This window comes from Andrographis paniculata, unplaced genomic scaffold (genome assembly GCF_009805555.1).
Source record: "Andrographis paniculata isolate CXL003 unplaced genomic scaffold, ASM980555v1 Contig49END, whole genome shotgun sequence".
In the NCBI taxonomy this organism is placed as follows: domain Eukaryota; kingdom Viridiplantae; phylum Streptophyta; class Magnoliopsida; order Lamiales; family Acanthaceae; genus Andrographis; species Andrographis paniculata.
The window spans coordinates 3,388,325-3,452,453 of record NW_026137583.1 but is presented as its reverse complement, the minus strand read 5'-3'; the positions used below and the strand labels follow the sequence as shown (position 1 = coordinate 3,452,453).

Here is a 64,129-nt window from a genome sequence, read left to right as displayed (position 1 = left end):
CGTAACGGTAGACATTAAAAATTAAATGCCTAAATTAAATTAATATCATGTATTTCGGAAGAAAATAAAATTTCAATAAAATAAATATATAGTATTTGATTATGCAACCATTAATGCAAAAATCTGTTTAAAATGAAAGATATTGTACAAATATTACGCGCATAAATAGAGTCATAATAATTTTGGTAGCAAAATAAATTCATCTTGTTAATAAAGAAAGTATATAAATTAATATTTTCTGAAAAAAAACAATGATATAAAGATCTTGGCAAGAAAGGAAGGTGCACAATCAAATTCATAAAAAATTGACAACGGCATCTGATGGAAAATGAAGTATTATAAAATCTTCTTATTGGTCAATTAAGACGTGTCACGTGGCATCATTTTACAAGGAAGCCGAGGTCACCCATCCCCTATAAATAGGAGTCATGGCCGATTCATTTAACACATCGAAGTTACATCGAGAATTCAAGCAAATGGGTAAGTCTCTAAAATTCTCTCTGTATTGTTCTTCATGTTATTCGTGTCCTTTGAAACGTTCTTCGTCAAAAGTCATTGATTTGGACAAATGATCTAATATTGGTTGACGAATCGATGAAGTTAACGTTCTTCGTTGTATGTCTAAGCCAGAGGAATGATCAAAGCTCCAAAAGTCGTTGAGGAATTCGTTAAAGCTAACGAAGAGCATCCAAAGTTCATCCCAAAGCGTCAAGGTATTTATCGTCTTTTTCACCAAAGTATCAATCAGGCCCTCTTCGATCCAAAAGTCAAAGAGACACGCCGTCAATAGTGTTATGCAGCACCAAATTCACCTCTTCAAGGATCAAAATTTTAAAAGCCATTGAAGAATCCATCAAAGCTAAGGAAGAGCATCCAAAATTCATCCCAAAGCTTCGAGGTGTTCATTGCGTTTTTCACCAAGGTATCAACTCGGCCCTCTTCGATCCAAAAGTCAAAAGGACACGCCGCGAAAAGTGTTATGGAGCACCAAATCTACCTCTTCAATGATCAAAGCTCCAAAAGCCTTTGAAGAATCCATCAAAGCCAAGAAAGAGCATCCAAAGTTCATCTCAAAGCTTCAAAGTGTTCATCGCGTTCTTAACCAAAGTATTAATTCGGCCCTCTTCAATCCAAAAATCAAAGCGACATGCCGCCAAAAGTGTAATGGAGCACCAAATCTACCTCTTCAAGGATCAAAGCTCCAAATGCCGTTGAAGAATCCATCAAAGCCAAGAAAGAGCATCTACGGTTCATCTTAAAGCTTCAAAGTGTTCATCGCGTTCTTCACCAAAGTATCAACTCGGCACTCTTCGATCCAAAAGTCAAAAGGACATGCCGCCAAAAGTGTTATGGAGCACCAAATCCACCTTTTCAAGGATCAAAGCTTCAAATGCCATTGAAGAATCCATCAAAGCCAAGAAAGAGCATCCAAAGTTCATCTCAAAGCTTCAAGGTGTTCATCGCGTTCTTCACCAAAGCATCAACCAGGCCCTATTCGATCCAAAAGTCAAATGGACACGCCGCCAAAAGAGTTATGGAGCAACGAATATACCTCCTCAAATATCAAAGCTGCAAATCATCCAAAGAAGACATCAAATCCAAAACTGATGATCAAATCGCTGATTTAGATATTATGACCTGCTTTAAATTCAAATCAAATATAATTTTGTACAAATTTTGTATTTACTAAAAATAATATAATTTTTTGTCCACAATAATATCAAAATACTATTTAAATAAAAATTTAAATCGACACTATATTTCAAATCAACATCAAACCTCAAAGAAATTCAATTAAGTTAATTGATATGAGAGATAGAAATAAAAATTTCAATGGTAAATTGTTAGAAATTTAATTTAATTTATTTATATTTATTAAGTATATTACTATTGGTAAATTTATTAAAAATATAAATAGTGTTAATTATTATTAACAAACTAAATTTAAAAAATAAAAAATAAACCTTTCAAACTGTTATAGAACGAACAAACTATAATACTATTACTAAAAGTAATTAATGTATATAATTTTTAAAATTAAAATTTAAAAATATAATTCTATTTTTATTTTATATGCTTATATTTAAATTTAAGAATATAATTGAAATATGAACATTAAAATATATAAACTAACATAAAATTTTGAAATTTAAAATGTATATAAATATATATATATATATTATCTATGTGCATTAATAATTTTTTTATTTGGTTTTTCAATGTGGATTTAAAATAAAATTATATTTTATAGATATGTAATGTAATCAAGTAACGTATATTCATTTTATCCTCGTAAAGTAACATGAAGAAGTAAAAAATAGAAGAATTTTTATATTTAGTTAAAAGTTACTTTAGAAAAAAATTAAAAATGAGAGTTTTGATTTGTATATATTAAAATGATAAATGAAAAAAAAAAAAAAAACACTAGTTGACGGAGAAAATTAGAGCATTTGTCACATTTTCTGTTTCATCTATCATAATAATTATAGTTTAAACGCACATATTATATTTTTTAAGAACTTATTAAGTCTAGTAAAAATAATTTTAAAAAATTAAGTAATTTACCATTATTCAAAATTTTAAAATTTACAATTTTATAATTTTGAATTTATCTATACAAATATAGTTTTAATTTATTTTAAAATATTACACACGTCTATATATTTTTCAATCAATTTTTACATATATATATATAAATCCAATTTCAATATTAATTTTTTTTTTTAAAAAAGTAATTTCTTCAATTAGCTCTTTAACAAAACTATCAAAAATAAAAAATTCTTCAAATAATACATTAATCCAACTTTATTTCAATATTTAAATTTTTGAATATCAATAATCTCACAAATTCAAATAATTTTACTATTCAAAATATTAATAAAATTATATAATATTATCAAATTTTATATAAATTAATACTTTTAAATTAAATTAAAACACAATATTATTATATAATAAATATTATTTTTTATAAAATATATAAAACTAAATTATTACTATAAATTTTAAAAAATTGTAAAGATAATGCGGTGATAATAGGATAACGAAGTAATTTAAATATTGATGTGAATATGATGTTTATAATAATAATAATAAAAATAAAATAGAGACATTGACTACAATCAATACGTATTGTTCATTTTCATTCGCCCTTCTGTCGAAGTGGATGTAGATTGTACATATTGTCGATTATCCAATCCTTAAGCGAGGAATGTCTCACCGCTCGATCTACAAGGGTTTTGAATCGTAACTATATACTTTTGGTCATAAGGATTTGAAGACTTACAAGATCTTGTCTAAGAGAAAAATAAAATTAAAATAAAATTGTATTATTATGATCAAGGGCGGACGCACGCCCCTCTTGCCCTTACCCCACTCCTTTACTTTATATATGTATATATATAATACTTCTTTCGTCCAATATAATTTGTCTATATTTTCTATTTTTGTCTGTTTCATATAATTTGTCATTTTTTTTTAAAAAATATGATTATAAATTTTGATCATATTTTAAATTTATATTTACAATTTTTCTTAATCTTAATTAAACTATTTAGTTATCATAATCTAATTTATAATTATTTTCACTATCCAATAATTATTTTTACTAATTCACTTTTCAATTACTTACTAATTATAATTTTTCTAAATTTTCGTATCTATAGTTATAAGTTCATTATATGGGACGGAAGTAGTAATTTGGCCTTCTTGTTATATATATATATATATATATATATAAAATGTGGCCTTCTTTCTTTATTTCATTCTTTTATTAATATAAAAAGAAATATTTATAATACAGTATATAACTATTATTATTGTATAGTTGTTATTTGTATTTATTTTCTTACAAAATATAATAATCAGAATGATAATTTTTTCGAATAACAAATAAATAGTTATAAATAAAATATTATTTTATAAATTTTAAAATTAATCCCCCATCTTCGAATATAATCCTAGTCTTCCACTCTTCGAGTCTATCAAAAGATTAAGCTTTAAAACCTGCATTTTATTAAAATTTCAAAATGTTCTTTGTCAATAGTCTAGTGTTCATCCATACCTCTAACAATCATGATACCCGACTTTACACTATGTTTCATTAAATTTATTTTTTCTTTTACATTATATCATTAAGGAATTATTTCTCATAACAAAATATCAATTTTATTTTTTTTAGTAACACTACTATCTACTTAACATCACAAATATTTTTCAAATTTATAATATATTACGATGTCATTATTTTTATATCATATAATACTAATAAAGTTATTTTAATCTTTTTATATTTATTTTATAATATTTCAATATAATACTAATATTTTTAAAACTTCGGACAAAAAACAAATGGATAGGACGGACGGAGTAATAAATAAGCAATATGATAAATAAAAATAATACTTGCAAATTGGTTGCCGTAAGTGAAAAAATAGTAATAAATTAATTATTAAATACTAAAATAAAAATAATAAAATTATAAATAATAAAAATTATACTTCATTGGATCCAATTGAAAGTACTTTTTTACCAATTTTTACTTCAAAGTATCATTTAAAAAAAATTATCATACACTACTAACAAAATATCATTTATAAAATGACAAATATACAATTACTTTAGGACAAAAATATCAGAATTCTTATACATTTCTACTAATTATTAATTTATTATTATTTTTTAATTTATTACTAAACTACATAAGAGATCTATGCATAATTATATCTAAATGAAAAGTATTTATCTAAATTTATTCTTTTTTTTTATATAAATTTTATTTAAGTAAAAATAAACAATCTTTTTTTTTTTTAACTTTAAAAATTTATTTTTACTTATTATTATTATTATTTAAACTTGCGGACTTTTAGGGTGCGTTTGTTTGAGAGTTTAAATTTTGTTTAGAATTTGAAAAGTAAAACTTTGGAATTGAAATGATTGTACTATAGGATATAAAATAAGCATGTTTGATTTGATATTTTGATTATAAAATTAATTTTTAATATAATATAAAAAATAAAAAATTAAGTGTTTGATTTGATATTTAAAAAAAAAAAAAAAATTGTTTTGATGAACATTAAAAATCTTATAAATTTGATGCCCTCCTTCCTCATCTCAGCCCACGCAGTCCGAAACCCTAAGCCCCAAAATCTTCCATAGTTGCCGATCAGACCAGCCATGGCTCAAGAGCAGCTCGTCCTTGGCGGCACCCTGCGCGGCCACACCGACTGGATCACCGCAATCGCCATTCCCATCGACAATGCCGACATGATCGTCACGTCCTCCCGTGACAGATCCCTCATCGTCTGGTCTCTCACCAAAGAGGACAGAGACTACGGCGTCCCCCGCCGCCGCCTCGCCGGCCACAAACATTTTGTGCAGGACGTAGTCCTCTCGTCCGACAGCCAATTCGCGCTCTCCGCCTCCTGGGACGGCGAGCTCCGCCTCTGGGACTTGCAAACCGGAAACACCTGTCGCCGGTTCGTCGGCCATACCAGAGACGTTCTCTCCGTCGCCTTTTCTGCCGACAATCGTCAGATTGTTTACCCTCATCGTCTGGTCTCTCACCAAAGAGGACAGAGACTACGGCGTCCCCCGCCGCCGCCTCGCCGGCCACAAACATTTTGTGCAGGACGTAGTCCTCTCGTCCGACAGCCAATTCGCGCTCTCCGCCTCCTGGGACGGCGAGCTCCGCCTCTGGGACTTGCAAACCGGAAACACCTGTCGCCGGTTCGTCGGCCATACCAGAGACGTTCTCTCCGTCGCCTTTTCTGCCGACAATCGTCAGATTGTGTCGGCGTCTCGGGACAAGACAATCAAGCTCTGGAACACGCTCGGTGAATGCAAATACACCATTCAGGACGTGGGTGCGCACACCGATTGGGTTTCCTGCGTCAGATTTGCTCCGCATGCGCAAGAACCGACGATTATTTCCGGCTCATGGGATAGAACTGTGAAGATTTGGCATTTGGCCACCTGTACGGTGCGGTCGACTCTATCCGGCCACAGTGCCTATGTGAACACGGTGGCTGTTTCTCGGGACGGCTCGTTGTGCGCTAGTGGCGGGAAAGATGGGATGATACTGCTCTGGGATTTGGCTGAGGATAAGAAGCTCTATTCTCTGGATGCTGGATCCATCATCCACGCCCTCTGCTTCAGCCCTAATAGGTATTGGCTGTCCGCCGCCACTGAATCCGGAATTAAGATTTGGGATTTGGAAAGCAAGAGCTTGGTGGTGGATCTGAATGTTGATTTGAAGCAGGAGTGTGAAATGGACGCCGAAGAGGCCGTCCAGACATCTGCAGTGAAGATCAAGGTAGGTTGATTTGAATTTTGAACCCTCTTTGTTATTTTATAATTTTGCTCATTGATATTGATCTAACATTATATTTCTTTATTATTTGTGATTAGAAAAATTGATCTTAGGGTGTTTAGATTCTGGTGCTGTTATTTGCTAAAATTTGGAACTTTAGATTTTGTAATTAGACTAGTAAAATTGATTGAAGATGAGACTGCTTTTGCTGCGTATGTTCGATCTTTTAGGATATAGTAAGCTGCTGTTTATTCTCTCCATTGTTCTTACTTGTGCTTACTTGTGTCTTGCTGCTGCAGGTGATATACTGCACTTGTCTCAATTGGAGTGCCGATGGAAGCACCCTGTTCAGTGGTTACACAGACGGTGTTGTCCGAGTTTGGACCATTGGCCGATACTAAAATGGCGTGACACTGGTTTCAAATAATCTCCTATTAGGTTTAGGAGCAATTTTGTAGTTTTTAGTTCGAATGCTGAAAAGTTTTGATTAATTTATAGTTTTGGCTTTTTGTGTTAATAAATTCTTTTGATCGAAGCAGCATTGGTTCTTTCTTTTGTCTTGTTGATATATAATAAACTAGTTTTAAATATAATGCGACAGGTAAGATTTGGAGGGGTCGGAACATTTGAATTGAGGCATCGGGGTTATTTGAATTTGAATCCGAGGCATTGGGGCATTGGTTATACAGGCTCTAAGGTGTTAGCATTTATACTTCATTTTTTTGAGAATAGGACATTATTTAAATTTTAAGAATATTACATTAAATTCTAAAAAGTACTACTTTTTTTAAGAATAAGACATTATTTAAATTTTAAGAATATTACATTAAATTCTAAAAAGTACTATTTTTTGAGAATAGGACATTATTTAACTTTTAAGAATATTACATTAAATTCTAAAAAGTACTTTGTATTATTTTTGATGAGTTTGGAAAAATTTTAATTCAAGTTTGATATTAAAATAATGTATAATTGAGATATTTTGTAAAAAAAAAAAGTTATAATATTTTATTTTTTTAGACACAGAATTCAAATATTAGAAACCTGGCCGACATACTTCTTTTTTTTTTTATTCTTTTCTTTTTTTTTTTTTTTTTTTTTTTAATAAAATTGACATGGCCTAGCCCACCACAGAACTTGCTAGAGACCAGCCTAAACCAATTCGGCTTATGGGCCGGGTTGACTAACATTGTATATTTCGGCCCGGCCCAGTTTGGTCCAAAACCATACTTATTTTATTTGGATTTTGTTGAAATAGGTCTGTGCAATTAGCCTCGGATGGTTTGGGCCGGGCCGGCCTATCCATTCTTGGCCCGTCGAACCAGTACATGTATTGTGTGAATGTAAATGGTTTTGGGAGGGATTAGTGTGTTGATTGAAAAAGATATTCTCCTTCCGTTTCAAATAAGATACAACATTTGCTTTTGGCACGGATTTTTAGGTAGGTAGTATTAAGTAAGATAATTTAGAAATTAGTTGATGTGATGGAGAGAGAAATATATATTTTATTTTTTTATTTAGATGATGCAAGGGGATAAAGTGTGTGGTAGAAATTAAGCATAATTAATTATTTCCTAGAAATATTGCAGGTGTTTGGGACATACCAAAAAGAAAATGTTGCAGAGTGTTTGGGACAGAGGAAGTATAATTTAATTACATATTATTTGGATCTTCATATAATATGATATTAATAATGTCTATTTAAATTTATATTTATGAGCGAATATTATAGTTTTAAAAAAAATTACACATGTTCTTTAAAAAAAAAATAATAATAATTTGACAATAATGTTTTTATTTATTTTTTAATTTCTAATTAAATAATATAATTAAGTAACTAAGTGTTAAACTCATATTTATTTGTTTTATTTTCAAAATTTTATTTTTATTGTTTATTAAAAATAACACACTCCTCTTATTAATGTGATATTTTGAATTACGCCAGATTATATATATTTATATTATTGATTATCTAATTACAAAGTAATAATTTTATTAAATACTTCACTTTTTTTTTTTTCTACAAATAGTCTTATTTTATCATCACATGATTACTTTTACAGCTAAAAATAATACCAAAATTGACTTTAAACCACTTTTAACTCCCTGTTAATGTTGAAATACTATTGTTTTTTAAACTCCATAAAAAACAATATATATTTAATAGCTGGATAGAAAAAATATAATACTATTATTTTGGTAAATTTTTTCATAATATTTCCATTTTTATTTTTTTACATATTTTACTTTAGTATTAAAATATTAAAATTATTTTAATTTTCTGCTAAATTTATATCATTTTACAGACCTAATAAAAGTTATTTTAATAATTTCTACTTTATTCATATCATATATTAATATTCATATAATACTAATATATATAAAACTGGTAGGAAAAAGTAAATGAATATTTATTAAGGGTGTGTTTGTTTGGAAGATTGAATTTAAATCCAACTATTCATCCAATTTTTTTCCACAAAAAATATCAAATCAAAAACTTATTTTTTATTTTTTATAGTATACTAAAAATCAATTTTACATTCAAAACATTACATTAACGCCTATTTATATCACATCATATAACTATTCAAATTTAAAATTTTTACTATTCAAATTACATTCTAAAATCTAAACTCTCAAACAAACACACCCTAAGAGCACATAGACAATATTAAAAGATAAAAATAATACGGACAATTGGGCAAAAATCCCTCTGTCCATTTATCATTTGGGATTCAGTCCCTAAAGATAAAAACTTGCTCTGCACTCCCCCCTTTTTCCTTCTTCCTTCTTCTTCCTCCCTAATCGTATTTCTCTTCTCCCCTCCATTTATTAGCGCCTTGAAATTGGAATGGAAAATCAAAAAGAAAATTAAATATGTACGACATGGGCGAATGGTAATGGGCCTCATACCAAACCCTAATTATATATATATATCTATGCTATTCTCCTCCCTCATTTCTGCTCCGCCGCCGCAGAAACCCTATTTGCAAATCCTCCATTGTAGCTGATCGAGAAACAGAGCAGCCATGGCTCAAGAGCAGCTCGTCCTTCGCGGCACCATGCGCGCCCACACCGATTGGGTCACCGCCATCGCCACCCCAATCGACAATTCCGACATGATCGTGACATCCTCCCGCGACAAATCCATCATCCTCTGGTCTCTCACCAAGGAGGACAGAAACTACGGTGTCGCCCGCCGCCGCCTGACCGGCCACGGCCACTTTGTTCAGGACGTCGTCCTCTCGTCCGACGGCCAATTCGCGCTCTCCGGCTCCTGGGACGGCGAGCTCCGTCTCTGGGACTTGCAGACCGGAAAGACAACTCGCCGCTTCGTCGGCCACGCCAAGGACGTCCTCTCCGTCGCCTTCTCCGTCGACAATCGCCAGATCGTGTCGGCGTCTCGCGACAAGACGATTAAGCTCTGGAACACGCTCGGTGAGTGCAAATACACCATTCAGGACGCGGATGGGCACACCGATTGGGTTTCCTGCGTGAGATTCTCGCCGAATACTCAGCAGCCGACGATTGTGTCCGGCTCGTGGGATAGAACTGTGAAGATTTGGAATTTGACCAACTGTAAGCTCCGGTCGACTTTAGCAGGCCACAGTGGCTATGTGAACACGGTGGCTGTGTCTCCCGACGGTTCGTTGTGTGCTAGTGGCGGGAAAGATGGAGTGATTCTGCTCTGGGATTTGGCTGAGGGTAAGAAGCTTTATTCTCTGGATGCAGGCTCCATCATTCACGCTCTCTGCTTTAGCCCTAATAGGTACTGGCTGTGTGCGGCCACTGAATCCGGCATTAAGATTTGGGATTTGGAAAGCAAGAGCGTGGTGGTGGATCTGAAGGTTGATCTGAAGCAGGAGAGTGAAATGGCTGCTGAGGAGGCTGTCCAGGCGTCTTCAGCAAAGAACAAGGTAAGATTGTTTATGTTTTTGTTTATTGATATTGATCTAAAATTATATTCCTTTATTATTTTTTAGTAGAAAGATTGATCTTAGGGTGAAATTCGTGTAATTGGTATTGTAATATAGATTGATGCATTGCCATAAGTTTGATATTAACTTATTGTTTTGTTTTTTGTTTTGATCTTTTATCCTATTTTGTTTGTTTGTTTGTGTTTATACTGACAACTGTTCGTTGATATGTTGATATCTTCTTGAGAGCATGTGTGCAATACATGTACAGCATAACTGTCTCTGTGTATATTTTCTTCTTGTTGGTATCTCCGATTTTGTCGCAAGCTGTGTCATATTTGGGTAATGGCGGAGGCCAATTACCCACAAATCTTTATTACCCCCGTTGTATCCCTCAACCTGATTATTCACCATTGATTTGAAAGCTGTCCGACATTGCTGTTATGAATTAAGTGGTGCATCATTTCTTTTCTTGAAAGTGTACACTGTTCCTTCCCTAAATATGTGTTTGGGACTCTGTAATTGTGCTTTTCAAGTCAGGGAAATCGATTGAATGTTTACTGTTCAAATTATTCCCTGATGAAAAAAGCTTTTGGTTGAAGCATGCAGATTCGCAACAAATGGTAAGATGATTGATCGTCTTCATTGTTCTTACTTGTGTTTTGTGCTGCTGCAGGTGATATACTGCACCTGTCTCAACTGGAGTGCCGATGGAAGCACCTTGTTCAGCGGATACACAGATGGTGTTGTCCGAGTTTGGGCCATTGGTCGCTACTAATGGGATTTCATAGTTGTTGAATTTGCTGCTATTAGGTATGATCCTATGATAAACTTGGAGGAATTCTGAACTCTCTTGTTTCTCGGTTGTTGTGCTTCTCTGTCGACTTTATTATGTGTAATGCTTGCAAAAGTTTTGGTTAATTTATAGATTCATCTTGGTGCAATCTGCAATCCGGCAAAAATTTATTTGTGATTCTTCTCTTTATTTTTGTGGTAGAAAATTATATTGATCAATGCAGCCAACTATGTTATTTTAACTTCCAAGTTTCGATTAAATTGCTTGAACAATTTGGTTAGAGGATTAGAAGCAACTAGCCAGCCAGCCTTGTTTAAAATGATCTTTGTAGGGAAAGGGACTAAAATGTCTGAATGGTTTTTCAATTTAATTTATTTTTAGCATAATATAAAAAATAAAAATATGTATTTGATTTGATGTTTTTTTTTTTTGGAAAATTTAGTGAATATTAGAATTTCTGTAAAATATGCCAAACAAACCCTTAGTATGCTTTTGGCTGTTTAACAACTGTTTTTGCCTGTTTCATCTAAATGTATATATTTTTTATTAGAGTAAAAATTAATTTATGTTAATGTTGAATACAGTTATTAATTTGTATTTTATTATTTGATGGCTCAAGAATATATTTGCAATGTTTAAAAATATATTGGCAAAAATAAAATCTAGCTCAACAAAATTATTTTGAAAAATAAGCATCGAATATTGTATGGATTGGGCCCACCCTAAAACTTTGGATTGATCTGATAAATGGGCTTAGGTAAATGAGTCGAGTCTTGCTTGAAGTTTGAGTATATTGGGATCTATTGCTATTTCTTTTTGCTATAGATCTTGAATTTAAATTTAAATAGTAGTAATTGAATGTGAATATTTTTGTAAGAATATATATATTTTAAAAAAATATTCCCTTCGTCCCAAATATCCTGCAATATTTTTTTGGTATGTTTCAAACACTAATCTTTACTCAATATTCTATCCTCTCACATTATCCAAATAAAAAAATAAAATATATATTTTTCTTTTCATAAAATCACCTGATTTTTAAATTATCCCACTTAGTACTGTTCACCTAAAAACCTGTGTCAAATTATTCTACTTAGTACTACTCACCTAACAACCTGTGCCAAAAGCAAATATTGCACCTTGTTTGGGACGGAAGGAGTACTATATATTGCATAGTTAATAAGTTGAAAAAAATAAAACCTCAAAGCATATCCTTAGACCTTATATTAGTTTAAATGAAAAATAAAAGGAATATATAATAACATATTTGCATGCTGATTATAAGGTTCCATTAATGTCTATTGAAAGACATTATTAAATAAATGATAGTGATATTTTCTAGAGAAAATAAAAAAATTAGATTATTGCATTTTTATACTTCCTACGTCTCAATACAATAATATTTTTGTTGTCTCAAGACAATAGTCTCATTTCTATAAATAATTATATCAGTATAAAACTACATTTATTTTTTCATTATTATCACACAATTGTCATTATTTTTTACACTAATATACTCACAATGACAAAAAAGTCTTTTATCCGTACTTTTTGCTCACTATCACTATTCTTTAAATTTCGTGTCAAATACAGTCCAACTATAGTTGTGGAATGGAGAAAGTGGTAATTAGGGTGTAAAAATAAACGTTTCAAACATGCAATATATATATTCTTAAAACTATATTAGAGTATCTATTCAATGAATTTATTATTTAAGAATATATATATAAAATCGAATAAAAATATTTGTGTTATTGTACAAATTTTGAAAATTCCAACGCATAATTGGACAATGCAAGTGGTGGATATCAAAATTTTCGATTAACTATTGGATATCGTCAAACATTGAAAAAAAACTTAAAATTTTAAAAATTGGGCTTATTATTTAGTGTTTTGATTTGCATATTTATTATTATTTTTTAAATATAAGATATTGAGAATGATAATACGATAAATAATATTTTATATTGAATATTTACTTTTGAGGAGAGATAATATATATATATATGTGGAGAAAAAAGTGTTAGTTTTGTTTAGTGTTTTGATTTGAATTTATTTTTTTGATATAAGATATAAACAAACCTACCTAGCATAAAATTTCATGTTGGATTGTCGGATGCTCGCAAGTGGAGGTATACGAAACGGGGACAGTGGGACTTGAACTTGAAATTTAGCTTAGGGCCCCGATATTATGTCGGATGTGCAGAATGATTGTCTCACTTAAATTTTAAACTGTTAGGAAAGGAAGCACAACAATTAATTATTTATCCGCAAACGGGAATCTCCAATACACATTTTTCCAAAAAAAATATACCTACCTCCATCCGGCTCTAAGAATCTCATTTATTTTTTAGGTGTTAATATTTGAATATTAATTATTATATCAAACGTAGTATAAATTAAGAGAAAATGGAAAAAGTCCTTTTATTAGTGTTTTATAATACTAATAGAAACACATTTGTAAAAAAATTTATATAAATATAAAAATATTTTTAATGTTAATTACAATAATACAAAATGTAATGTGACCGTTAGAGGCGAAACGAAGGGAATATATTACAAATATTTATTATATTTATATTTACACAATTTCCTATACCTTCACGTAGAAAAAAGCTCTTCAAACTAAAATACGAAACAGTTTATTCCATCAAATTTTCTTTTTTAAAAAAATATTAAATAAAATCTTTCTCATTTTTATTTTAATTGAGATATTTTGTTAGTGAAACACTATTTAAAGAAATAAAGTTTAGTGAATTAATAATAATTAAAATATTTTATTATAGGTAGATTCGTATTTTAAAAATAAATAATATATGATTTAATTTAAGATATATATTTAAATAATTTAAAATTATATAAGTTTGTAATGAATAAAATTTTATATAATATTAATAAATAAATAAATATATATATTTATTTATGACTATCGTAAATTAATTTTATAAATTTTTTTAAATATAGATAAAATATTTATTTATTAAAAACATATAAAAAAAAAGAAATTTTGAATGGTTTTATATAATGTATATATTTCTAAAAAAATTATAATATTTTAAAATAGAAATATGTTTATTAAAATATGACAAATTAAAAAGGAAAACATGTCAATTAATTTGAGACAAAATGAGTACTCTTTTATATATATATATATTTATTTTTTATATTATATTAAAAATTAATTTTATATTCAAAATATAAAATTAATATTTATTTATATTGTATCACATTATTATTCAAATTCAAATTTTTTAACATTCAAAATCCAAACATACATCTATATACAATAATAGGCTTATATTTGTAAGAATTGAGTATTAAATCGAAACCATAAAAACTCAAAAAAAAAAAGTGAGGAATTGTTTTCATACTCATTCAAAAATCTATACTTTATTAATTATAATGTATAAATTTGTTTCTATAAAATCTCTATATTAATATATATACTAGGAAAATACAATATAATTCATTTTATACTATGTTTTTATTTGTACGATTTTGATTTTAAATACTCCCTCCGTCTCATAACTAAATATTCATTTATTTTTTGCACGTAGTTTTAAAAATATTAATATTATATTGGGATATAGTAAGAATAAAGTAGAATTGACTAAAATAACCTTATTAGTATGTGTGATATAAAAGTAATGACATTTGCGTAATATATTTTAAGTTGTAAGGGTATTTGTAATGTTAGGTAGATAGCACGATTACTAAAAAAAGAAATAGATACTTTTTTATGGGACGGACTAAAATGAAAAATAGATACTTTGTTATGGGACGGAGGGAGTAGTAAAATTTGAATTGAAATAATTATTTAATATAATATAAATATGTATTGCTATAATATTTTGAATGTAAAATTAAATTTTAATGTAATATAATAAATAAAAAACAAATTTTTAATTTGATATTTTTTTTAGAAAAAAATTAAAATAGTAAAATCGAATGTAAAATCTTACAAGTAAACAAATTTTACACCCATGATCAATAACAATAAAATATATTTCTAATCAATTTTTTCATTAGAGATAACTATATTGAATTTGTTATGCTACAATTAATCAATAATAATACCAGAACCTATATTCACAAAATAAATTCAATATCCGCATATTTGAAATTGTAAAAATGCGACTCCAATATTTATTATTTCATTAAATAGCTATTATAATAAATTTAATATTATGATTATAAAAATAATAATATACTCGCTCCGTCCCGGATATTTTGTCCGTGTTACTGTAAACACGAGAATTTACGAGGAGTATATTTAGTAAATAATTAAAAATATAATAGTGAAAATAATTATCGTATAATAAAAATAATTATAGATTAAGATTAAGATAATTGATTAGTATGATTAAAATTTAAAAAATTATAAATTAAATTTTTAAAAATAAAATTAAAATATATAATTATTTTCCAAAAAAGAAGTAATACATGAAAAGTGGGACCGATGGAGTAATAATTATGAAGATAGATGTTTTTTGGTTTATGATTTTTATTATATCTATGTGTAGAATAATTAAGAAATTGTTTATTCTAATTTTTATTAATAATACAATTAAATCACATAAATTAATATAAATGCTTTTTAAAGTATTCATTATCTATGCTGAATTATTTTTTTCAGATATAATCCATGACATATATGTATTTATGTGAAAGAGATGCAAGATTCAATAGGTTGTACAAAAAATAAACTCCGTCCGTACGCCTGGTTACATTTACGTTTTGCGCTATTGTACTTAATATTGAAAATATTCTTATATTTGTATAAATTTTTTTGTACAAATATCATTATATTAGTATTATAAGACACTAATGAAAGTATTTTTGTAATTTTCTTAATTTGTACTGCGTTTTGATATAATAATTAATACTCAAAGTTCAACATGCAAAAAGTAAATGAAACCCTTAAGCCGGAGGAATGTAATATATTTTAATAGTATATTTTGTCATTATATATAAGATTTAGCTTTTTACTACGAATCGAGTCCTATCAAATCATAATAAAAAATTCTTTTAATTTCATAATTGGTTGCGAGACTCAAATACTGCTATTATAAGTTTATATCCAGATGGATGGATTTTTATCGAATAAACTCTCTTCTTCGACGTTATTCTATCTTAGTCCAATTGGTATACAACCCGGCAGTCTATCAACATTGATCTTGGAACATACTGAACAATGAAGAATCGATTCCGTTCTTCCGTTTTCTTTTTCTAGCCATTCTTCGAAGTTCTCCAAACTGCTTTGATCTTCTTCTAGGCAAAAGGAACGACTGATTTATGCTTATATCCAGATGTTAATGGCTCATGGCAACCATGCCGCAGGAGTGGAGGCCGATGCGTTACTCTAAACTTCGACAACAGTTGAAATCCACACAAAGAAAGAGTGTGTTTGTTTATGGGTTTTAATTTTTGGGTTTGGATTTTTGAATATTAAAAAGTTGAATTAGAATAGTTGTTCGATGTGATATAAATAGAGATTGATGTGATGTCTTGAATGTAAAATAAATTTGTAGTATAATACTTTCTCCGTCCCGCGAAAGATGGAGCCTTTTTTTAGGGACACGGTACTTTAGGTAGTGTAGGTTATTAAGTTATTAATAATAAGTTAAGATAATATTTTTGTTGAGCACAAAAAAAAAACGATGTGTAGGGTTTTCGAGAATAGGCCTATTAAATTAGGTTAAGAATTGGCGTAGAGTTTAATGGGTCTGTTAATGGTAGTAGGACCTTAAAAAGGGAGTCCAAATATAAGACTGATCGCCGTTAAGAAAAAGATTTCCTCGGGAGAAAACGGAGATCGGACAAGATAAGGTCGGGCATGGAGATCGGACGTGATAAAGTCGGGCACGAAGATTGGATGTGATAAGGTCGGCCACGGAGATAGGACGTGATAAGGTCAGACACTGAGGTCGGACGTGATCAAGTCGGGCTCGGAGGTCGGGCACGAAGATCGGACGTGATAAGGTCGGGCATGGAGATCGGACGTGATAAGGTCGGGCACTGAGGTCGGAACGTGATTTAGTCGGGCTCGGAGGTCGGACATGATAAGGTCGGGTGCAGAGATCGGGCGTGATAAGGTCGGGCACGAAGGTTGGACATGATAAGGTCGGACACAGAGATCGGATGTGATAAAGTCGGACACGGAGATCGGATGTGATAAGGTCGGACACGGAGATCGGACGTGATCAGGTCGGGCTCGGAGGTCGGACCTGATAAGGTCGGGCGTTAAGATCGGATGTGGTAAGGTCGGGCACGAAGGTCGGACGTGATAAGGTCGGGCACTGAGGTCGGACGTGATCAGGTCAGGCTCGGAGGTCGGGCGTGATAAGGTCGGGCACTGAGGTCGGATGTGATCAGGTCGGGTACGGAGATCGGACACGGAGGGCGAACCTGATAAGGTCGGGCGTTATATAGGTCAGGCGAAATGAAGTCAGACAAGGAGATGACAGATGAAGGAAATAATATGCATCCAGGTCGGACGGCATATAGATCGGACAAGATGGAGTCAGGCGAAGAGATAATTGATGCAGAGGTCAAACAAGTGGAAGACGGACAAGAGGAGAAAGAGCAGCAGGTGTGCAGGTCGTGCGAAAAAACAGTTTTTGGACGGTTGAAGGAAGTTTCAACCGATGAGCGGGTATGAAGGCACGACTTGGCAGTGGCGGTTGACATGGATTTTAAATAGGTCTGTTCGTGACCTAAGAAACCATCTTCAATCGACATCAAATTCAAGAGAATTGCTTTTGGGGATCACCACTTTACTTTTAAGTATGTAGTTTTTATTTCACTGGTTTATCTATGTATCCTACAGTGCCTAGGGATTCCTAATCTCAGACATTTAATTTATTAAATTCGAAGATAATTTTTATTTTCGGATTTTATTTTTTATTGTTGAAAAATTGCATCAACAATTTTATTATTTTTTTTTATGTATAGTGTTGTTAGTATTTTAAATATTTTTAGAATTATATCTCAATAAAATATATGGAATATGAATATAATTTTGTAGACAATAAAATTTTATATAATACAAATGAATAAAAAAAATAAATTTATTTATTTATCATTACTATAAATTAGTTTTATAAAAAATGAGAAGTTTTAAAAGATAGATAAAAATATTTGTTAACTGAGGAAAAATATATAAATAAAGGGGTTTTGATATGGTCGTAAGTGTAAGATGTTAGAAGTTTGATTAAATTGATTTATATTTGTTAAGTATGTTTAATATTGATAAACTTACCAAAAATGGAAAGAGGTCATGGGATATACCAAAAAAGAAATTGGATCATCTGGGGCGGAACGGAGGGAGTATAAAAAAAGAAAAGTAATAATTTGATGTGATTTTTGAAGGGAAAAAAGAATTTGAATAATAAAAATCTGTCGTAAAATTCACAAAATCTCTCAGAAACTCACATATGACCCATCGAAACTCATCGAAAACACTCACCGGAATCTGACTCTCGCTGCCATCTCTCTTTGTTCCCTCACACCCTCCTCTCCTATTTTTCGGTCTTCTCCGTTATATCGGATCTATTTTTCTCTCTAATGAGACTTGCCCAAAACCACCTCAATATCACCAAACTAACTTACACACGATAGATTGGTTTGGGCTACGGGTTTGGGTATAAAGGATTGGATCGAGTCCAATGGTCGGACTAAGCAGTGAGTCAATTTTTATATTATCGATTGACAAATTGTATTGAGTTATAGTCAAAATTTTCGACAATCATAGAATACGTTTTTGCTCAATTACTTAAACTATTTTCACTTTGTCTGTACATATACATATTTACTGTTTGACCACTAAACAGTAAGTATAGAGATTTTATATGCATAGTATATATAGTTTTAGGTATTTTTATCTGCAAATATGATAAATTCTAGAAGTATTATAATAAATGATACTTTCTTTATTATTTTCGTCTATCCTTTATTCAAAAGTATCTATTTTCAATTATAGTAAAAATAATTATATTTAAAAACTAAAATATCATTAATTTTTACAAATATATTCATGTTCTTTGCAGAAGAACAAAAATGTCAAAATTATTTAACAAATTTTTACTAAATAATAAAATATTACTCAATCCGTCCGCCAAATTTATTTCCACTTTCCTTTTTAGTCCGTCCGTCAAATTTATTTCCACTTTCCTTTTTAGCCCGTCCGCTAAATTTATCACATTACTAATTTTGGCAAAGTCAACAAATCAACATTTAATTATTACCCTTCGTTAAACACTTATTTACAACAAATACCACTAACTTAATTATATTCTCTCCCTTCATTTACTTTCATTTATAACTAAATTTCAAAAAGTACCCCCAACTACTTATTATTTATTCAATAAAATATTTATTTTTCTTAAATCCACCCAAATGAGCTATTTTTAGTGGACGGAGGGAGTATTACTTTTTAATATTAAAAAATAAAAATAAAAATAGATTGAGTTGGGATGAGTCTGTTCACTTAGTATTTCTCGATGAAACAATTATTGATACTCCCTCAGTCCCATTAAAAGGTTACCATTTTCTATTTTCGTCCGTCCAAAAACAAGGTTACCATTTCGTAATTTAGTAATTGTATTACATACATAACATAATAAAATACCCTTTTAACTTACAATATATTACACCATACTAATAGGAGTATTTTTGTCTTTTTTAACTACAATCCAATATAATATTAATATTAAAAAATCTATGTACAACAAACAAATATCATCCTTCCAATGGGATGGACGAAATATATATTATTAAAAAAATATAAATAAACACATTGATATAATATACTATATTATTCACTCATAACAATTCAACTATTCAACAAAAACAATTACTTTTTATATTATCAGCACAGTTTCTCATGCTACAAAATAAAAAAAAAATCAATTCATTTAAAAATATTGAATAAACAGACTTTTTACTTTTTATGAATTTTTATTATTATGCATTATATATCTAGTTTTTAATACTACAATTATTTTTTGGAATAATAGATTTTGAATCACTAATAAACACACTCATAATTCCGAGTACTTTGTATTATGGATTAATAGTGGTACACTACACCCAAATGACAATTTTGTATTACGGATTAATAGTGGTACACTGTTACCGAAATGACAATACAGTGTATTCAATATTTGAAGAGGGAGAATGACACCAGAATAACAATATACTCCCTCCGTTCAAATACAATAATCTTGTTTACCATTTTTATCGGTCCAAAAACAATAGTCTTATTTACATAAATAATCATATCAATATAAAACTACCAATACTTTTTCATTTTTATTACATAATTGTCTCTACTCTTTACACTAATACAATCACATGGGCAAAAAAGTCTTTTATCCATACTTTTTACCAACTACCAATATAATATCAATATTTCTTAAATCCCGTGCCCAGATCAATTAAGACTATAGTTACGGGACATAGTGAGTATTATATTCGATAATTGAAAAAGAAAGACGTGAGTAATACATATGATAATAATTTTTTTTAATGTTATATTTATAATATAAAAATATATTTTTTCAAAAAAATTGATAATAATTTCTAATATATTTAAATTATTATTTTTATTAAAAATTATAATAATATTAATAAATATTATTATATTATTTATCATTTATACAATAATAATAACAAGAACAATAATAATAATTAATAATAATAAATTTAAAAAATTCATTAAAATCTCTGCTTATGAAGAAAGATTTTTTACTATACAAAATTTTCAGAATTTTTCATTAAAAACCAATAAAATCTATAGATTTTTAAAATTTATGAATTATTGAATATCTAAGATTTTTAAAGATTTTTAAAAATTCAGATTGAATACCTCATAATTTTGAAAAACTTTTAAAAGTTTGAATTGAATACATCGAAATTTTAAAAGACTTTAAAAGATCTTCATTGAATAATTCCGAAAAGACTTTTAAAAATTTGAATTGAATATACTCAAATTTAAAATGTCCAACAAAATCCTAAATCCTATAAAGTGTGATCGAATACACCTCCTTAGTGTATACTTTTTGTTTTTGATTTTTAGTTATCCTTGGTAAATAGTACCAAAAATTTAAAAAATATGTATGTAAATCAATTAGTTCCTTAATATTTATTTATTTATTTATTATTATTTTAATCATTGAAATTGAAAAAAACAGGACACGTGGGACTATATTTATTATTATTATTATTATTATTTAGTAGTAGTTGTTGTAGTAGTATTTATAACTTAATAGTATAAATAGTCGTATGTAGTATATAACTTTGACATTAATTTGATCCAGCTAGAATTGAATTTATCCGGCTCAACTACCGAAGTGACCTATAATAATTTATTTAAAAGTGATCTATTTATTATTATTATTATTATTATTATTATTATATATGAGAAGAATTTGATTGAGTCATACACACGTATATATATTTCATCCGTCAGTCAAATTTACTTTCATATTTATTTTTCGTCTACTCAATAAATTTATCTCATTACTAATCTTGACAGATTTAAATATTCTACATTTAAATATTATTTTCAATTCAACACTTATTTACCATAATTGTTACTACTTTTATTCAGAGCCGTCTCAAATTTTTTTGGAGCCCCGATCGAAAACAAATTATAGGTCTTATATAAACACATGATTAAAACGTGTTTTTAAAATAATATCACTGATTGGCGTCAATTGAACAAGAGGTTAAGCGTAATGATCTGGACCATGTCGATTAGGTGATGCGGGTTTAGTCTGAGTTGGTGGGCGCAATGTGATAGGGTGTGAGGTAAAGAAGTATAGACGACGATTAAATTTGTAAAGATATTGTGAGGTGTGATTAGGAAGAAAAAGGAAAAGAAAAATATATTATTAGAATTTAAAATTTAATTTTAAAATTAAATTAGATAATTATGTAAAAACTAATATAAACTAAAGTTAAAATTTAATAATAATAATAATAAATAACATTTTAAATTATGGACTATCTATTAATTAGGGGCGCTGAGCAGGTGCTCATCCTCCTCGCTATGAGTCGTCCCTACTTTTATCACATTGTTTTTCTTCATTTCATATAATTAATTTCCAAAAATACCTTTAATTATTTATTATTTTATTTTTTTAATAAAATATTTATTTTTTTCATCTCTACGCCCATTTAAAATGTGCTATTTTTTGTGACGGAAAGAATATATACACATATATAGATATAATGTAAAAAACGTGGGATTCATGTGTAAAATATAATTAGTCGAAGGTATATGAATTATGATATTACTTCAAGAGATAATATAAATAATTGTGTGAAGGTAATACATAATTGTACGAGATACTTTAATATGAATTGATTTCAACTATAACTTTAAAGAGCATTTGTTCTCATTGTTATTTCCATTATATTACTCCCTCAGTTCAGTTAAAAAGTATACATATTTCTATATTGAGACGTTTAATTACAAAGTAAATATTTAATTAAATGCTTCAATTTTTTCCAAAAATACTCTTACTTTACATTACATTATTACTTTTATACCAAAAGGTAAAGACAAAAATGTCATTACACTACTTTTAATTACCCATTATTTCTTAAACATTGCGTTAAAAATAAATGTTTACTTTGTGTGTGGAAGGAGGGAGTATTTTCTTTATCTCTTTTGCCTACGTTTTATTCATTTCAGCATTCACATTATTTCTTTTTAACACCTATACTATGATTAATTATCTTTTTAACTCATGGGACCATAATAATTTATTTAATTCTATATGATTTTATCGAATAATATATATTTAATATTTATATATAATGTTCACTCCAATCCGCTTCTAAGGGTTATATTTACTTTTTGCGTCATTGTAGTTAACATTAAAAATATCTTTATGTTTGTATAATATTTTTGTACAAATATTGTCCTATTAGTATTATAAGATACTAATATAAGTACTTTTGCAATTTTTTCTTAATTTGTACTACGTTTTGATATAACAATTAATATTCAAAGATCAACACACAAAAAGTAAATGAGACCCTTAGAGTCGGACGAAAGTAGTAGTATCTTTAACTCTAAATATGAATTTATATAAATTGTGATAATTATATCATATAATAATAATTATTATTTTGAAATATTGGAATTATTAGAATTTATAGTATCGATGGTTTGAAATTTAAATGATTAAAAAAACATAAATTGATACATTGTCAGAAGAATTTTTATTTTTGATATTTTTGTTCAAGAGTTAGTTGAAAAGATAGTTACTTTCTTTAGTTATTTTATTGGAATTGGATATAAAAAGTTACAAAAGTTTAAATGATTGAAAAATATATAGATAATCATGATATTTTAAAATGAATTTGAGTTGTATTCATATATGAATTTTTTTAAAATTTTAAATTTGAGAATTTTACATTTTAAATTCTTTTTGGTAATGATTAATAAATTAATTTTTTTTACCATTTTTATTGACAGTAAACGATTCTTCGAAGATGTAACACATGTGTGCAGTTCTACACATTTTGAATAAGGATAATGAAAAAACTGATAAGGTAATAAAAAAAAATGTTTGAAGGCCTTTATTTATAATTTTTTTGGTTTTTTGATGATAACTCTTCTTCATTATTATTATTATTATTATTATTTTATTTTTTATTTTATTTATTTTTATGGGAATGTCTATTACCCTCCCCTATTTCCCCCTTAGAGGAAACTGAATGGTTTGAGTTGGGTCTGCTCAACTAATTTTATTATTAATTTTAAATAATAATAATAATAATTTAATTTATATAAATAAAATTTTAAAAATAATATATTGAATATAATAATATTCGTTTCGAACCAAAAATATATTGAAAACTGAAATTAATTTTTGAACTTAACAAATATCAAATAAGCAATATTAAAAATTCGGTTCCATTCTTTGAAAAGTTTTGCCAACCTCTAACTATTAGGGGTTTTGTTTGGTTTTAATTTATATAGTTTTTTAATAAATATTTTATGAAAATAAATATTATATTTTTATTAAAAATAATGAAAAATAAATAATGTTTGATTAGAGTTTGAAATGCAAATCAAATACGCCAATGGATGTTTTCAGAAAATTTTAGGTGTGTTTGTTTTGTTAGATGTTTGAAAAATAATTTTTTTTTTATTTTTATTTTTATGTGAGCATAGAGAATTATATATAGAATATAAAAATAATATATGTGTATAGTGTATTAATTTTTTTTTAAAAAATTCGTAAAAAAAAATTAAAAGAACACAGCCTTTATATATCATATGTATATTTTCCTTTGCCATTAATCAATATATTTTAAATTTACAAAATTTGTTGATTTTATTTTATGTTTTTTAAAAATACTTATATACTACTCGTCCCAATTAAAGTGTCCAGTAGACATAAGAATTTTGGTAAAATATGATTAATAAATAATTATTAGTAAAATTAATTTTTATATAATAAAAATAATTATAAATTAAGATTAAAATAACTAAATAGTTTACTTAATATTAATAAAATTATAATTTATTTTGCTTAGCACGGAGAGAGTATTTAATATGTTGCCATTTCGCATTCTTTTTACATTCAAACAATTAATTTAAATTATAAATTATTTCAATTACTTCGAAGCAATTCAAATCCATAGTAAAATTCAAATTTATCCAACCAAATAAGCGTAAACAATGTCGATTGGTTTCTTCAAGCAAATTGAACACATTTCACCATTGCGGTCAATATTATATAGTACTACAAAGAAAACCATTATTTAACAATCCTCGGACAAATTAAATTAAACACACTCTCAATATCATGATAGATAGATTTTATTTGGGATTCAAACCGCTAATTTATTCATGTCGAATTGTGGAAAGAAGTCTCCAAATTAAATTTGATGCTGTTAGATGATTGAAATGATAGTCTCACCTAAAAGTTTAAGCAGTTCAGGATACGCATGATTAATTTATTTATCTATATACAAAAAGTCAACCGTGCTAGGAGATATATGACTGTCTTTTGGATCATTAGAGTCTTAGGTTTCGAGTTCGAGTTTGACTTTCATATATAGTAGATAAATAAATCAATAATGCGTATACCAAACAATTTAAATTTTTTTATTAAACGGCCATTCAAATCTTTTAATAGGATTAAATTAAACCTGGATTATGTCTTGGTAGAAAATTTTCTTGAAATGTTCCATATGGGCTTCTTGAAGACAAACTGCCACCACCACAGATCGATGCCTATTCTTTTCTTCATCGTCGTCATCGTCATTGTGTTCATCATCGGGCATCACCACAAAGTCCCCATCGCAATTTTCAGACACGTGCGCCATGTAAGCTTCTTTCCCCCACCCGAAGTCGAGCCCATTAAGCTCCAACGACAGCCAGCTCGTCACCGTCAGATTAGGGTTTCCGGTGAATACGAGGCTATCATCGACGGCTGAGGATGAGCCGACGACGCTTTTAAGAAAGTTCACCGTCGTGTTGATGTAGTCCGGAGTGACTTTGCTTACAGCTTCTCTGATTCTCCCGGCGGCGTACGACAGCGGCTTCGACGTCAGATCGCCGGCGCAGTCGACTGCGGCCACGTCGACCACCGCGTTGCCGAAATACGTCCTCGGCAGCGGCGGGTCCACCCGGCGGCGTATGTCGACGGAGGTGGTCAGCCGTGTTTTCTGGTGGGGCTTGTGGCCACGTGCCTTGCACGTGCACCTCCAGATGTGTGCTGTTATCGACTCGAAGCGGGAAAACCCTCCTCTGCACGAACCCCTTTTCTCGTTTGCTGACTTTTTTAGGGTTTCAATTTGGGGCTTCGACAGCCTCAGAAACGCCTTCGAAATCGGAATTTTCATTTCCTTTTCGCAGCCAGAATCTCCGATCAGGATCGGCGGTTTCTCGAACTCCGGAGGCGGCGGCGGAGCCGCCGCCGCCGGAGCTGAATACAGTTTCCGATCAATAAAAGGGTGGCTCTCCAGGGTTTCCCCGCGCGCAATTCTCGCCCACTCGGCGTAGAAATGGGAGCCGCTGAGTCCGTCCGCCGCCGGGTGCCACATTCTGACGCCGAGGCAAATTCCGCCGCCGTTGAAGGCGGTGATTCGGACGGCCAGAAGAGGGAGCTCCGGAAAATCGGCGGCAGCATCGACGGCCGGAATGAGGTCAGCATAGTCCGTCTCTTTGACCTCGTCCCACGCAGAATCGGCTATGGCTTCCGTGAGCTCAACTCCCTTGCCGTTGCAGTCGATCTGCAGATTCCCGCCGCCGCCGGCGAAGCTGAGGCGACCGGCTAATGGATAAAATGGGACCAGCACTTTCCTTAAGGACATTTGGAATGTGTCGAAAATGGAAGTGTAAGAACGGTCTTTGGAGGGTTTGTAGATGTAGATTAAGGGCACGAAATAATTGCCTGAAACCATGTCTAGCTCCGATAATGGCAGAGATTGATTGGGCGTCGGCTCGGCTGGTTTCACAAGAATGGAAGACTGCAATTTGATCTTCATTTTAGGCACATACACAACTAAGGTAATGTTGGTGTATATGAGAGAGAGTTTTAGAGTTATAGATCACAAGTGTCTTAAATATTAGGGAAATTAGGAAATCAAAATTACACAAGAATGTAAAGATTTGATGATTAGTTCGATCAGAATTATTTACGTTTGGAGCGGCCAAGCTAGTACTTTTACTAGTAATTTCAAGATATGTAATAGAGAGTATATACATAGCCTAATAAACTATAAGGACAGTCCAAATAATAACTTAAATTTTACAATCAAAGAAGAAAATTAATTACTCTCTCCATCCTGATACAATAGTCTTATTTATTATTTTTATCCATTTAAAAACAATAGTCTCATTTCCATAAATATACATATCACCATAAAATTATCCTTATTTTTTCATTATTATTATATAAATATCACTATTTTTTACACCAATACACTCACAAGGACAAAAAAAGTCTTTTACTCGTGGTTTTTACCCACTATCAATATTCCTTAAATCTCATACCGAACCTCAATAAGACTTTAGTTTTGGGACGGAGAAAGTATTTAGTAATAATCAATACTCCAAATCCCTCCGATAAATTTAGAACATTTGGGTCCGGGACGAATATTAAAAAATAATATTTTATGGAAAAAATGTTTAGAGGTATTTTTTATTGAGGATAGAGAATATAATAAAGATAATCATATTTACCGTAAATAAGTGTTGAATAAAGTATAATAAATAAATATTGATTTGTCGATTTTGTCAAAATTAATAATGAGTAAATTTGATGATCAAATTAAAAAGAAAAATGTAAATAAATTTGACAGGCAAAATAAATATTGATCATGATAATATAAGGGAAGAAAGTAATTATATTGCAAAAAAATTATTCAAAATACATGAGCTTTGGCAAGGTAAGTTTGGGGACGTGGCACCATACATGCCAAGTTCCAAGTTGTTTTAGGTTATTAGATTATTTCCAAGCCATTGCATTTATGCAGCGGGTTGGCAAAAAATTGGAGGGATTGAGGCTCCAATTCAATCTTATTTTCTCAGCTATTTATGGGGGTTCTATTTTTATTTTTAGAGTGAAGTATTTTATGTATTTTTGTTATTTTGGGGTATTTTTATGTAATTTTATTTTATTTTTTAAAGTGATATATAATTTTATTTTTTAAAAATAATACTCTCTTCGTCCCACTTCTCATGTTCATATTTCTACTTCCTCCGTCCGTCTCACTTATTTTGTCACTTTTCTTTTTTGGAAAAGAATTATATACTTTAATCTTATTTTAAAAAATTTAATTTATAATTTTTTAAAATTTAATTATATTAATAAGTTATCTTAATCTTAATCTATAATTATTTTTATTATACGATAATTATTTTCACTAATATATTTTTAATTATTTACTAATTATACCCCTCCTAAATTCCCGTGTCTACAGTAAAACGAACAAAATACATAATTTTTTTTAAATAATTTTTTAAAATTAATACATAATTTTTTTTAAAAAGAGTAATACATAATTTTTTTTTAAAGTGATGTGTACTTTTAATTTTTTTAAAAAATATATAATTTATTTTTTAAAAAGAGATATACATAATTTTATAAATAAAATTTGAATTATATATTTTTTTAGTGATAATGTAAAAATAAATTAAAGTTATGGTGTAATTTATAAATATGAAAATTTATATAAAATAATATAAAAGAGAAATATGCAGGGAATATACTTTTTAAGTAATAATTGAAGTCTGTGATTGTAGTAAAATTTCTGATCAACTTATATTTTTACTTTAGTTGCTACAAAAATGAAGTACTTCGTGCTTATAAAGTGTTAGAAATTTTGGGGAAAAATAATGAGATTGTCTTATTAATCATCAAAATAAGAGCCTATACATGGACAATACAATTACTAATCTAATCTACGAATAAGATCAAATCTATATATAAATCTACGAAATCTAAAACTGAATATCTAAAGTATCTCAACATCCCCTCAAACTCAAGTGGTATATCAGAAACCAACTTGAGTTTGATAAGAAATTTGAATATAAATGCAAAAAGAAAACATAAATAAAATTAGTAGTTGATTCTTCACCTACCGGAGCAAAAAACGAGATGACTCTCCGGAACCGAAAACGAGATGACTCCACTGGAGATAAAATAAGATGACTCCACCGGAGTTGAAAATAAAATGGCCGAAAACGAGATAACTCCACCACAACCCGAAACCACATGACTCCATCGGAGCAAAAATAAAAATAAAAATAAATAAATAAAGTTTTATAATTTAACATTATTTTCTTTTCACAATTTTTATTATTTAAACTTTGATTTTTCAATAATATATATATATATATATTTCTAAAAAAATATTATGTCAGCTATTATTTTATGTATTCTCACTTAGATTATCTATATTTGATTGATTTTTGTTTTTCCCAAATCAAATCCAACGGGGCTTGAAATATATAGTCTTTCGAATCAAATTCAATTAGACTGGAATCTGTTCATCGAAGAAAAATTATTTATGCTTTGAATTTATTTATTATAATCATTTTTTTCGGTTTGCATATAGAATGTTAAATTAATTCAACGAAACCTAAAGTCTATGATAAAAAACCATAAGAGCACTATAGCATTTAGATTTAGCTCAAATTGATTATTTTTTTTTTTTTTCGATACAATTTTTAATATATATTATATGCATGGATCATCGGTCTAAAATCTTAACTGTCTATCCAGTCGAACCAATAAATGGACAACACGTGGTGGTGAAAATCTAAAATTCATAATTTAATACAAATTGCATTTTAGTCCTTGACATTTTTTACATCTGCAGATTTATTTATTTATTTTCTCTCCTGCTATTGCATTTTCAATATTTCAGCCCTATTTGGTTTCCGCTGCCGACGACGCCGAACGCCTCCACCGCCTACGCAGTTTTTGTATTCTGGTCGTGGCTAGGTTCGAATTCATGTGTTCAATACAAATTGCATTTTAGTCATTGGAAATACATGAAGTTGGTCGAGAATGTGTTTGGTTGAAATCAATGACTAACATATTCTAAAAAATTACGGATTTATATCCGAAGATAAAATTCCCCCAACTATATGTACGAATATAATATGATTATACAAGCCAATTTAAAAGGGGTTATATTAAAGGATATAGAACGAAAAATATTTCGTCAAAATTATTTTTCACTTACGATCTTCAACAGAATGGTGAAATCGATATGCAATAAATTCAATCAGATAATCGTTGAAGTTTAAACTCATAATCTCACGATCACGAACCCATCTTCATACCACCAGGTTATCCCCACACTAATTCATAATTTCATATTACATATTCACACTTATATCTATATTTAGTACATACACACACAACATACCAACATCAATATCAATATCAATATCAATACTACATATATATGCCTTAACTCTACATAAAATTACATAAATACCCCTTCCCTTATTATTTATTTTCATCTCTATCTATTGTACTAAAAATTTAATAGATATAATTATTTATTTTATTATAGTGGAGTATTATTTTAGACAACATTATTAAATTTATTAGTTCTATTATATAATGATATTACGGGTGTGTTTGTTTGGCGATTTAAATTTTGAGTTGGAATTACTATTTTGAGTTGAGATTCGAACAGTACAAAATTTGAATTGAAATAGTTTTATGATGTGATATAAATAGGTGTTGATGCGATGTTTTGAATGTAAAATTGATTTTTAGTATAAGATAAAAATAAGTATTTGATTTGATATTTTTTTGAAGAAATTATTTTTGATGAATAATAAATTTTAGGGAAAATCCCCCAAACAAACACACCCTACATTTATTTTGTATAATATAATTACATTTATTTTTATCGAAATTTATTTATTTATTTTTTATTAGGTATAGGATTTCTATTTTGAAATAAAAAATTATGAGGAAGATTCGCTTCTTTTTTTTTTTCTTTACAAAATACAAAATGAAAGTAAGTAATGTATTTTTTATAGTTCTTTCTTATTTTTTTTGCTTTCTACGACAATATGATTATTAAAATAATAGATAATGGAGTAAAAGGAAGAAAAATATTAAGTGAAATTGTATGTAAAGAATAATATACATCTCGAAATACAATTATACTAATAATTTGTGTAAATTCTATATATTTTAAAATTAATCTATACATTTACTTACATTTCTTCATACATATAAAATATAGAAAATATTTGTATTTATTTTTTTGGAATGTTAGTATTCTTAAAAAAAACTATATATATGACACCACCCAAAAAAACTACATTTGGTGTGAGGTGGCGCAGTATGGCACGGACAACATTAGTAGCCAAACCTCGCACCAAAATATACATACTTACTCTTTGGCGCAGAATATCGGACTTTATATTTTTCTTATATAATATTTTTTTTATTCAAGTGCCGTTTTACATGTCTAATTTTTATTTTTTTTAAAAATAAAATATAAAGGCGCTAAAGTTGGCGCTTATTATTCTATATAAAAAAAATACTTATTTATTATAGCATACGTTGTGTTATTTGCTTAATTTTCTTTTTTAATTAAAAGAAATAAGGTCCGGACTTCGGCGCCTATTCCTTTTAAATAAAATGATGGTGCGGAAATTGGAAACTTTATGTTAAAAAAAATTATTATAAAAAAAATAGTTGTCAATTTCGGCGCCTCATAATAATTTTTATTTATTTTATTTGAAGACAATGAAAATTTTGTATGCTCTTGCATTTAATTTTGTATGCTCACATATAAATATGAATCTATCGGTACAATGATGGTTTGTTTTGATTTATTTTTTTAACTTTTGCATTGAATTTGCATATATACAATTTCATCTAATGAATTTAAAGTATTTGAGTACTAAAATAAATTATAAAATAAAAAATACAATGTATTAATTTTTAAATTACTAATAAAATAAAATATAAATATAAAATTTATTTTAAAATAAAATTTATAAGGCTCCAATTCTCGCACCATGCTTTTTATTTTTTATTTTAAATAATAGAGGAGTCACTGCTATTTTCGCCCATAGCTTTAAAATTAAAGTTTATAATTTAAATTAGTTGAAATAATAATTCGACACCTTCGTCTCCCCGGCAGTACCATTCGGCTTCTTGGGAAGGGCGCCGGAATCGTCTTAGGATAGCGCTGGGTTGGTATTTTTGGCGTGGGTTCGCCAAATTTAACGACAAAAATTTGCAACGCTAACGCCAAAAACTGGGCGTTGCTATATATATATTTTTTAATTTTTTTAATTTTTAAAATTATAAATTTAATTTTTATTTTTTAAAACTTTTAAAATTTTTATTTTAAATTATAAAAATAAAAAGTTGTTTAAAATAATAGGAAAAATTGAATATTTGAAGAATAATAGTGAATAATGGAGTTACTGTACCAGTTGCATATTTGGAGTTAAAACTGGATAAATGGAGTATGACATGGCCTTACAAAATAAAGCCGCCGGAATCCTCTCTCGAAGCTGTATAGTGAGTGTTGAAATAAAAACTTTCTTTCTCCCTTCATTCATTTCTCCGAACTCTAATTTTGGTTGAGTCGACGAAGCTTTTATCGAATTGCAATTCGTTATCTCTATGTATAACTGTATTTGGTTTTGTGTAGCCATTCACTTTTTATAGTTAAGTTTCTCTAGTGTATTAGGAATGTTTGAGTTGAACTGCTAGATGGGGAAAATGTTTGCCAAATCTAATTAGAGTAACAAAGTTTTTCAGATCTCGGCAACGGCGACGGCAGCAGAGAAGATGATGGTGGAACCGTGGATACTGAAATGAGGCAATTAGGTTAGTTCCAACCTAAAGCTGGCTCTGTACCTCAAGAATTAGGTTAGGTTACTGAAACGAATATGTTTTGTTGGTATGCTCAGAAAAGTTAATTGTGGCTATACTCAGGCTACATGGTGTTTGCAATGAGAACCCATTGTCTCCTGTTATTCATTGTTTGGGACTAAGGTTACATCGCACAAGTGGAGATGATTCTATCCTCTATGATCATGATCTGGAGACATATGCAACTGCTACTAAATTTATGCACTGCTATTGTTACCGTTATAATCGACACAATGTTTAACTATCACTCTTTTAGAAGCATTTGTTTTCTTGACAAAATAATAAAATCTGAAATCCTCTCATGTTTCCCAATCTATTAGTTGTTGCAGAGTTTTGAATTTTCGAGGCTTTGTGAAAACTTGTTAAATGTTCCCTAAGCAATGTTATGCAATCATTTTTCTCGAATTCTAAATGCTTGAATAAGGGAATCGCAATGTGTTGTTTCAGTTACGCATCTATTATAGTTTCTATATAAATGTATGCTTTTGGAACATATATATATAATGCATGATTTTTTGAACTTGAGAATCATTCAACATCGCCTACAATTTGTAAGGATTTTGATTTTTACTTTTGTGCTTTTCAGTTATGCATTTTCTGACATGAATGGCAACCAAGTTCCCCAAAGTATAGCTGGAGTTGCATTCAAGAAAATTCTTTAGGAGGCGGGATTGCATTTCATGAATATGTCATTTCTCTAAATACATGGCTAACTAATGCATTGCCCTTGGAACGAACAGAGCAATGACATATCTGTCAAGGAAGCAATATCAATTGTGATGGACAGGAACCCAGATTTAAGGTGCTAGAACTTTGTTGTTATCTTGAAGCTCACCTTTTTGTAACAGAAGTCTAATGCTTGGTGTTTCTTCAGGAAAAAAGGCATTGCGTATGAAGTCTTACAGCGGTAGGATGGAGGCTTGGTTTTGCTGCTTATGCAGAAGACATATTCGTTGCAAGCATAGGATCAGGTATGGTTGGCTCCTTAGTATTGTCACTACAAAAAAATAGTATATTTGTAACGGAATTCCGTTCCTAAAGTTCACGTAGCTAACGTAATTCCACCTCTAATATTATTAGTAACGGAAAAAGTGGATTTAACAACGAAAAATTTTGTTATAAAATTGATATTTTTTTGTAGTGTGTCTTATTTATATTATGAGACTCTTGGAAAGAGATATCTAATTAGAACTGTGTGCTATGGATGCAATATCGTAAATCGCCACTTTTATCCTATACAATTTATAATGCTTATACTTCTTCAATGATACATATAGATTGACAATCTCTGTTGCAAGGCTTTAAAGATTCTGACTTTTCTCCTTATACATACATACATACATACATTTCTGTTAGTGTTGCTGTAATTTTAATTCGCTTTGTGATGTTCTATTATTTGTTATTCTAAATTATGAAGTTGTCGAAGAGAATTTGTACTGGAAATATATTCGAAGAGAATTTGTACTTCCTTGTGGTGTGTGTGGGCTATAATATGTAATAGCTCTAATATATTCATTATATGTAATAATGTCTATGATCTTCAATACATCTATGGCCTGGCTGCTGTCCTATACTTTCTCTTCCGGTATAGCTAAAACTATTAACGATAATGTCTCCCGGAAGAAGCAACATGAGCTTCAGGGCAAAGGCGGAATTCTATCTTCTTGATTCGGAGATTTACTCGGTACATCCTCTAATTATTTATGTTCCTTATTCATTCAGTACTATACTATATGCCTTAGAACACAACAATGTTTAAAAAGTATTCTTCCTCAGAAGCTAATTCCTTGAACAAGACAGTGAACTTGCCGGAACTTCTTGATACAAGACTCAGAAGTAGAATTATAAAAGTTAAACTAAAAAGAAGTTAAGACGGCCATGTTGGTTTTTTCTCTCTTTTGCTTTTTTTGTCTATTGCAGATAATTAAAGATGCAACCAGAGTAGATGATTGAGGATGTAGGAAGAACCAAGAATGCTACATGCAGAACAACATGCACAGAGAGCATGGCAGACCAGATTTCTTACAAAAGGTAACTTACTCAAGTCTTATTTCTTTCTGTATATAAAGATACAATGGAAGGGAGAATATCAAGCTGATATCTTCTACTAATCAATGCCTAACATTTTGCCTAAAATATAGATAGATAGTAACTATAGAGATTATAAATTAGAGGCTAGATGATAGCAATTTTATTTGAGTAAATTATTTTCTGAACTTTCAATGCAGTTTCAATCATGTTTTAACAAGGCATTGCTGTCACTTTCCATTGCACGAAGGCTTCCAAGAAGAAGGTTTGAGCTTTGGCTAATTATTTGTAAAACAACCACATAAGTAATATAATATTGTTATCTTTTACGTTCATGTGATTTATTTATTTTTTTAATAGAATTTAATCTGAATATATTATAATTGTCAAATATTATATCCATGATTATTGGATAATGTATTATAATTTTGTCAACTATTAAATCCATGATTATTGCATAATGTATTATAATTGTCAACTATTATAGCCATGATTATTGCATAATTTGCATAATTATAAATGGTTATTTGTTGGGTATGGCAATTGTGCCACTAAAATTGCCCTCAACGTTGCCAACTCCTCTTGAACCCTTGAGGGCTCTGTTCTTGAAGGCTCCGCAACCTTCACTTTTTCCATCCTCACGATCTGGACTTTGCACTCCGCCACAACGTCTTTCAATGCGACCACCTCGGCCTTCAGCGCCTCAGCAAGCTCCATCGTAGTGATCTCCGACAGTCAGCTCCACCTTAGCCAACCTTCCGTCAAAAGACCCATGACTTCAGTAGCCTTATCCTTGGCGTTCTTCCTGGTCCCTATGAACTTGGTTCTCGACCTCGTACTCAGCAACTGACTTGTCTGTCGTCATCTCCTTGGAACAAAGCTCTGGTTCCTCCTCGAACACGTTCCCGTCGGCCTAGCGATTCTTCGACTCCCTCGAAAACTCGCTAGTGCAGCCTCGCACATGACTCCAACACACGTTAAAACCAAGAACACTATAAGATGCACTCGGCAAAGAAGAGTGTTTTATTGATTCAAAATTGAAGTGAAGTACAAGTGAGGACTCCTTCCCTTTATATAGTTACTCTATCATGGATATGCTAAATCTTAGCAAGATATGAATACGCCATATCTTATCAAATCCACACTTGGATTTGCTATATCTTATTAACCTACAGATATAAATATCTGAAGAGATATGGATAAAGATATCTAAGTAAAGAGATACATATAATCTAATTCTAATTGATAATATCATCAATTCGATTGAGGGGCAATCTCGGGATATCTAGAATGTTCCAGAATATTCAAGGAGGTTCCGGAACATCTTGAAGAGTCTCCGCTAACCTCTCTGTGTTTGCGCGCCGCCGACTCGGCATCCGTCTGCGTCTTTCTCGGCGTTGCTCGGCCACCCTTTCGGTGTCTAGGTTTTTTCTCTTATTTGCGGTGGCGCAATTTGGCGCCACAAATTCTTTATTTTATTTTATTTTCTTGGCGCAAGCTTTTGGCGCAATAATTTGCATTTATGTTTTTTAGATTGTAGGCGCCATTTTGAGCGCTATTTTTTATTCTTGTTTTGACTAGAGGTACGAAAAATCCGTTACTACTTGAATTGGAACCAAGTTACCGAAGATGGACCGCAACAAAACTGCGCCAATATAATAAATTTGGTACCGTAAAATTGCGCCAAATGACTTATTTTCCGGTAGTGTAAGATGCAGGTTGACATTAATTTTAACTTTTTATTTTTTAAATCTTAGGGTGTGTTTACTTTTTTTTTTTTTTATTAGTAACCTTTTTTGATTTAATTTTTAATTTCAAAACATTTTTCTTTAAAACTGTATGTGTAAGCATATATCATATTTTAATTTTATATATATTCAAGAATATAAATTATAGTTTTAATAAAAAGGTATTGAGTCAGACATATGGTAAATGAATATATCCCCACTTTATTTAATTTTTCTTTTTTTATAATTTTAAATAAAACAATTTTTATCTTTTCTTTTTTTTTTTTTTTTGTATAATTTGTTCATTTATTGTTTTTGTATATATAGTTTAGGGTATTTTTTACCCTAGAAGTTCGAATATAATTTTTTTTGGTATATTAAAAATATTTTGATTCTCATTTGTTGTCTCAAAAAAATTATAATAAAAATATAATATTATCTTATTTACGAATTTAAATTTTCCCACAAGTAGCACACTAGAAACACCTAGTATATATATATATTACTTTATACATATTATATACAAAATATAAAATAATAACTAGTTGTAAAAATAATTAATATTTTTATTTATTAATTAATATTAGAGAAAAATTAATTATGGTCATAATATAACTAAAATTATCAATCTTGGTTCCAATATAAAAAATTCATTAATTTTAGTCCTATTATAAAAAATTTTAGTCATCAATTTTGATTTCATTATAAATAATTTCAATCAATTTTGATTCCACCGTTAAAAAACTAACGGATATTGCTGACGTTGATATAACGGCGGTGACATGGTAGTTGACCTGAAAACTACACGGCCATTTACAATTATACACGGCCATGTTGTCACACAACCATGTATATTTCAGTATATAATTATACATTGCCATGTTGTTACACAACCATGTATAATTCTACACAGCTATGTACTTTTCTGTTTTGGCCTAAAATTTAATTTTTTTGTTATATATATATATTTTAAAAAATATTTTGAATTTAAAATAGTTCATATATTAAAATGGAAAAAAAATCAATAATAATTATAATATAATTAAAATATATCAATTTTAGTTCAAATATAAATATTTATCGAGTATGTTATTCTGGAAGAGTTTGTTTAAAAATTCTATTATTTACCAAAAATAAATTTTTTAAAAACATTCAATTACACAACTATTTTTTTTATTTTTGTATATTATAGTATTAAAAATTAATTTTACATTTCAATACAATTTCAATATAGACATATATAATTGTATTGAAATAATAAATTAATTTTTTAATACTACTATAATTTTCAAAAAATAAAAAAAATATTTGTGTAATTAGATGTTTGTAAGAAGAAACTTTTTTATGAATAATAGAATTTTAGACAAAATATTTCAAAAGAATATATCTTATAAATTTTTATATTTGAATTAAAATTAATACATTTTAATTATATTAGGATTACTATTGATCTTTTTTTTTTTATTATATAACTATATCAACTATTCTAAATTCAAAATATTTTTTATAGAAAAATATTACAAAAAAAATAAAAATTTAAACCAAAACAGAAGGATACATGGCCGTGTAACAACACAACAATGTATAATTATACATTGAAATATACATGGCCATGTGACAACATGACCGTGTATAATTGTATATAGCCGCGTGTAGTTTCCAGGTTAGCTGCCACGTCACCTACGTTACGTCCACATCAGCAATTTCCATTAGTTTTTTTAACGGCGGACCAAAATTAATTAAAATTGTTTATAATTGACCTAAAATTGATGAGTTTTTAATATTGAAATCAAAATTAATAAATTTTAATTATATTAGGATCAAAAGCGATATTTTTCCCTTAATATTATTATACTAATATCACAACAAAAAAGAAGATTTGATGCCCAACAAAAGGCGTAGCATTTAATTCAAAATAATGTACGATAAAATATTTTATGATAGAAAAAGTATATTTTTGAAAATGGCAGAATAGTAGAAATTTGTCGTTTGATTTGGTGACTAAAGTAACAAACTCTCCATCCACATTGATATATATATATATATATATAATTTTATACATACGACCGTAACCATCAATTTAAAGTAAACCACCGTCGATCACACAAATACAATTATCATCCGGGCGATGAGCTGGTCGGTTCAAATAAAAAATTATTATTATTTTTCTGTTTAAACTATTTGGTTTAGTCCCCTTATCATTTTAGTTCTACAAGTGGAACCTGTCGTAAATTAGTTTCATAAGTGAAAAATTTTCGTTGTTTTAGTTTTTCGGTGCTGGAGTGTCCGCATGGCTTGGCGGAGGTGACGTGTCCGCCAGGTGTCGCTGACCTGACGGACACGTGGATTTTTTTATTTTTTAAATTTTTTTTAAACTTATTTTTAATTTATTTTTAATTTTATTTGTATTTTTTTATTTAGTCCAATTAAAAAAAATTTAAAAAAATTAAGAAAAAATGAAAAAAATAATAAATCCACATGTCCGCCAAGTGTCGCTAACCTGCGGGACACCTGGCGGACACGTCACCTCCGGCGAGCCACGCGGGCGTCTCCGGCGCCGGAGGACTAAAACAGCGAAAATTTTTCACTTATGGGACTAGTTTGCAACAGGCTCCATTTACGGGATTAAAATGATAAAGAGGTCCAGTTACGAGACTAAAAAAAACAATTTACCCTTAGTTTTATAATTAATATTTATATTAAATATTTGATTATATTTGTAAATTTCAAAATTTTAATAAAATAACTATATAAAATATAATATATTGAAAATATTCTTTGACTATGTAAAAATAAAATGTATGATTGAAGATGAATGATTAAAAAGATCCACAAAATAGAAAAATGTTATATAAATTTTGAAAAAAAAAAAAAAAATAGAATTATGAATTGAAGATGGTCTAATGCATTATGCAAATTTGCTGGGCAATTAAAAAAAATAAATTTAATATTATCTTCGTTCCAATACAATAGTATTATTTACCATTTTTGTCCGTTCTAAAACAATAGTTTTATTTCCATAAATAACTATATTACCATAAAACTACTTATATTTTTTCATTTTTATTACACAATTGCCACTATTTTTTACACTAATATACTTGTAAGGATAAAAAAGTCTTTTATCCATATTTTTTACCAACTACCAATATAATATCAATATTTTTCAAATTCCGTGTCCAAACTAATTAAGACTATATTTATAAGACAGAGGGAGGATATATTTTTATTTATTATATAAGATCATAATTTAATTTTACATACAAAAATCACATCATAGCAATATAAAGCCATTAGTGAGCTGTAGAACACATCTTTATATTACGAACTAACAATTTCAATTAAAGTAGAATGTAAATACCTAAAATAAAATAAAAAAAAATTTAATTAAAATCTTTTACTATTCACAACCCAAACATAAATTCAAAACCCCACAAACAAACACAACCTACCTAATAATTGTGTTCTTTTGTGGATTTTACCGTAAGTTTTTACTATTCAAATTTTTTTTTTCTCTATAAAAATATCATATCAAATAACTTTTTTTTTTTTTTTTTTATATTATACTACAAAATTATTCTACATTCAAAATATGACATCAACATCTATTTATATCACATCAAATAACTATTCAAATTCAGTTTTTTACTATTAAAAAATCTAAACTAAAAAACTAAAACCACGAACAAACACACCCTAACATTCCCATGACAAAGTTTTATGTTTTTTAAAATTTTATCATTATTCTTATGATAAACTCAGGATGCTTTTAGGTTTTGCCTATTTCATATTGTTTTTCTGACTTTTCTTATCGGACATAGCTTGCATACTATAAGTCGGCTAGGAGTTTACAAAGAGCACATTCAACGAATAGTGTTTGTGAATTTTCACGTTATAAAAAAAAATCAATATTTATAATTAATAGTTAAAAAAATCACATCAAATATTCATAAGTTATTCTTATAAGATAATACTCTCTCTGTCCCACATAATTTGTCCCTATTTATTATTTTTCGTTCGTCCCACATAACTTGTCATTTTTATTTTTAGAAATATAATTATGCACTTTAATCGCATTTTAAATTTTAAATTTTATAATTTTCTTAATTTTAATTAAACTATTTACTTATCTTAATTTTAATCTATAATTATTTTTACTAAATAATAATAATTTTTACTAATACATTTCTTAATTATTTATTAATTATACTTTACCTAAATTCTCGTATCTATAGTAATACACTCATATTACATGGGACGGATTGAGTTCAAAATTTAAAATTTTCTAAAATCTCCAATATAATACAATCGACTGTTCAACACACAAATAATGAAACGGTCAAAGAAGTGGAAGTCTGACCACATATCACACTAACAATGTCAACTATATACATACATATATATATATATATATTCTCGAAGCCAATTGCTGTCAAACAAAGACCTTTGAAATGTGAAGGAGAAAGGTCAAAAAAGACAAAAGCATCTTTACAAAGAGAACAAATCAACAAAATAATTGAAAGTTACGTCACTATTGATAGAATATTCGTTTATAATAAGATTTTTTATCTATCCAATAATTTTATTATTTTATTTTTAATAAATAATAATCACTTTATTATATATATATATATATTTTTTTTTATATTAATTTGGTAATAAAATTTTATAAAATCTTACTGTTTTTACTTATTCATTTTACTTTTTAACTATCCACTTTAATATTAAAATATTATTACTTTTAATCTTCGTATTAATTAAATTTATATAATTTTACTGAACAGAAAATAATCAAATATATATATATTTTTTCGCAAACGTATTACGGTTGTAAAAATATTTGAAATTTTGATACTCCTTTCGTCATAATTGAAAAAGATCATTTTGAGTTTTATAGTAAATTGAAAAATAATAGTAGTATTTTATTGATTAGTAGAAGTTTTTGTAAGAAATTTTTATATATTTTTTTATTTGACTTGATATATAAATAATATATATATAATGATATATTTATAATTTAAATAAAAATTAAAAGGATATTTTAGTATTAATTTATAATTATTTAAAAAAAATGAAAGCAACGCTTTTAAACGAGACAGAAAAATATTAAAAATGCTATTTTGATTTGGAACAGAGGAATATAATATTTTATTATAAAAAAATTATATTTGATGTGATATTTTTTTTAAAAAAAAATTATTATCGAATTAATCGAATAAAAAAATTCTAAAAAGTATACATGCTCAAAACTCTTAAATTTTTCAAACAGAGCAATTAAAGCAGCAGCCTATGCTCCTCAAATTTCAATTTTTGACAAAGTCAAAACTACAATTTCATTGCTATAATCGCCTATAAATACCAAACAATTTGTTCAACCTTCTCTACCACAAGAACTAAAATGGCTTTAATGAAATCTCTATTTTCTCTCGCAATTGCAGCAGCCTTTTTTGCAGCGGCCCTCGGCCAAAACTGCGGCTGCGCGCCGGAGCTGTGCTGCAGCCGGTGGGGCTACTGCGGCAACACTAGTGACTATTGCGGCCAAGGCTGCCAGTCGGGGCCGTGCTCTGCCCGGCCCACCAACGGCAATTCGGTGTCTAGCATAGTGACACAAGAATTCTTTAATGGGATTGCCGATCAGGCCGCGGCGAATTGCGAGGGGAAGGGATTCTACACACGGGCCGCATTTCTTGAGGCGATCCGGCCGTATCCTCAGTTTGGCACCGTGGGCTCGACGCAGGATTCTTTGCGCGAGATCGCCGCATTTTTCGCTCATGTCACTCATGAGACTGGACGTAAGTTTGCAACCTTAAATATTTTGTAGTTATTTGGTTATGATTTCGAACTTATTTTCAAATTATTAAGTCGGTTCTGAATAAAAAACCTATAGGTTGTGTTTTCTTTATAATTTTTTTCTAATTTTTTTTTAAAAAATTAATATATTAAATATATTTACATGATTCCTTATCTCTTGCATACAAAAATATTCATTCAAAATATTTTAGAAAACAAATACACCTATATCGTTAACAAATATTAGGTTTAAAATATTATTTAAACTATAATTTAAAGCAAAATTTCAAATTCAAATCAAACTCTAATTTCAAGTTTCTTTGTGTTATTTTGCATATTTGGGTTTTTGTTGTTTTCGATATGAATTGCATAAAACAAAAAATGCGAAAACTTTAGAACGAATGAAATATTTATTTGTTTGGTTGTAGATTGAAATTGATTTGATATCAAATAATGATTTGATTATTTTTTAAAAAATAATATTTTAATTTAATAGTTTTTTTTTTAAAAAAATAAAATAATGTATTTTTATTAAAAATAATACCAAATGAATAGCCGTGGTGATTACATAATAGTTTATAAGGTGTATTATTAGTGAAATAATTTATTGTTTTTGGATTTGACTGGTATCTCCATTATAAAATTCGGGTATGCATATTATTAATGTTGATTTAACTCATGATATTGATGCTAATTTTAAACATTGTTGTAGTTTTGGAAGTTAAAATTTATACTCAAACTAGTAAAATTTTGAAATTACAATAATTATTTAAAATAATATAAATATATATTGATATAATATTTTTTTTAAAAAAATAAATATTTGTTTAATCTTTAGATAAAAAATGAGTAAATTGTCTTTTTAGTCCTGTGGACCATGTCTGAAAATAGTTTTGTAAGTAAAAGTTTTCTGGGTCTTCCGGTGCCGAACTCGCTACGTGGCCCGCCGTGGCTGACGTGGCGCTGACACGAATGACATGTCATCGCTACGTAGATGTCACGTCAGCGACACGTGGAAATTTATTTTTTTTATTTTATAAAATGTCTTGGTAAACTATTTTTTCAGTCCCGTATGTGATATCCTTTATCATTTTAAGACATTTAAATGAACTCTGATTAAAAACAGTCCTGCAAATAAAATTTCTCTCTAAAAATGGTCCTTCGACGTGACATCTACGTGGCGATGACATATCAGCCGCATGAACAACGGCTGGCCAGAGTGGCAATTCTGACATAGGAGGACCATTTTAGCGAAAATTTTTTACTTACGAGACTATTTTCAGACAATGTCCACTTAAAGTTCTAAAATAATAAATTGGATCAGATACGAGACTAAAAAACATTTTACTCGATAAAAAAATTATGAAGAATAAAAGTTTAAGTAAAAAACATCACAAGCAAACCCAATAAAATGAGTTTTGGAATTTTAAAATATACTTTTTCCATCGCTAAAAAATTGTGTTCAATTTTTTAGGTACGTGTTTTTAATATGGTGCATATATTTTATCACTTATAATAAAAATAAAAAATAAAAAAAATAGTATAATTTTTCACTAAATTAAAAAGATAAGAATATTTTTTTAGGTGACAAATAAAAAAAAAATAACAATTAAAAATAAATATAAATTTTGGTAATAGAGAGTATTATAAATCAATGCCGTTAGTTTTACTGATGTTTTTTTCAACAAATACTTTTATTAAACAGCTCCAATGGGTTTGCTTGGTTTTAGTTAGAAACCAAAATTTAATTTTTAATAAAATTATATTATAATTTTTTTTTAGCTTGGTTTTAGTTAAAAATCAAAATTTCTTTTTTAATAAAAATATATTATTATTTTTTTAGTAAAGTATTATATTAAAATATTATTTAAACAAGAACTTTAAATTATTAAAAATAGAAAATTAACAATACTAATAAAAATAAACTTTTAATATAATATTTTGAGCCAATTTTTTTTTTTTTTTTTTTTTAGATAATAAAATTTTAACATTCATTTTCGATACAGATATGTGCTATATCAACGAGATCAACGGGCCTGCCGGGGACTATTGTGACGAGATGAACGAACAATATCCTTGCAATCCCAATAGGGCTTACTACGGTCGAGGGCCAATCCAATTGTCGTGGAACTTCAACTATGGACCGGCCGGGAATAGCATAGGTTTTGATGGCTTGAACAATCCCGACATTGTGGCAACAGATCGAGTCATATCTTTCAAGACGGCACTGTGGTATTGGATGAACAATTGCCATGACTTGATCATTTCTGGGCAAGGTTTCGGCGCTACGATCAATGCCATTAATGGCGCGCTAGAATGCAATGGTGGAAACCCCGCCACGGTGACCTCCCGGGTTCGATATTACACAGAGCTTTGCCAGCAGCTTCAGGTAGATCCAGGGAACAACTTGAGATGTTGATGATGAGGGACTCATGATGAGAGTGAATAACGAGTCATATAGCTTATAACTTATTATTTCGATATTTTTTGTTTGAAGAAATAAATTACTACATTCGTCGAGCTCTAAGGATCTCATTTACTTTTTGCATGTTGGTATTTGAATATTAATTATCATATTAAAACGTAGTACAAATTAAGAAAAAATTGCAAAAATACTTCCATTAGTATCTTATAGTACTAATAGAATGATATTTGTACAAAAAAAAGTTATATAAATATAAAGATATTTTTAATGTTAAAGTACAATAACGCAAAAAATAAATGTAATCCTTATAGGCGGATGGAAGGAGTAATATATACTTGTTCTTTCTTTTTTTTTTCTTTTTTTTTTTCTATGCTATATATATATAATCTTACAATGACGTCTCTAACAAAAAAACATATTCCACACTACAGTTTATACGCCGCAACACATTTGTGTGTGTGATTTTGATTTGAAACCAAAATTAAGGTTGGTAAGGATTTTTAATAAAAAGTATATTTGCAAAATATTATACTCCCTCCGTCCATAAACTAATGTCCTATTTTTTTATTTGGGACATCCAACAACTATTATCCTATTTCATTTTTTAAACACAAATTTTACATTTTTATCATTCATTCATTTATTATTTTAATCTGTACCATACACTTAAGGGTAAATTTGTCCATTCATAACAAAAAGACAATCACCTAAAAAACCGTCCAAATATACTTTAGAACAATAGAAATTGGACGGAGGAAGTATTAAAATACTATCTAATAAAATCAATATCAAACAAAAACAAAAAATGAAAATAAAAATAATAATCGCAAAGAACTGGCGCGAAAGTTTTCAAATAGCAGACAGATACAGAAGGTTGTAATATAAGTGAAAGAATAAGATACTCATCCTTCAAACACATACTTGGTGAAAGGTTGTAAGAAGTAATCACAACTATTTAAAAAGAAATTGTTACCGGGACTGCCAAATAGTTTTCAAAACTCACATTTCTAGTCCTCGATATAATGTCAATGAAGAATAGGTTACATTAAAGTGTTTCCATGTCGAGGAATCACAAGGATGATACGTATCATCCGAATTAGTATGTTAATAATTCACATGCCAGTGCATCAAAGAAGTTGTCAATAGAAAATAACATGTAATAAATTGGTAAATGTTTTCGTTTTTTTTTTTTTTTTTTTTTTTGTAGGGTTTTCCACAGATTTTACAATTGCATATTTCAACATTATTCCATAGGTAATATGATTTGGATATTATATCATAAATTTAGAGATATAATTTGAATATTATTAACCTAGGACTTAGCTATAAATATAATGTATTCTTCGTACTCTTGTTAATTCTGTAATAAAATTCCTAACTTGGTAACGCTCCAACGTAGATCATCCTTATCAAATTATTATCCCACATAATTATTGAATGATTAAAGTACATTATTATAGCTAAAAGAATAAAGAAATTGTAATATAAAAATGGTTTTAAAAATTAAATACATTTATCACACCAATCAAATTATACTAATATTCAATTTGCTATAGATGGTACCCCTCCGCCCCAAATAAGGTGCAACATTTACTTTTGGCACGAGTTTTTAGGTGAGTAGTATTAAGTAGAATAATTTATAAATTAGGTGATGTGATAGATAAAGAAATATATGTTTTATTTTTTTATTTAGATGATATGTGTGAATAAAGTGTAGGGTAGAGATTAAGTATAATTAATTATTTTCTATTTTGGAAATATTGCAGGGTGTTTGGGACATACCAAAAATAAAATATTGCAGGGTGTTTGAGACGGAGAGAGTATATTTTTGATTAAATATGAATTTTATTAAATTGAAATTTCAACAACTTATTTTAAATATCTATCGATACTAACACACTCACTTAATCCAAATAATAATAATAATAATAATAATTATTATTATTATTTTTATTTGTTTTGTTATAAGTTAAAATTAATTTGAAATAAAATATAAATTTCAGTGGAAAGTATGTAAGTGGAATAATGAAATTTTTTTATTAGAAATAAAAAATAAACATACCTTAAGTATTCACTCAAATGTGATTAATTTTAGACTCAAATGTGACTAATTTTAGACTTGAATTAATATATATATATATATATATATTCGCTAAAAGAATAAAGACAAAAAGAATATTTATTCCATTTACCAATGAATATTACTCTTTTCATCAATCAAATATTACTTTTTCGGTCCAAAAATATTATGGAAGAAGTATTATTTTCCAAATCCAATGTCAAAAAATATATATCAATTGAATCAAGATAGGATAATTTATTAATTTTTAGTGAGTATAAACTTATCATACACATTTCAAATACCCTTAATTTTTATATTTATTCATATCAATATTCTTGCATCAAATTAAAGCATAGGAAGAAAATGATATTTACGAAATGAATAATTTTTTTCCAAAAAAAAAAAATTACATTGTATATATATTTTTTATTTACTATATTACATTAAATTTTATTTTTTTACTTAAATATCACACTAAATTATTTTAAATTAAAATTTATTATTTTCAAAATCTAGCAAAATTAAATATCAAGATATAAAAAAAATACAACATAACAAATAACAAAAATAATATTCATTCTTTCATCCACTATAATTATGTCATATTTTTATTTTATTTTTATATTTTTACGTTAAATCATGTACAGATCATTTATTATAAACAATTTTATTCACTTGTAAATTTATTATTCATACTTAACAAATTATAATTAATTTATCATTACTTTATCTATTTATTAATATTTTTTAATTATTTTCTTAAATAAATTTTCTATAATATTTGTTCTATTTTTTTACCTATCCCATTTTTACATTAAAACATCACTATTTTTTACTGTCTAAGAAAAATGGTTTGAAATAGTATAATTAGTACTCCCTCCGTCCTACTTATTATGTTTTTGTCCGTTCCACATTCTATGTTATTTTCTTTTTCTGAAAAATAATTATACATTTTAATATCATTTTAAAATTTTTAATTTAATTTTTTGAATTTTAATTAAACTAATTATTTATTTTAACCTTAATTTATAATTATTTATATTATAAAATAATTATTTTTACTAATTCAGTGACGCAAACATCCAACGTACGACAAATAAGAGGAAGTAATATTTATTATTATAATATATGTAAATTCAAACTAATGACGACGTAAAAAAAAAGATAAAACTCCCACCGGAGTAAACTAAGAATTAGATTACAGAATTATAATTATTTACTTGTGGCCCCACAACAAAAATAAAAAATTAAAAATTCTAAGAAAAAGAAACTGTCAGGAAGAGTTATTTCTTTAATAATTTTTTTTTTATCTCTCCGTTCCGGTGCAAGATTGTCGTTTACTTTTTGCATATAAATTTTTAAATATTAGTATTATAATGGATTGTAATGAAAAAGACAAAAATATCACTATTAGTATTTTGTAATATAAAAGTAATGACATTTGTATAATATAGTGTAAGTTGGAAGAATATTATTATATTAGATAGGTAGTACGATTATTAAATTAGAAAATAATAATCTTATTTTGGGACGGACGAAAATGAAAAATAACAACCTTTCAATGAGACGGAAAGAGTAGAATATTCTTCTTTATTTTTTATCTATCCAACTTTTATATTAAAACATCATTATTTTTTAACCTCTGAGTCTAAGAAAAAATGGTAAACAATAGACCAGACAGAAAAAATAATGTTACTATCTCCGTCTGACTCTAAATATCATATTTATTTTTTGGATGTTGATCTTTGAATACTTTCTTCGTCCCTTTTGAAAAAGACTATTTGAGGTTTTTTATTAGAATAAGAAATGATAGGACTCCCTCCGTCTCCTCCGTACCATATAAAGAGTAGCGTTTACTATTTGCATGTAGATTTTTAAATATTAGTATTATATTTGATTATAGTTAAAAAAAAGACTAAAATACACTTATTAGTATTGTGAATATAAAGGTGATCGCTTTTGTGTAATATATTGTAAGTTGGAAGGGTATTTATTATGTTCGGTAGGTAGTACAATTACTAAATTAGAAAATAATACCCTTATTTTGGGACGGATAAAAATGAAAAATGGAACCCTTCTTATGAGACCGATGAAATATTTTATTGGTTAGTGGAAATGTGTAAGATATTTTGACATTTTTTCCATTTGATTTTTTTGTATAAAGTCATTGTACGTGTAATGGTATATTTGCAATTTAAATAAAAGTTAAAAGTATTTTGATATTAGTGTATAATTATTATTTTTTCTAAAATAAAAAAAGATACTTTAAAATGAGATAAACTAAAAAAAAAAAAAAGTATTTTGAATTTCAATGGATGGACTATTAATTTATTTTTTCAAAATATAGTATAATTAAAAAAAAAATGACAAAAATACTTATGTAAATGTATTAAAATACTAATAGAAAGACGCATTGTACAAAAAATTACAAATATAATTTTTTTTAATATTAAATATAATAATATAAAAAAATAAATGTAACTCTTTTCTTATATACGGATGAAATAGAAAATTTATTATTATAATATTTAATCAAATTAATGACCACATAACAAAAAGATAAAACTCCCACCGGACTACACTAAGAATTATATTATAGCATTATTATCATTTACTTGTTGGCCCCACACCAAAAAATTAAAATATAAAGATTCTAAGAAAAAGACAAGGAAGAGCTATCGACCCTAAAAATCTACTTCCTCCGTATAAAATATCCTGCAATATTTTTTTTTTTCAGTATGTCCCAAACACCAATATTTTTAAAATAGGAAATAATTAATTATAGTTAATCTCCACCCCACACTTTATCCTCTGACATCATATAAATAAAAAATAAAATATATATTTTTCTCTCCATCGCATCACCTAATTTCTAAATTATCCTACTTAATACTACCCACCTAAAAACCCGTGCCAAAAGCAAATGTTGCACCTTGTTTGGGACAGAGGGAATAGTTCTTTTCTATTTACATTTTCTGTTATTATATTAATATTAAAAAGATCTATATAATTATATACTTCTTTCGTCTCATAATTAGGTATTTATTTGCTTTTTGCATGTAATTTTAAAAATATTAGTATTATATTGAGATATAGTAGGAATAAAGTAGAAATAACTAAAATAACCTGATGTGATATAAATGTAATGACATTTGTGTAATATATTGTAAATTGTAAGGGTATTTTTAAGTTAAGTAGATATTACAGTTACTTAAAAAAGAAATGAATACTTTGTTACGAGACAAACTAAAATGGAAAAATAGATACTTTTTTATGAGATGGAGAGAGTAATTTTTATACAAATATCATTATATTAGTATTATAAGATACAAGTAGAAGTATTTTATAATTTTCTTTTGATTTATACTATATTTTGATATAATAATTAATATACAAATATCAATATTCAAAAAATAAATATGACCCTTAGAGCCTGACGGAAATAATATATATTCCCTTCGTCTGCTTCTGACGATTACATTTATTTTTTGCGTCATTGTATTTAACAGTAAAAATATTTTTATATTTTTATAATTTTATACAAATGTCATTATATTCGTATTATAAAACACTAACATAAGTATTTTTGTCTTTTTCTTTTGATTTGTATTATATTTTGATATAATAATTAATATTAAAAAATTAATACAAAAAAAATTAATATAGACTTTAAAGTCGGAGGAAAATAGTATTGAATTAGATAGATTAGATATTAGATGTTCTCGAAGCCATTTGCGGTCAAACAAAGACCTTTAAAATGTGAAGGAGAAAGGTCAAAAACAAAAAAACAAACCAAAACAAAAAAAAAAAAAAAAATAGAAAAAGAAAAAACAAAAGTACCCTTTTATATTTTATAATTTTATTAATTTCTATTTAATAATAATCAATTTATCATACCTTTTATACTACCCTATTATATAGTCCCTCTGTCCGTTTACAAAGTTTACATATTTCTATTTTGGGACGTTCAATTACAAAGTTTACATTTCATTAAATATCCTACTTTTTTCCACAAATACCCTTACTTTACATCACATCATTACTTTTACACAAAAAAGTAAGGACAAAAATGTCATTACATTACTTTTAACTACTCACTATAATTAAAATACTATTATTTCTTAAACACCGCGCCAAAAGTAAATGTAACCCTTGTAAATAGACGGAGGGAGTATTTTATTATTTTTTTAAATATATTTTTTAATGATACTCTCAGTCTTTTCATCTATTCATTTTGTTTTTTTAAGTATTTATTTTAACATTAAAAATATTATTATTTTTAATTTTTGTATCTAATTAAATTTATATAATTTTACTGACGGAAAAATATCAAATATTTATTTATTTTTCTCACAAAATATTACTATTTTTAAAAAAAATTGAAAAATTGAAAAATATGAAGTATTTGATACTTTCTTCGTCCTGATTGAAAAAAGTCATTTGAATTTTGTAATACTAGTATTTTATTGGTTAGTAGAAATGTTTAAAAATTTTTGATATTTTTGTTATTTGATATTATGTATAAAGTAAAAAATTGTATTTGTAATGATATATTTGTAATTTAACTAAAAGTTAAGGAATATTTTGGTATTAATGTATGATTATTTTTTTAATCGGACAAATAAAAATGATAAAAAAAAAAGAAAGTACTTTGATTTTAGATGAAGGGAGTGTAATATTTTACTATAGAAAAAGATTCTATTTGATATAATAATTTTAAAGAAAATTATTATCCAATTAATCGTATAAAAAACTCTAAGGTTGTGATCTTCACTGGGTCTTAACACATTTTTACTATTCATATTTCCTTTTTTCTGAAAAAAAAATTAAATCAAATAATTAATTTTTTTTAAATATTATATTGCAAATTTATTTTATATTCAAAATATTACATTAACTTATATACCTATTCAAATTCAATTTTTTTAATATTCATAAATATAAATCCAAAACTCCAAACCCACCGACAAACACCCCCTAAAAGTATATATGCTCAAAGCCCAAATTTCCCAATTTTTACGGAAAAAAAATAAAAATAAAAAAAAAAATCCAATCAAACATTATTTTAATATTAAACATAAATCAAATTTCTTCCTAAACAAGACAAAAGAAACACACCTTATTTTTCGAACAGATCAATTAAGGCAGCAACCTATGCTCCTCAAATTTCATTGCTAGAATCACCTATAAATACCAAACAATTTTTTCATTCTCCTCTACCACAAGAACTAAAATGGCTTTCATTAAAACGCTACTTTCTCTTGCAATTGCAGCAGCTTTTTTTGCGACAGCCCTCGGCCAAAACTGCGGCTGTGCGCCGGAGCTGTGCTGCAGCCGGTGGGGCTACTGTGGCAACACTAGTGACTATTGCGGCCAAGGCTGCCAGTCGGGGCCGTGCTCTGCCCCGCCCACCAACGGCAATTTGGTGTCTAGAATTGTGACAAAAGAATTCTTTAATGGGATTGCGGATCAGGCTGCCGCGACTTGCGAGGGGAAGGGATTCTACACACGGGCTGCGTTTCTTGAGGCGCTCCGGCCGTATCCTCAGTTTGGTACGGTGGGCTCGACGCAGGATTCTTTGCGCGAGATCGCCGCGTTTTTCGCTCATGTCACTCTTGAGACTGGAAGTAAGTTTGCAAACTTAATATTTTGTAGTTATTTGGTTATGATTTGAAACTTTTCTTTTTTCATGTTACTGAGTCTGTACAGTTCTGAATAAAAATAATGTTTAAGACTATCAGTTTAAAATATTATACAAACTAAAATTTAAATAAAACTCAATCAAACCTTGTATTTCAAGTTTCTTTGTTGTTTTCAATATGAATTGCATGAAAAAGAAATTGAGAAAAATTTAAAACGGATGAAAATTTTATTTGTTTGGTTGTAAATTGAAATTTATTTTATACTCCCTCTTCCCAACTAATTTGTTTAATTTAACTTGGGTACAGAGTTTTAGGTACTGCCTAACCAGTAAGTAAGTATGAAATGTATTAGTAAAAATAATTATAAATTAAAATTAAAATTAAGATGACAATATTTTAATTTAAATAAAAAATTATAAATTATGAATTTTAAAATATGATTAAAGTGTATAATTATATTTAAAAAAAGGGGGATGGTCGAAAATAGAAAAAATGGACTAATTATATAGATAGGAGGGAGTATTAATTAAACAAGAATTCTAAATTATTGAAAATAGAAAATTAACAATAATAATAAAAATAGACTTTCGATATAATATTTTGAACCAAATACATTTTTTAGACAATAAATTTTAACATTCATTTTCGATACAGATATGTGCTATATCAATGAGGTCAATGGGCCTGCCGGAGACTATTGTGACGAGACGAACACACAATATCCTTGCAATCCCAATAGGGCTTACTATGGCCGCGGGCCGATCCAATTGTCGTGGAACTTCAACTACGGACCGGCCGGGGATAGCATAGGTTTTGATGGCTTGAACAATCCCGACATTGTGGCAAAAGATCGAGTCATATCTTTCAAGGCGGCGCTGTGGTTCTGGATGAACAATTGCCATGACTTGATCATTTCTGGGCAAGGTTTCGGCACTACGATAAATGCCATTAATGGCGCGCTCGAATGCAACGGTGGAAACCCCGCCACGGTGACCTCCCGGGTTCAGTATTACACAGAGCTTTGCCAGCAGCTTCAGGTTGATCCAGGGAACAACTTGAGATGCTGATGATGAGGGAATAAAGAGTCATATAGCTTATTAATAAACTAATTGTCCTCCAACTATATATCATTAGTTGACATTGGACATCAAATCATTTTTCGAACAAATTGAAGTATGCCTTTATCTTAAGCATTCTAGCCTTGGGTTTTTTTTTTTTTTTTTTCTTAATTTATATGTTGTGACGGATTAGGGTTAATGATCGAATAATAAACAAAAAACATAAAGACGACATAGATTTACGTGGTTCATCTACAACGTGTTGGCTACATCCATGATTAGAAACGAAAAACAGATTTATTCACGATAGCAATGTTACAAATTACGAATTTCATATCTCTAAGTCTCTTTAAATAGACCTAGAGAATACATAAGACGAGCTCAGCCCAATACCAACTCCAAAGCCCAATACTGCATAACGAAGGATCTAAGGTGATAAACTAAATTTAAGGCATATCATCATTATAATTTAAGTTTTGTAATTTATTTGCTTAATTGGGTGGTTAGTGCTGCTAATTATCTCAGTTTATACTCGACATGATGTAGTTTTGTTCCTTGTTATAATATATTTCCTTAAAAAATAAAAAAAGAAAGAAGAAAACAGGAGATCCCTAAATTAGAACAACCTTCAGCTAGATTTAAAAGATGCATTACATACGCATATTCCACTTAACTAATTTCGTGTGTTTCCAATCCACATGCAATGTATGTATATATATATATCAGAAAAATCCTATTCAAGAAGAACAAAAATAAACTAAGGGTGTGATTGTTTGGGGGTTTGGAATTTAGTTTGAGATTTAAATAGTACTTTCTCCGTCCCTAATATCGTGTATGTTGAAAGTTAATGTAATTTCGTGAATATTGGAGGTTACTCACATTATTATGTCATTTAATAATGAATATTGAGAGTCACTAAAGGTGTAATCAAAACTATATAATGCACTGCGTGTGTGAGATTAAAAGAGCATGGTTCAAATTATAAATCTAAATAAATAATAATTTTCTTTCTGAAATTCTTACACCAATCTTCTAACATATTTTGGTATCAGAGCCGATATTGACGGTGGTGACGAACGAAGCGGACGGGTGAGTAGTTCTTCAGGGGAGGAGCATGCTGAGGACACGACAAGGAAAAACATATCTAAGCGAGACTGGACATTCTAGGGTGGAGTGCTCCTTAAGAAGGAGTATGTTCGACAATGCCGGTGCGCCAAGGTGGGAGAGCTTTGTTCGTGAGTGCGGAACCACAACGAGGATGATTCTCGGGCGAAAAATGGAGAAGCCGCAACATGGGTGTCCCGGATAGTGTTGGAGACAAGCGGCGGAGTAGGCGAGTTGTGGGTCGGCTCTAGCAAACCTCGCTGGCGGTTGGTGAGCACAAAGGGGTACGCGCGAAAGGGTTAATGGAGTGACGCCTTGAGGCATGCCCAACGTGCAAGAAACATCGTCGGTGTACTCAAGTGGCGTCGCACGAGGGCGTTTGCGACTTGGAGCGGGGGAGAGTGTCACAAACTGACATTTTTGCCTAGGTTCTCGGCCATAGTCCGTCTCATGTGTGCGAGCCCCAGTCCTCTACGATTAATCAACGGCATATGTCTTGGTGCAGGTACGCGTACCGCCTTATTTTTTCCGCATTTTAGGGTATACCCAGACTTGTTGCGCACAAGGGACGGTTGGCTTGGACCTTTGGGCCTGGGCGCCGGGTGTGTCAGCTTCCGGCACGTTACAGTGTCACAGTGACTGTAGATATGAGAATTTAGAAGATATATGATTAATAAATAGTTAATAATATATTAGTAAAATTAATGACTAATAATACACATAATTCTAAATTAAAATTACGATAATTAATTATTTTAATAAATATTTAAAAAATATAAATAATAAAATTTACAATATGATTACAATGTAAAATACTTTTACAAAAAAAGGAAGTGAGCGGGACATACGAAAATGAAAAGTATGACATGATACGTGGGATAGATGAAGTAATTTTTTTTTAATTGGAATAGTTGTATGATGTCATATATATATATATATTGATGTGATATTTTGAATATAAAATTGATTTTTAGTATTATATAAAAAATTAAAAATAGGAGTTTTGATTTTATGTTTTTTTAACAAAAATAAAAAAAAAAAATAAATAAATAAAAAATTGGATGAAGCCAAAACATAGGATTCTACGTACAATGAATCTTTTGTTGTCTCTCTTGTTCCCACAATGAAGCCAAATGACTTGTGGCAGGAATCACATCGATGAATTGCAGCCAATAAAACTTCTCATCTACAATACATTATTTTCCTCTTTCATACCATCATTGTTTGGATGTGGTTTTCATAAAAATTTAAATTAAACTAATTAATTTGGACAAGATATTTTAAACAAAAAAGTAAATATTGATATTATCTTTTAAATAGAAATAGATGTTTAGAATTCCATATCCTCCCGATGTTATATAAAATTCATGAACATCCTGATTTTATTTCATCAATTCAATCAATTTTATTGACGGTTGATTTTAATTGAGAGTGTTTTGGGTATTTAAAAAATTAATTCAATGATCTTTAATTAAAAAAAAATCAATTTTTTAACTACTTCTATATTTGAAAACGTAATCCTAATAAAAAAAATAGAAACGTCTGTAAATAATTACTTTCTAATATTGTACAAATTCAAAATATAATGATGTATTTAATTATCACAAATGTCTTTACAATATTATAATGATATTATGAGATGCCCTCCATATATACTTTACTGATTCCAAAATCATACATACTCGAAATATAATGATATATACAATTATTACAAATGATGTTTTTTATATTTTATCATGAAATATCCTCAGTATATATTTCACTAAAATGATGTTCAAATAAATCTTTTCAAGTCGCAGATTATTTATTACAATGAGATAAGTTTGACTTTATATTTTATAAAATACAAAATTTTTTAATTATTCAAATATAATCTCAATAATGCAACAAATTTTTGAAAAAAAAATTAATCCTCTTATTTTAATGATGTATTTATGGAATACATTCTTTATATAAATATTTTACATATTTTATAATAAAAAGTAATTCAATATTTATCCCATTATTAACAAAATACACAACTGATATACAAAATATACATATTTTGTACAAAAATATATATATTATCTAAAGTGTTAGATTATGATGTACTTTCTTTTTTTTTTTTTTTTTTTTTTTTTTTGTAAATATAACAATCAATTAAATATAAATATTAATCATTCACCCTCCCAACCCCAATTTTTTCACCAAACCCTAATTTTACCAAGTAGTCTCCCCGCCTCCGTCGACCATGCCTTCTGCCACTGCTACCACCGACGACATCGCTATTTGCCCCTGACGTTGAACACGCTAGCTGCCTCCGCTGCAATTGACACCCTCGATTCCCCTTCCATTTACACCTCCAAGTAAAACTAATATTCCAATGGAAAAATCAACGAAGCGAGATCCCAAGCATTCAAGTAAATCCAATATAAAGAGAAGCAAGCACATTCAAGTACCCGGTATTATAAGAAAAGTAATAGATTTCAACAACGATAAGCTATTTCGCACGACAAACCCTAGTCTGTGTGCATATCTACAATATGACTTGTATGTATTATCGGAGCTCAAAAAAATAGAAAAAACTTACCGCATTCCGCACTTTCTAAAACATTATCTTTGTCCATGCCATACTAGAACGGATTGGAATGCACATCATTTTCCTTCATCTTGTTCCACGCTCCGGATCTCCACTATATTTTTTCTTCTATCGACATCGGCTAAGTAGGAGGAGTTCTTCTTCTTTTATTTATCTATTTATTTTTTATGTGAACTCATACACATTATGAGGGCGCAACTAGGATCTATCCACATTTGTATTCCCTTGATTTATGCTGAAATAAATCATTGTCTTATTTATTATATTAATCAAATTACATATCATGCCTACAATCTCATCAAATTCATTAAACGACTATGATTTTTTTAAAATGGTCCTAAATATTGAATTTAGGAAGATACTCAGACCAATCTGTTTAATTTGATGATTTTAAAAAACAAATTAATGAAAAACATGTTTAAAAAGTATAAGGAAACAAACAAGTGTTATATATAAGTGTAGTATATAATAATTGATGGGTCAGTTCTATTGGGAAATGTGTGTCCATAAAGCCAATGCATAGCTCATGAGTGCCAACTTCAAGTCCTTAAAACACATTATTCAATGGAGTTGATGAATCTTTGTTCCAGATTATATCAACCTATACAACACCTAAAGAAGCCTCAGATGCACTTCAGACGACATTTGAAGGTTCAACGAATGTTAGAGCAACAAAATTGCAGATGGTTGAGTCTCAATTTGATAGTTCGAAAATGGAAGAGAATGAGATGATCTTTCATTACAGTAGTCGATTTAAGGATGTTGCGAATCAGGATCACATGCTCGGATTGATATTTGAAGAAAGGAAATTGGCCGAAAAGATGCTAAGGACAATCACTCATAAGTTTGCCCCCAAGGTTGCTGCCTTAGAAGAAATGGAGAAGATACCATTACCTCGGATGGATTGATTGATATTCTACAGACTTATAAGTTAAATTATCTTAAACCAAAACTAAAGAAGAATATGCATTCTTGGTTGATAATGTTGCTTAAAATAATGCATAGGATGATTCAGATGAAGATGGGGTGTCCTTTATTTCGAAAAGAAGCATAAAACTGCTTTAAAAAAAGAGGGTCAGACAATTAAAGGAAAAAGTTGAGTAGACTAGTAATTTGAACAACATCCGAATTATGGATAAAAAGGCTGCACATGCTAAAAAAATAAGCTCCTCAATAGAGATCTTCTTGGCATAAAAGGAATCAAAAGCATAAAATTCATGTGCCAAAAAAACCATTGTATCTGATGTTATTTGCTATGATTGGACTGGTTTTGGACATATTCAATCCGAATGTCAAACAGAAATGAGAAAAGATAAGAAGGCAAGGAGAATTACATGGAGTGATGATGAAAGCAATGCTGAAGGATCAAACTCCGAAGCTCATAATGATGATTAAAATGTAGTTTCTTTACTCTAAAAGATAATATGGAAAGTGCTGATAATGATGACATTAATAGCACAATCGAAATGGATCTTGAGGAATTGGGTGGTGCATATAGGGAAGTTGTTGCTGAAAATAAAATAAAATTAAATCCTGTCATCTAGAACTAATTATCTTAAGGGATGTATTGAAAGATTAAAAGAAAAAATTGATGTGTTGATTGAAAACAACACAAAAAGTACTAATCAAGATGAATGATGAGTTGTGCAACGATTATGAAAATTTATCTGATGAGGGTACCAATTTGAGAAAGAAAGTTCAGGAACTTAGTCAAATTATAAGAAATTCTTGGATGAAAATAAAAATAAAAATATGTCCATTTAAATTATTTGTATTTTCTTGATAACGTGAGAACCCGCAGTCGCTACCGAAAGTACGCACTGGGTAAACCCTTGGCCGAACCTAATATCCTGCAAATTAGGCCCGACAGGCAAGTCACACTAGGCGAACCATATGCGGCAGATGACCTGAGGCATCGTGAATTTGAACCTATGACCTCACGGTCACAAGTCCAATCCCCACCACCCGTCCATCCCTTACAGACTAAATAATGGATATTGTCAAGTTTTTCTCACAAACAAAAAATTAAACAACAAAAACGTGAAGGAGAGAGCTCAACAAAAACAAAAGCATCACTACAAGATATTAACAACTCAAAAAATTAAATAAATAATAATTAAAGATATTTCAAGGCATCAATCTAAGCTCCTCAAATTTAAAATTTTGACAAAGCCAAAATTAAAATTTCAATCCTAGAAGCACCTATAAATACTAACCAATTTATTCAGCATTCTCTACCAAAAAAACTAAAATGGCTTGCATAAAATCTCTGATGTCTCTTGCAGTTACAGCAGCCCTTCTAGCGCCCGGTCCTCACCCAAAACTGTCGGGGCTTGCGACAATTACTATTTTATTGTTGCGGAAGGCCACAACAATTACTATTTCATTGTTGCAAAAATCCAAGACAATGAATATTTATATTGTTGCAAAAATCTACGACAATTAATAATTACTTTTTTGCAAAAAGATGCGACAATGAATATTTTCATTGTTTCAACTTTCCATAACAATTTGTCGCAGTCTTCTGCGGAACTACTTCCGCGACAATTTTATTAAAATTGTTGCAGAAGCATATACATTCCGTAATGTGTTGGAGATTCAAAACTATGGTTATTGAAACTAATTCTAAGGGGACTTCAAGGGGATTGGAGATTTAGTTATGAAACTATGCATAGGTTATAGATAACATTGCCTTTCATTACATGCTTAATTCATCAGTTGCATTGATGCATTCTTGTGTTTTCGTTATGCAGTATGTTAATTTTCAATGTTAATTGATCTGAAGATGATGCTCACATCTGTTTTTCAACTAGTAATGAATATAATGATCTATTGATTATGTTTAGCACTTTTAATTAGGTGAAATGATACACTACATGCGTAGTTGTAATGATAGGATCTAATAAATTTATGCTCTTCCCGTCCCACATATGTTGTTTAGTTTACCATAAATATGAAATTTGAAGAATGGTATAATTACTAAATAATTAAAACTGTACTAGTAAAATTAATTATAATATAAATAATGATAGATTAAAATTTTAATATATCATTTTGATGCTATACACAAAAGTCGGCACCAAAACAATATATATGAGATTTTATGGTGTGGGTGATTTTGACATGGAATATGAGTTTATCTATCTTGGTAGTGCGGATTTCGGAGCCTCAATTTTTATTTTTGTTTTGTCACCGATTTGGTGCCTCAATCTCTCTCTCTGTTTTTTTCTTTTTTTTTTTTTTTTCCGAAGTTTATCTATGATTTGGTACCTCAATATTTTTTTAAAAGTTTTTGGATGTGACTCATTGTGGTGCCGATTTCGGAGCCTCAATTTTTTGTGCCGAAGTCGGCGCTTGACAATTTTTAATTTGGATAAGATCTTCGACCGATATAGCATCATTTAATCAAAATAGTTGTGATTCTGACGTAGTTTCTTCGGTGCTAATTTCTTTTTGTTTTCGGTAGTATCTAAATTATATATATCTAACATAATACTATTTTTAAAGCTATTATTTAAAAATAAATAAAAGTTAGATTTGTACATAAAAGTAATAAAATTTGTATTAACTATTCATGTATTTACTCATTGTACTTTTTCGGTTAACACAACATGTGTTATATTAGCTGAGAACATGTATTGTTTGTCTATTTTTTTTTACGTGTGCTAATTGAGCTTAATTAGCATAGTGTTGAGTAGCTACAACAACAAACTAACCAAACCCTATTAATATATAATTAAAATTATCCTTATCTCATTTTCACAATGGTCTCATAGAATTCAAGAACACCCATGATTAGTTGCATCTGATTTTGACTCTTATAGCATAGCACATGCTATATGTGTGAAATTTCCGAACACATTAATTATATCTTGGTATGAGTATTTTGGGACATTGCTACTGTTGAAAATATGAGTATTGCGAAAATAAACGTGAAACCGAGTCGAGGATGGATTCTCTTTCCGAAAATTAGATACGTCTCGGTAGTGCCTCTGATGGATGGCGTTTTAACCCAAAGATAAAACGGTTTCCGTCTCCAATGAGAGTGACACCTTTAATTGTTGGAGCTCCAGCGAACAAAGACGAGAGAGGAACTGAGCTGGGGGCTGCCGGAAAGCTAGAAGAGAGGAGAGAGGGAGGAGAGAATTGTTGTTGGTGATTTGAATGAAGGGGGAGGCTCTTTATATAGGCGTCTCCACTCCGCCAAAATGGCAGGACATTAATTACGATCATAATTACGATTTTAATTATCGATGTAATTAAATATAATTCAAACCTTCCGTTTGAAGCAGTCGTAATTTATTCTAATTACAAACCTTCCGTTTGTGACGATCGTAATTTATTATAATTTCAAACCTTCCGTTTGAAACGATTGTAATTTATTCTAATTACAAACTTTCCGTTTATGACGATCGTAATTTATTCTAATTTCAAACATTCCGTTTGAAACGATTGTAATTTATTCTAATTTCAAACTTTCCGTTTGAGATTATAATATATTTTAACAACGGATAATATTTTATCCAAATAATGTTGCGACTTAGGCCATATACCCGGGTTTAATTTGGGGTTGCACAAATTGATTTGTCTCGAGACAGGCAAAATAGCCAAAATATTAACCAAACCCCATACACAATAAATAATATTTATTTATTTATTCCAAATTAATTATATTAATTTGGTATACCGCCCGTCGCATTTTCACTCACAAAATAATCGATTGGAAATAGCCGATTATCCAACAGCTACTATTTCTTTTGTGTATTTCTTAGATGCTTCGCTTAAAATTTACTCTTTCCATACCAAATTAGTGGTTTATTTTTCCATTTTTGTCCGTCCTAAAACAATTGTTATGTTTTCTTGCAAAGACGGTAGTGTTCCATCATTTTTATTACTGTTCCATCATTTTTATTACATCACCAGTTTACTGTCTATCATTTTATATTACGCAAGAATAGAATATATATATTTATATATCTATATATCTTAAGATAATAATGTAATAGTTTGTTTGTTTATTACTTTAGTTTGAGTTGTTTATGTGTCGAAAAATTATGTTAATAATATAAAAAATAATATTTTATTTTTTTTGAGAGAATAGAACATGTATTACTTATATAATTATATGGATGTATCTATATATTATATATTTTTATTAATATTTATAAAAATTAAGTATCAAGAAAATTTTGTTGGGTGAACAAATACATATTTTTTCATACAAAGTAGATTTTACCAAACCAACAAGGCCAAAATAACATTTCAAGTCCACTAAAAATGCATTCCAAGGATGGCCTAGCGTCGTCGGATGGATTTGTCATCGTGAAGTTAAGATTTAAACTCTGACGCCTCTAGGTCTTATATGACATAACACATTCTAAAAAAAACGACTATGAATTATCACGTTATAAAAAAATCATCTAAGTTTCATAACTTGCATTAGGATATATTTATATTCCAAAAATATGGATATATCAATAAAGGTGTAGAGGAAGAACAGGTTCCATGACAATGGCGAGGGCCTCTTTCGGATGAGTGCTCAAACTGAACTTTTCCTCCATGGATATATCTTCAGGCTTCATTCCATCCTTCAATTTCAGGTCAAATCCTTGCAGCAAGTTCGCTACGATTGCCCGGACAGTCTTCAACGCCAATTTATAGCCGGGGCACCTTCTCCGGCCGGACCCAAATGGCAGCAACGCAAAGTTAGAGCCAGAAATATCGATTTGTTTTCCTATAAACCTCTCGGGTATAAACTCCTCGGGTGTCTCCCAATATTTGGGATTTCTTCCTATGCTCCATGTGTTGATAAAAACAGTTGTCCCCTTAGGTATGTCGTAGCCTGCAACTCGACAATCTTCCATGGCGTAATGAGGAGCTAAAATTGTAGAAATAGGGTGCAACCTCATGGTCTCTTTGATGATGGCATCTAAATAATGTAATTCAGAAAAGTCGTGTTCTTCTACCCATCGGTTTCCCCCGATTACTCTGTCGAGCTCGTCCTTAGCCTTCTTGTATATGTTGGGATGCCTCATGAGTTCGAGGATAATCCATTCGACCGTGGTTGGTGTTGTATCCGCGCCCCCGGCAATTATGTTCTATGAATACGGCACATAATCGAGTTTTGGATTAATATAGATTTGAATTTTATTTTAATCTACTTTTTTTTTTTTTTTCTCTCCAAAAATATCAATTCTTATTTTACATTCTAAAAACACTCCAACAATGTGAAAAGATATGTAAAAACACCCTTAGTTATGTATGTCAATGAAATTTGGATGTGTGCGGATGTGTTTGAAAGTATTTGGATTTAAAAAGGTAAAATAATAGTAGTAATAATAATTTATTTATGTAATATTTTGTATAAAATTAGTTTATTATCATATTATTAGTAACAGAATTAACTTTTACTACAAATTCAACGATGCAAAAATGAGTATGAAAAAACAATCAAATATGTAAAAAGTAATATTTGACCTAATATTTATATAAAAGAAATATGTATTTAATTTGATATTATTTTAAAATATTATAGTGACATGAACAGTATTGTTATAATTATTTTCTAACTACCTTCAAAATTCAAAACTCGCAATTTTTTTTGTCTAACCGTAATTTACAATATGATTAATACTTTTTTCATCCACTAAAATTAGGGTACTATTTTTTATATTAGCTAAATTATGCATATTTTATTTATTATAAACAATATTATCCAACTATGATTTTATTGTCATATTTTAATAAATATTAATCAATTTGTTCTTGTAACGTTTTTACTTACCTATCATATTTTTACCAATTTTATAATGTATTTCATATATTTCCTTTGTTCCATAACTAAATATTCATTTGCTTTTTGCACGTAGTTTTAAAAATATTAGTATTATATTTGGATATTGTAGGAATTAAATAAAAATGACTAAAATAATATTAGTTTGTGTGATACAAATGTAATGATATTTGTGTAATATATTATAAGTTGTAAGGGTATTTGTAATGTTAGGTAGATAGTACAATTATAAAAAAAATTGATACTTTGTTATGGGACGGACTAAAATAGAAAAATGAAAACTTTGTTATGCGACGGAGAGAATAATACATCTAATTTACTTTTTACCTATCAACTTTAACTTTAAAATAAGTTACATTAAAATACTATCATATTGGTTTCTTATTTTTCCTCTTTCGTCAAAAATAGGATGTTGTCATTTTTGTTGTTTTTTATTTTTTTTCATAATATTTTTTTTAAAAAAAACAATAGAGTTTGAATATATATAAAATTGAACATATC

At 28.9% G+C, this 64,129-nt stretch overlaps 6 protein-coding genes and 1 long non-coding RNA gene across 10 annotated transcripts in view; 5 read left to right on the top strand and 2 right to left on the bottom strand.

The window, feature by feature from the left end:
• Positions 1 to 5,133: 5,133 nt before the first annotated feature.
• Positions 5,134 to 6,840, top strand: LOC127253004 (guanine nucleotide-binding protein subunit beta-like protein). The gene is made up of 3 exons (XM_051277401.1): positions 5,134 to 5,368; positions 5,619 to 6,313; positions 6,610 to 6,840. Exons 1-3 carry the CDS (start codon positions 5,176 to 5,178, stop codon positions 6,709 to 6,711), a joined length of 990 nt encoding a protein of 329 aa, XP_051133358.1. The 5' UTR covers positions 5,134 to 5,175; the 3' UTR covers positions 6,712 to 6,840.
• A 2,404-nt stretch (positions 6,841 to 9,244) lies between these two features.
• Positions 9,245 to 11,200, top strand: LOC127252982 (guanine nucleotide-binding protein subunit beta-like protein). Its single transcript, XM_051277378.1, has 2 exons — positions 9,245 to 10,227; positions 10,904 to 11,200. Exons 1-2 carry the CDS (start codon positions 9,340 to 9,342, stop codon positions 11,003 to 11,005), a joined length of 990 nt encoding a protein of 329 aa, XP_051133335.1. The 5' UTR covers positions 9,245 to 9,339; the 3' UTR covers positions 11,006 to 11,200.
• Positions 11,201 to 25,192: 13,992 nt separating this feature from the next.
• LOC127252947 (spermidine hydroxycinnamoyl transferase-like) lies at positions 25,193 to 26,539 on the bottom strand. Its single transcript, XM_051277332.1, has one exon. The coding sequence runs from the start codon at positions 26,537 to 26,539 to the stop codon at positions 25,193 to 25,195; it is 1,347 nt and encodes a 448-aa protein (XP_051133289.1).
• Positions 26,540 to 32,084: 5,545 nt separating this feature from the next.
• LOC127253014 (uncharacterized) lies at positions 32,085 to 34,770 on the top strand. Of its 4 annotated transcripts, none has more exons than XR_007839179.1 (5): positions 32,085 to 32,213; positions 32,308 to 32,376; positions 33,008 to 33,223; positions 33,296 to 34,452; positions 34,650 to 34,770. It is a non-coding gene; the product is annotated as an uncharacterized LOC127253014 (long non-coding RNA). The 4 variants fall into 4 exon arrangements; XR_007839178.1 differs by having other exon boundaries at positions 32,085 to 32,376; positions 33,296 to 34,105; positions 34,342 to 34,452; XR_007839177.1 differs by having other exon boundaries at positions 32,085 to 32,376.
• Positions 34,771 to 41,543: 6,773 nt separating this feature from the next.
• Positions 41,544 to 44,486, top strand: LOC127252766 (endochitinase EP3-like). Its single transcript, XM_051277072.1, has 2 exons — positions 41,544 to 41,968; positions 43,973 to 44,486. Exons 1-2 carry the CDS (start codon positions 41,575 to 41,577, stop codon positions 44,383 to 44,385), a joined length of 807 nt encoding a protein of 268 aa, XP_051133029.1. The 5' UTR covers positions 41,544 to 41,574; the 3' UTR covers positions 44,386 to 44,486.
• Positions 44,487 to 50,169: 5,683 nt separating this feature from the next.
• Positions 50,170 to 53,175, top strand: LOC127252946 (endochitinase EP3-like). Its single transcript, XM_051277331.1, has 3 exons — positions 50,170 to 50,225; positions 51,632 to 52,080; positions 52,750 to 53,175. Exons 1-3 carry the CDS (start codon positions 50,170 to 50,172, stop codon positions 53,160 to 53,162), a joined length of 918 nt encoding a protein of 305 aa, XP_051133288.1. The 3' UTR covers positions 53,163 to 53,175.
• An 8,848-nt stretch (positions 53,176 to 62,023) lies between these two features.
• The window catches only part of LOC127253114 (trimethyltridecatetraene synthase-like), a 3,154-nt gene continuing 1,048 nt past the window's right edge, over positions 62,024 to 64,129 (bottom strand). Inside the window, exon 2 of the mRNA XM_051277555.1 lies at positions 62,024 to 62,933. Within this exon, the coding sequence (XP_051133512.1) occupies positions 62,310 to 62,933 (624 nt within the window). The 3' untranslated portion in view covers positions 62,024 to 62,309. The remainder of the gene's footprint in view (positions 62,934 to 64,129) is intronic.

Coding starts and splice junctions, on each gene's coding strand:
- LOC127252946 (XM_051277331.1), top strand. CDS start 50,170: ATGTTCTCGAAGCCATTTGCGGTCAAACAAAGACCTTTAAAATGTGAA. Junction 50,226..51,631: donor TTAAAATGTGAAGGAGAAAG/GTCAAAAACAAA, acceptor TTTCATTGCTAG/AATCACCTATAAATACCAAA. Junction 52,081..52,749: donor TGTCACTCTTGAGACTGGAA/GTAAGTTTGCAA, acceptor TTTTCGATACAG/ATATGTGCTATATCAATGAG.
- LOC127252947 (XM_051277332.1), bottom strand. CDS start 26,539: ATGAAGATCAAATTGCAGTCTTCCATTCTTGTGAAACCAGCCGAGCCG.
- LOC127252982 (XM_051277378.1), top strand. CDS start 9,340: ATGGCTCAAGAGCAGCTCGTCCTTCGCGGCACCATGCGCGCCCACACC. Junction 10,228..10,903: donor CGTCTTCAGCAAAGAACAAG/GTAAGATTGTTT, acceptor GTGCTGCTGCAG/GTGATATACTGCACCTGTCT.
- LOC127252766 (XM_051277072.1), top strand. CDS start 41,575: ATGGCTTTAATGAAATCTCTATTTTCTCTCGCAATTGCAGCAGCCTTT. Junction 41,969..43,972: donor TGTCACTCATGAGACTGGAC/GTAAGTTTGCAA, acceptor TTTTCGATACAG/ATATGTGCTATATCAACGAG.
- LOC127253004 (XM_051277401.1), top strand. CDS start 5,176: ATGGCTCAAGAGCAGCTCGTCCTTGGCGGCACCCTGCGCGGCCACACC. Junction 5,369..5,618: donor CCGCCTCGCCGGCCACAAAC/ATTTTGTGCAGG, acceptor CCGGCCACAAAC/ATTTTGTGCAGGACGTAGTC. Junction 6,314..6,609: donor CATCTGCAGTGAAGATCAAG/GTAGGTTGATTT, acceptor TTGCTGCTGCAG/GTGATATACTGCACTTGTCT.